Below are 72089 nucleotides of genomic sequence, written 5' to 3'. Positions count from 1 at the left end.
AGAGAGAGAAAGGACGGACACAGGTGCGGTGAATAGAGGTTTGTGTGGCCAGAGAGTTTGCAGACGGGTAACGCCAGGGGGTGGTGGCGGGGGTCTGTGTAAGGCCAGATGGTGCATTCACAGCAGTTTTTGCGAGGCAAGGAATTTGTCCAAGGAGAGCCACATCTCATTGCTGCGTCCAACTTGTGGTGTTCGATTTTTCATTATGTTGTCTGCTCCCCTTAGGAAGGTGACCCAGTTGAACCATACTTTGAATAGATTTAGAAGAGAAAGCTTTACAGAAATAATGGGAGCTATATTTGGTGCATTAATGTCAGGATTCTGCCGTGTATGGACGCTGTCCGCCTAATGCGGGAGAAATGGCGACCGCACAGATCGAACTACAGTTCCCAGAAAACCGGGAGACGACGTCACGTTCTAGACGTCAGTCACGCACCAGCCCGGAAATAAACACTGCCGGCACTCACTCGCGTTGTCGATAATTATTGTTCAGACTGGTCGGTAAGGAGAGTATCGGTAAGCTCCGTTTAGAGAAACATTATCCGACTTTGTCTCCTTTTCACCCCGTGCTGGGTCAGGTGAAAGACATTGGATATATGCGTGAGTGTATGCGGCTGTATGCACTAACTAAGAACATTGATTCGACCTTGTGATTGAACAAGGTTTTGTCTCTTTTTCCCGTTGGACGAGACGCTGGTCTGCGTTCTCATTGCGGGGAGAGGTTTTGTTTAAGGTTCAATCCGAACTTTATAGCGCTTTCATTTCCACAAACTTCTTGTACGTTATTGACTTGTATACAGTGATTTGAACTGTATATTCAACTTAAGCTTGTGGAAGGAGATATCGTGTTTCCTTAAACATGAAGGTACCAAGAATCGGATTCTTTCCTTATGTTGAGAAACACTATCCTTTGGCAAGGAACATTGTGAAAGGGTGATTTGAACCTGTTCTGCAGTATTTTTCATTTGTGATTCTTTCGTTTCATCATTATCCTGCACTTTGTATTTGATCATACAGGGGAGACGCTAAAGGGGTACGTGATCATGGGAATAGTTCTAGTCTAAAGAAGAACACTGTTTACGAGTGGTAGGTAGAATAATATGAGGAAGTACCATAGTCTCTTATGAAATCATATGTTCATTGTGTTCTTATGTGCTTGTTGTTGCAGTTGGCTTCTATTCCCAATCTCGACCCTCATCATTCCTCCCTAAATACAAAGACCCTTATATTTTCTTCACAGGTAGGGGCATAGATCAATGTTGTGAATAATAGATAGGATTGTTGAATATTCCTTTGTGGGGTTCTGGGGGGTGTTTTCTAATTCCTGTGCCCTTGTCGTTTCAGATCTCCTTCGCCGCCATTCCCTTCCTTTCCCGCCCTCACGGGACGATCTTGGTGGTCTGTATTATACATTTCAGACTCTAGGAGAGTCGTGTGGGGGAGGTAATAGGACAATCAGCACAGCCCCGAAGAGAACCAACGCTCGAGCTGACAGAATTATCGGTCCATAATTGTTTTTCTCTTCTTGGCTGTGTTGATGATATCATGGCCACAATAGATGACGTGTTGGCAGCATTGGTTTTGGTGCAGACGGAGCTAGCGGCCTCCAACAGGGAGGTGGCGGCCTCTAGAGCCGATACTGCACAATTGAGGGATAGAATAGACCGAATGCAGGGGAATCCTTTTGATGCTGGGTCTAGCCCTGCTCCCTCCACTTCGGTAGTGGTAGAAATGCCTACGCAAATTCCTTTGGCACCTCCGGAGCGTTTTTATGGGGACAATAAAAAGGTCCAGGTGTTTATGACACAAGTACTCTTACACTTTATGTGCAAACCCAAGATGTTCACCACAAACCAGGCTAGGGTTGCTTTTCTCATTTCCTATTTAGGGGGGGGAGGCAGCACAATGGGCAGTCCCTGTGGTCAGGCGAGACGACCCCCTGCTTTATGATTGGGACGAGTTCAGATCAGAATTCGAAAAAACCTTTGATCGTAGAGCTGAAACATTCACTGCCGACAGGGAGCTGTTGGTCTTGAAGCAAGGCACATCAGACTTGGTAACCTACTTGAACAACTTCCGTCGTCTGGTAGCAGAGACAGACTGGCCTGAAAATAAACAATCTGCCTTGTTTTATCAAGGACTGAACGATAAGATGAAGGACGTATTAGCCCATATAGATCCACAGCCTCGTTCCTGCTCTGCCCTTATTGAACTGACCTTGCGGTTAGACCACAGAATGCGCGAAAGAAAAGGCGACACCAAGAAAAAAGAACAGCCTGTTTTGTCATATGATAAAGGGGGACAGGTAGAGAAGACAAGCAACTCCTCAGAGTCTATGGAAATCAGAGCAGTCAGGGCTGCGTTGACGCTTCATGAAAAGGAACACCGTAGGAAGTTCGGTCTTTGTTTATACTGTGGAAAAAAAAGGGCACTATTTGAGAGACTGTTCGGTGAAACCTAAGCTAGGAAAGATCAGAGCAGGACAAACTATAGCTGGAAGCAGTGAGAAGAAGTCGGAAAACTCCAGTGCTTGAAGGCGAGTGAAGGGAACCTATCAAGCTGGAATGTCATCCCTTCAGTATTTCCTGGCCAGGACCAGGAGGTTAACCATTTGTTCTTGGCCATGTCATTGGTTGTTGATTCTGAAGTAAAAAACGTGAAGGCCATGGTGGATTCTGGGGCAACAGGATGTTTTATGGATTTTGCAGAAGCAAAAAGATTGGGGGTACGGCTACTAGAGAAACAACAGCCAGAGATGGTGTACGCTGTGGACGGTAGTGAATTAATAGCCGGTCCCATTAAGTTCCATACCCCTGAATACGACCTCATTTACAGTGAAACCCATCATGAACAATTGTCCTTTAACATAATTCAGGCACCCCAATTTGGAGTTATACTGGGGCTTCCCTGGTTACAGAAACATGAACCAACTATAAACTGGTCCTCCAAGACGGTACGATTTGCATCAGAGTATTGCCAGTCACATTGCATGATCAACTCAGAGGGCCCCTCAAAGATCCTGGCTTCAATGCATGGAATAGCCACGGCTGCTCAAAAAGAGGTAACCCTGCCACACTGTTATGAATCATTTGAAGACGTATTTAGTGATGTTCAGGCCGAAGAGATCCCACCGCATAGAGCCTATGATTGTCGAATAGACCTTCTCCCAGGATCGGTGGTGCCGAATGGCTGTCTCTATGCACTAACGGTGCCTGAAAACGAATACTTGCGGGAATACCTGGATAAATATCTAGCCATAGGATACATACGGCCGTCAAGATCGCCTGCAGCCTCGCCATTGTTTTTTATACCCAAGGCTAATGGAGAAAAAAGATGTTGTATTGACTATCGAGCCTTGAATACCATTACGATTAAGAATCAATACCCACTGCCATTGATTCCGGTGTTGTTAGAACAAGTCCGTTCTGCCACCATATATACAAAGCTCGATTTGCGTGGTGCAATCATCTTGTCCGTATTTTTCACAGCGACGAATGGAAGACGGCCTTCAAGACGCGGTATGGGCTCTTCGAATATCTGGTGATGCCCTTTGGCCTATGTAACGCCCCGGCCGCCTTTCAATTCTTTCTCAATGAGGTTCTGAGGGAATACCTTGACCGTTTTGTTGTCGTGTATATAGACAACATTTTGGTATATTCCAACAGCACCGAAGACCATGCTACACATGTGAGCCAAGTACTTCAAGCCTTGCGACAGCCCCGGTTGTATTGTAAAATCACGAAGTGTGAATTTCATGTGACTACGGTGGAGTTCTTTTTTTTTTTTTTTAATTTAATTTTTAACCTTTTTTTATGTTGCATGTAATTACAGGTATGGGCCTACAACCATTCCGGCCGGCCGCTAAGCAGAAGTAAAGCAAGCATTATGCGTGGTTAAAGCAATGAGGCCCCCAGGGGAAAGGATAACAGTACGCGGCTTGTATTCATACACAACAGCTGAAAATCAGGATTCGAGAGGTTCATTTTCCAAATAAGAAACTAAGAAGGTGTCACACAATCGTACACAGTCCCGCAACAATATGCAAATCAGGATATCGGCAATCAGCAATGATACGAAGGAGTCATCGGGGGAGGCAGAATACACAAAGCAGGAGAAAGGTGGGCACAGCCCCATCGGATAACAAACCTAACCCCGCCCCTCAAACCAAACATATCGCAAAGAGCATGCGCGACGACGACACCAAAAAAGGAAAGAAAGACTAAAGGGCCATAGAAACAAAGAACAAACAAACACCCTTCCCACTACCCCCACCCTGCACACCCGCAGAAGGTCATGGCCTACCCCCCCCCCAGCCGCGTGCCTGTCGCCCTAATGGAACCCGAAATATAGAAAGAAAAGGAGAAAAGCGAAGAAAATAAGCGGAGGGGGGCCCTCATCGTGTCGCCCAGCCCCGCCCTTCACCCCTACACCACGGAAATCCCAGAATGGAAGCAATACTATACTGGAGAATAACCAACCACTAGTATAAACACGATACAATATCAATTGAACATACCCACTGCACCGTCTAACAATAATAGCACCAATAGACATGACCCACATCATCCCTGACCCTGTCTAGCAGTCACACAGCCAGAAGTCCTCTCGTTGATCAATTTAGAACACAATCCTAAAAGTCCATACAGTGCAAATGGGTCCGGCCGGGACGCAACCATGGAAGAGTTCGATAATCCAAGCCCATCAAAGTGTAGACAGTCAAGAACAAATTATATCAACATCGGTCCCGGAAGATTCCCAAAGCTCACAGGCGACAACGCCAACCAGGAGAGGAAAGGCACACAATCCAGCCATCGCTGCAACACGACCCTCCCATTCCAAAAAGAGAGACGGCACTCTATCTCCAGCCGCTGGCCAGGATATTTTCCCAAGGTGACATCCAAATAAGCAATCGAGTCGGCCCGCACAGGAGCACGGACCTCAGGCGGTCCCCAGTGCCCACGTGAAGCCGAAGTTTCCTCCAGTGGGTCAGCAGCAAGTTCACCGGCAGTCCCGTGGAGTCGGGGCACGGCCGCCGAGGACGGCGAAACCGGGATGGCGTCCATTCTTCCGCCCAAGTCTCGGGCATGGCAAAGCATAGTTTCATGCAAAACAGCTAGAGCAGCTATCACATCCCGGGAAATGAACTCCTTTGTATGATGCAAGCATCTCAGCCATACCTGCAGATCAGCCATCCGATCCGGACTCGGGTCATAGAGAAATGCATCCGCCGCCATCTTGATCCAGCCGGCCCCGTCCCTCTTCACCACACTCAGGGACTAGGTCTCACCATGAGGGCTCCACAAAACGTGCTTCCAGGGCAAACAAACTGTGGGCGAGGCCCCAGAAAGGAGAGCCACCAAAAGGCTAAAGTCCCGGGCGGTAGCCGCCCGCCTATATCGGGGGTAGACCTTGGCTATGCCCGGGCAACAAAATTTGGGGATGGGGGGGGCAAGAGTCAAGCGCCCCCTCTGGTCCAATGTCTCCCCACTGCTCCTCAAGAGTCGCCAACAAGCGGACCGGGTCTTCACCGCCAGAAGCGGTCTTTCACGTCAACGGCACCCAACGGCAGGCTCTTCGTCGCCATCAGCGGCCATCGACGCTACAGGCGTGGCCGAAGACCCCGCCGAGTCAACGCCCCGGTCTCGTAGCCGCTTAGGCCGTGGAGCAGACGGGGACTATTCAGAGGATCCGCAGCACACCGGAGCTTCGGGAACACGCGGTAGGTGTTCGTAGTTCTTCTCCTATCAAAATATGTTCTCTCAGATCAGGATAAGCGCCAGGATAGTCGTGTGGGGCGAAAGGGCTCACGGAGCCGAGCGACTATGCGGCCATTTCGAATGCCTGCTTGGCTCCTCCCCTACGGTGGAGTTCTTAGGGGTAATGCTCACTCCCTCGGGTCAAGTCATGGCCGAGAGAAAGGTAAAGGCGATAAAGGAGTGGCCTCGTCCGAACACTGTAAAAGACATCCAGTGTCTGTTAGGATTTGCCAATTTCTACCGGCGATTCATTCGTGGATTTTCTGCTTTGGTAACCCCTTTGACCCGTCTCACACGAAAAAACGTTCTGTTTGTATGGGATTCAAAAGCACAAGGAGCGTTTGATGGGTTGAAGTCCACTTATTCCACAGCGCCCGTACTGACTCATGCCAACCCTGACCATCCTTTTGTGGTGGAGGCTGATGCCTCTGAAGTAGCCGTAGGAGCGGTATTGTCACAGAGGGGGGAAGCCACCGGAGTGTTACACCCCATAGCCTTCATGTCAAGGAAACTCAGTCCTGCAGAGGTGAATTACACCATCGCGGAAAAAGATTTTTTGGCCATTCGTGATGCTTTTGTAGAATGGAGACATTGGTTGCTGGGTGCTACTCATAGGGTGACGGTCTATACGGACCACAGGAACCTTCAGTTTTTACGTGCGGCCCGTCACCTTACACCTAGACAGCTGCGCTGGATGTTATTCTTTGAAGAATATCAATTCATTGTCACGTTTAGACCCGTCAGTGAGAATAAAAAGGCAAATGCTTTAACGAGACAAGAGAACCCAGTGATGCATGCTGTAACTCCTAGCAGGTCCATCATCGATCCCGCCAATGTTGTGGGTGTGACTCAGACGGGGGATTTCCTGCAAGGTGTACGCAAGGGAATACAAACCTGTGTGTGGAGAACGTGGCTTCGACATCATCCGGAGTGGAGGATGAGGCACGGTGTACCTATGAGGGGATCTCAAGTTCTTGTTCCCACAAAGACTCTGCAAAAAACAGTATTTGCTTGGTGTCATGAGGCGCCATGTGCTGGTCATATGGGATCGGTAAAAACACTTGAAAAAGCCTTGAGACAGTTCTGGTGGCCTTCAATAAGGTGTGACTTAACGCAATGGGGAAAGAAGTGCATGAAGTGCACCCAAATGAAATCTGATCATCAACGACCACAGGGACTTTTGCATCCTTTGCCTACCCCCGAAACACCATGGGAGAGGTTTTCAGTCGACTTTATAGTCGGGCTCCCTAAGGATCAGGGAAAGACAGCTATACTGGTTGTGGTGGACTATCTGACCAAGATGGGGCATTTTATAGCTTGTAATCAGGTCCCTACGGCTGGTCGTTTGGCACATCTCCTATTGGAGAACGTAGTCAGGTTGCATGGTCTACCAAGGGTGATAGTGTCAGACAGGGGGGCTCAATTCACTGCTCGATTCTGGAAGACTTGATGTTCAGCATTACAGGTGTCCCCCTCCTTGTCTACCAGCTTCCATCACCAAACTGATGGTCAGACTGAAAGGCTTAATCAGACCCAGAAGCAATATCTGCGATGCTATGTCCAAACCAATACCGATGCATGGGTGGATTGGCTGTGGGTGGCTGAGGTGGCATATAACAGCACACAACATTCTTCCACGTTTCATTCTCCTTTTTTCTGTACATATGGTCACCATCCTAGAGTCAGTCCTTTGTTGCTCCCAAGCGACAATGTCAAGCTGCCGGACGTCAGGGCCAGGTTGTTGCGCATACACTGGATCCTTTCGGAAATGCGCAAGAATCTTGTCCGAGCTAAGAGTCTGTACAAGGTGCAGGCGGATAAACGCCGCAGGCCTTGCCCTGTGTACAGGAAGGGGATCTGGTGTGGTTGTCTACACGGAACGTCATGTTCAGGAAACACAGTGTGTTTACTCCTAGGTTCATTGAGCCTTTCCGGGTGGAGAAACACGTGACTCCTGAATCTGTTTGGTTGCGTTTACCTGCTCATTTGCGAATCCACCCTGTCTTTCATGTGTCTCTGTAGAAGCCCTCTTTCTGTCCAGTTCGACGGGCTCCGTCGCCGATCTCGGTTCAACAGGACCGTGAGTATGAGGTTCGGGGGGTTCTTGACTCCAGGTGGGTGAGGGGTCGTCTGCAATACCTGATTTCTTGGAAGGGCTATGGCCAGGAGGAGAACTCGTGGGAACCTGGCGATTGGTACATGCTCCTCGTTTGGTTGCGAAGTTCCATCGGATGTTTCCTGGGAAACCCGCAGCTGGACAGCGTCCCTTGTGAGGGGGGATGTACTGTCAGGATTCTGCCGTGTATGGACGCTGTCCGCCTAATGCGGGAGAAATGGCGACCGCACGGAACAAACTACAGTTCCTAGAAGACCGGGAGACGACGTCACGTTCTAGACATCAGTCACGCACCAGCCCGGAAATAAACACTGCTGGCACTCACTCGCGTTGCCGATAATTATTGTCAAGACTGGTCGGTAAGGAGAGGTATCGGTAAGCTCCGTTTGGAGAAACATTATCTGACTTTGTCTCCTTTTCACCCCGTGCTGGGTCGGGTGAAAGACATTGGATATATGCGTGAGTGTATGCGGCTGTGTGCACTAACTAAGAACATTGATTCGACCTTGTGATTGAACAAGGTTTTCTCTCTTCTTCCCGTTGGACGAGACGCTGGTCTGCGTTCTCATTGCGGGGAGAGGTTTTGTTTAAGGTTCGATTCGAACTTTATAGCGCTTTCATTTCCACAAGCTTCTTGTATATTATTGACTTGTATACGGTGACTTGAACTGTATATTCAACTTAAGCTTGTGGAAGGAGATATTGTGTTTCCTTAAACACGAAGGTACCAAGAATCGGATTCTTTCCTTATGTTGAGAAACACTATCCTTTGGCAGGGAACATTGTGAAAGGGTGATTTGAACCTGTTCTGCAGTATTTTTCATTTGTGATTATTTCGTTTCATCATTATCCAGCACTTTGTTTTTGATCATACAGGGGAGACGCTAAATGGGTACGTGATCATGGGAATAGTTCTAGTCTAAAGAAGAACACTGTTTACGAGTGGTAGGTAGAATAATATGTGGAAGTACCATAGTCTCTTATGAAATCATATGTTCATTGTGTTCTTATGTGCTTGTTGTTGCAGTTGGCTTCTATTCCCAATCTTGACCCTCATCATTCCTCCCTAAATACAAAGACCCTTATATTTTCTTCACAGATAGGGGCATAGATCAATGTTGTGAATAATAGATAGGATTGTTGAATATTCCTTTGTGGGGTTCTGGGGGTGTTTTCTAATTCCTGTGCCCTTGTCGTTTCAGATCTCCTTCGCCGCCGTTCCCTTCCTTTCCCGCCCTCACGGGACGATCTTGGTGGTCTGTATTATACATTTCAGACTCTAGGAGAGTCGTGTGGGGGAGGTAATAGGACAATCAGCACAGCCCGAAGAGAACCAACGCTCGAGCTGACACATTAATACCTATGGTGGGAATAACCCTGAATGCAAACAAAATTAGAAAAATGTCTACAATTGTTGATAGATTGTCAACAGACACTGCAAGTGGATTTCAATTAGTAAATACTGAGCTTATTGCAATGAGAACCATGGTAATGCAGAATCGTCTTGCACTAGACATTCCGTTAGCAAAAGAGGGTGGAGTCTGTGGAACTTTACATTGTTGCACATATATTCCTGACGAAAGTCAGAATATAGAGATGTACATAACGAATATTACTGAGATACACAGTGAAGTAGAATCTTTAGAAGAGGAGAGTTTTGCAGAACGTTTAAGTAAAAGATTTGCAGTCATTAAACACTGGTTTCAAGAGATTGGTAGTTCAATTATAGGTAAAATAGTTTTTCCTTTAATAATCATAGTTATAGTGATACTTTTGTTAAAAATTAGTTGCATGATACATAAGAGAAGAAAACATGTGATAGAAAAGAAGAGAATTTGCAAACTTAGAAAAGAAAAAGAAAAAGAAATAGAATTAGAAGAGTTTCGTAGGACTCAATATGAGAAATGCAGAAGATCAGGTGAATCTAAAGTTTAGAAATACTAATATTAAGAAAGTCCAAAACATGTTCAAGGGTTGAATTTTTTTTACATTTTTGGGTATTATTTGGTGATTTAGAAATCACCAGATGAGGGAGTTGATGGAGCAAGGTGAAGAACAAGATTTTGTTCGAACTTGTGAAGTTAACCTTTCATAACAAAGTAACCAGATTAATAAGCTTGTGGTGAAATTATTTACCAACTTAGTTTAAAAATGCATTTATCATTACATGTGGGATAAACTAATGTGCTCTATGTTGCAAACGCAAAGAAAGAATAATAAACTAACCTTGTCTATTGTCTTTGTCAATATTAAACGTGGCAGTAAAACTAATGGCATGTGCTTATTTTATGTGCTTATGTTATGTCTTTCGTGATAAAAGCTCATGGAGTTCCTGCCGTACGAAAAGGAAAAGTAATTATGATGCTGCCTATGTGACTGGGTCACTCACCTGTCTGAGCTTATTGCCTCCCTGTTGCCTAACGTTAGTACTCTTCTAGTTGTGGGTGATCTTAACATTCATTTGGACGACCCTAGCAACAGTGTAGCTAGAACCTTGATCACCGACCTCCAGTCGATCAACGTTATTTTACATAATCATGGTCCCACACACAAAGGTGGACATTTCTTAGACCCCATTTTCTCCAATCTGCCAGATCTACAATGTCTTCCGGCCTTGCCCGTCCTTTGGTCAGATCACTATCTTCTCAATTTTAGAATTTCGGCTCTGACCACCGCAGCCCTGCACAGAGGCAACTATGCAGAAAGGAGCAGGGCATGGAGGAAATTGGACATCGGTTCTTTGAATAAAGTTCTTGCCTCCCACCTCCCTTTGGAACTGTCCACACTAGTTGATGTGGAAATTTCCGCTATGCTGATCGATTCTTGGCTAAAAAATGCCATTGATATCGTCCTCCCTACTTCTCTAAAGCAGGATGTATCTCATAAGATGCCTGCCCCATGGTACACCGAGGCATTAAAAGCTGAGAAGTCTCGGTGCAAGAAGCTGGAGCGTCTTTGGCGCAAAGACTATTCTCAGCATGCAGCCCAGATTTATAGAATCGCTTTGAAACATACCACAAAGCGTGCGCCTCGACTAGGGCCAACTTTGAGACGAAATCCATAACAGATGCCATCTATAATTCCAAAGTCTTGTTCAGCATAGTGAAAAATCTTGCAGGCTCCTCCACATTAGCTAAAACCCCTCCTCTGACAGACAGGAAATGCAACGAAATTGCCCAGTTTTCCCTAAGCAAGGTGGAGAAGATCCACCAGGACATCTTCACCTGCAACTCTAATTACAAGACCACTGTCCAATCCACTCTAGTAGAGAAAGCACCCCGGCCCGAGACCTCCCTTCTCCACCCGCTCTTAGCTTGGCCTGAACTACAGCCTGAGGGTCTTCAGAAATTGCTCTGTAATGTAAAATCTGGCTCCCCTTTGGGTCCCCTCCCTATTTCTGTACTTAGGGCGCTTGACCCCCCGCTTCTATCTAAAATCTGTTCCATCCTAAATTTATCATTAAAGACTGCCACGGTTCCTGCCATATGGTAACATGCAATGGTCACGCCACTTTTAAAAAAGCCAACCGCCGATCCCGAGCTTCTTGTCAACTACCGCTCCATCTCACTGCTACCTGCTTTTTCCAAGGTCCTGGAGCGTCACATCCATCTTCATCTTACTATGTATGTGAGCTCCAACAACTTACATCATCCTTCCCAGTCAGGCTTCCGGACTGGTTTTTCGACGGAGACCACTCTCTTGGGCGTTACAGAGAACCTACGGTCCCTGCTTGACAAAGGTGAAACGGCCGCGCTGATACTACTTAATCTCAGCGCGGCGTTTGACACCATCTCTCACAAAATCCTTCCTGACGCCTTAGCCACCATGGGCGTGGAAGGATTAGCTTTGGGCTGGCTGGCCTCCCGTCTTTCCAAACGCACCTTTCAAATTTTCTCCCGGTCTGCCACTTCCAATACCTACTCACAGCACCATGGTGTCCCTCAGGGTTCTATCCTCAGTCCCCTCCTTTTTAATCTTTATGTTACACCTCTAGCTCATATAGCTGATAATGTCGGTCTCACGTTATTCACTTACGCCGACAATTCCCAGGATATCTTTTCGCTTACGAACTGCGGTGAGGCCTCCTCCTCCCGCCTTCAGTTTGGTCTTGGAGAAATAGCAAAATGGATGAATTACAACCTTCTCAAACTGAATGGCGAGAAGACAGAGGTCCTTGTCCTAGGACAGAAGCCTAACCTGTGGACCTCGAGACACTGGCCAGCAAACCTAGGTCCCCTTCCTGTACCAGTGGACCAAGTACGAAATTTAGGCGTTGTCATTGACAGGGGCCTGACAATGAAACGTCAAGTTAGTAAAGTATCTGCCATATGTTTCACCATCATACGTTGGCTTCGCAAGATCCTGTGGATGTTGACACAAGAAGGACAGTGGTGAGTGCCTTGGTCACCTCCCGGTTGGACTATGGCAACATACTCTACCTGGGGGCGGCCAAGGCTGTCACCCGTCGCCTGCAACTAGTCCAAAACGGTGCAGCGCGTCTACCCAGCGGTTGCCGCAAAACCGACCACATATCCAACCGCCTCCGTGATCTTCACTGGTTGAAGGTGGCACCTAGTTATCTACAGACCCTAGTAAAATCTTATTCACCTTTCCGTTCTCTCCGCTCTTACTCCCAATGCCTTTTCTCAGTTCCCAGGATCAAGCTCTCCAGAATGGGAGGTCGCACCTTTTCTTACTTAGGGCCCACGTTATGGAATTCCCTTCCTCTGGCCATCCGGTCTGAGGACAGCCTTATTTGTTTTTGCACAGCCGTTAAGACCTGGCTTTTCGATCTATAACTACTTGGCCAACCATCTCTTGATAGCTGCAGTATCTTAGCGCCGGGAGACCCTTTCGGGTAGCTGTCGCGCTCTACAAGCTTAAATAATAAATAAATAAATAAAATATGTGTGCTTCTGCTAGGTAGCATAATTAACAGGGTTAATTAGTAAAGGGGGAGGGTAACAGAATGGGTCTCAATTCTTTAATTAATTGATGTATTGTGTTTGTTTAATAATAGTTTCCGAAGTGAGGCCTAAAACATGGTTCAGAAAATGGCTGACAGAGCTGCAGACGCAAAAGCTTGACCAGAGTGATTTCTTTACGCATGCGCAGCTGTGAAGATTTTTGCTGCATTGTCATCGTGAATTAAAAAGCTGAATCTTTGGTCGCGTTGAATGTGCTCTTGGAAAGGAAGCCCAAGGACAGGAACTTGATATGCCAGCCAAGGTTAGGAAGTGAAATGTACAAAACTCGAGGAAAGATACTTTCTTGAGGAAGCTGAATTGAAAGACAATAGGGATTATGTAAAGCCTGGATTTGGTCAAGAGTCGGACATGACCTAACAGTTTTATCATGGACTGACACAGGACAGCCAATGAAAAGCACGGATTTCCATGAAAGAATGTAAAATGTAGAAAGTTTAGCTAGAAAGAAAGGTATAAAGTCTGACACAATGAGCAAGGAAAAAACTCTTACTTTCCGATTCCTGAGTGTCGTGACATGCTGATGGACCTTTGGCGCATGTAAGGACAGCAGACTTTAAATGATTTTTCCTTTTTAGGTGAAGTGAGAAATAGACAGGGACATAGATTTAGGGAATGGGAAACTGTTATTTTACTAATATTTCATGATTCTGAGCTTACCTTGAATGTCAGTTCTTAATTTCATTTCTTTAATACATGCTGCTTTCTTATTTGCTTATAAAATAAAGATTCTAAAACGTAAATGCTTTTTCTTATGAATAATAAAGATAATAAAAATTAGATTTGGAAAGACAAGCTGGTCTTGTTTATTCATGGTCTAGTTTCCATCAGTTGATCCAATCGCCTTAAGTGATTTGTTTAATAGGTAATAAATGATATTTAACCATGGTAAGAAAGACAAACTGAAGTTGTATATAATAATGTAAATAGTATGTGAATAGATGTATTAATCAAATCACCAGATTCAGTTGCTCAAAAATTGTTTCATTAGTGTTATGGGCCTGAATATGTGTCTGATGTTTAATGGTGAGTATTGAGGAGTTAGGTAGTGTTTGTGAGACAGTTTTTCAATCAGAGCGCTTGATCAGACCAAATGTATATCCTTTACTGATGATCCCGGGTCAAGCCCCGGGCCAATACCGTAGACAACTGGAACCCTCAGGGGGGAGGGAACTTTGCTGTTGCACGCCCAATTTTTGAAATGCGGGGGGGAGGGAGGGGGTTGGGGGGGGCAAGGGGGTATGCCAGTACAGACCATATAATCCTTTTTCTTTCTTTCACTACTTCTTACATTCTCAACGGACACACATTCCCAGCCATCATGCATCGCAGACAGTCCAGACGGGGCACGCAGGGAGGCACTAGGAGAGGGGTGGATAGTCCAAAACGCATGGGAGCCAACCCCTTACAGACAGCACCAATCAAAAGCGATAAAATACACTTACCATGACAACGCACAGTGACCCCCAACTACTCTCAGACCTGAAAACAACCTCACTCAATGTCAAAGGGCTCAACCACCCGATAAAGAGGAGGAAGATAATGAACTTTCTAACCAAACTAAAAAGCGATGTATATGTCCTGCAGGAAATGAAACTTTCCGAAGAGGACGCACAGCGCCTAAAGGAGAACTGGGTTGGACTAACCCTGTGCTCGCCAGCCATTCACAAAAAAAGAAGAGTAGTAACGCTAACAAATAAGAAAGCCAGACTGACCCTACTCGAGCACCAGGCGGACGAGGATGGACGCCTGCTAATAACCAGCCTGAAGCGGGGGAGGAAACGATACACATCGCCAACATCTACGGCCCTAACACGGAGGATGAGTCCTTCTGGGGAGAAGTGGGAGACAAACTCGGAAGCCTCCCCCAAGAGGAGCTACTGATAGTAGCAGTGGACCTTAACCAGGTATTGGACCAAACTCTAGACAGACACCCACAAAGGACCAGCCACCAAACACAGTCCCAACACACACTTAGGAACCTATGCGTCAAACTCCACCTCAAATATCCATGGAGAGTCCAGAACCCAGACGCCAGAGACTACACCTTTTACTCCCACCCCCATCACTCGTATAGCAGGATCGACTACATCTTGATATCTGCCACTCACACTCACCTCATAGAACACACAGAGATTGCGCCAAGAACAGTGTCAGACCACTCCCTCATCAGCCTAACACTTAGCGGTCGCCACAACGAACAAACTAGCTGTAGATGAAGATTCAATAGCGATGTCATTAAGGACCCAACCAATGCAGCAGCCATAGAGGAAGCCATCAAAGAATATCCAGAAATTAAGACAAGCCAGACATAGACAAGGGAGTGCTCTGGGATGCTATGAAGGCCACAATAAGAGGGAAAATAATAAGCATCAAGGCCAAAATGAAAAGGGACAGGAACAAAACAATAGCAGAACTAGAGAGACAGATCAAAGATCTGGAGATGCACCACAGTGTCAACCTAGCCAAACGGAACACACTAACTACCCTGACAAGAAAAAAATACGAACTAAATAAGATTCTAAGCGAGAGAGCAGGCACATGGATCAACAGGTACAAAGCCATAAATCTCTGTTCAGCAAACAAAGCAGGCAAGGCCCTGGCCTCTTACCTTAAAAGCAAGCAAAGACAACACGCCATAGCAGCCATGACCGACGCCAACTAGAAATCTCAAACAACCAACAAAGAGATTCTCAGAGTTTTCAAAGAATTCTATGAGGAATTATACAAAGAGGACAAAGACCTCAACCCCGATGGGGGGCAGCCCTCCTGGGCAAGCTTAACCTACCCAAACTAACAGAGTCATAATGTGCATCACTAGAGTCAGAAATAACAGGGGCAGAAATAGATATAGCAGTAGCGTCCCTAAAAGATAATAAGGCACCGGGCCAGACGGCTGCACAGCCAAATTTTACAACCACCTCCTTCCCAAAATTAGAAACACACTGAAAGAGGTTTTCGCACACGGCATCAAAGTAGGGAAAATGACAAACTCAATGGCAGAGGCCAATATCATAGTCATCCCCAAAGAAGGCAAAGACACGCAATTTCCGCAGAACTATAGACCCATCTCTCTAATCAACGTAGACTGCAAAATATACGCAAAAATACTAGCGGGAAGACTCAACGCACAACTTCCAAACCTCATAGACAAAACGCGAGTGGGCTACCTTAAAAACAGACTATCTCAAGACAACACAAGACTCCTCCTCCACATAATCAATTAAGCTTCCTCTAACACCAAACCAGCGGTGATGATCGCGCTAGACGCAGAAAAGGCCTTCGACAGAGTTTCATGGCCCTTCCTTGATCAGTGTATGCAGAAGTTCGGCCTAGGCGAGAAGTATAGATCAATGGTGATGGCACTGTACAAGGCACCCAAAGCCCGAGTTGTGGTGAATCGAGGCACATCAGAGGCCCTATCTCTGGAAAGAGGAACCAGACAAGGCTGCCCACTATCCCCGGCTCTGTTCCTACTGACCCTAGAACCCCTACTGATTAGGAACAATGCCGAGATTAAGGGGGTGGAGGTCAACGGGAACACGGTCAAACTAGCAGAATATGCCGATGACATACTCATCATGACAGAGAACCCCGAGCCCTCAATATAAGCACTAATGAACGCCATCGAAGTTTATGCCAATGTAGCAGGGTACAAGCTTAACAGAAGCAAGTCCGAATGCAAGCCACTCAACGTCCATACCACCAGGGGAGTGATAGGAACCTCCGGCCTACTCTGGCAGAAGGGGGCACTAAAATACCTAGGTATCTATTTGACAGGGACCTCAGGTCAACACTTGAGCATAATGAGAAATCAATACTAAACAAAATTAAAGACAGACTAGACACGTGGTCCCCCAAGTACGTCAGTTGGTGGGGCAGAGTAGAAACTATTAAAATGATGATAACCCCCATGGTCAACTACCTGCTGAGTATGCTGCCACTGATAGTCATGGAAGAATTCCACAAAAAAATGAACACAATGATAAACTCGTTCCTCTGGAGGGGTATAAAAGCCAGGATTAGCCTCCAGAAACTCAAGCTCAGCAAGGACCTAGGGGGGCTCAACGTCCCAAACTTTAAGACTTTCCAGACAGCCTGCCTGGCCAGGCAAGGCATATACTGGCTCATGCATGAACAGGGATACACACCAGCTTGGCTGGAACTAGAGAAAGCTCTGCTGGGAGGCATGAACCCGGCGGCCCTCCTCAGGGCTAAAAAAACACCCGGAAAGCCAACAACACAATCCTCAGAAACACCAAAAAAGCCCTCCTGCAAGTAGGCAAAAAAATGGGAAAGAGTATAAAAAGCCCAAAACACGAATCCATTTGGTTCAACACAAAAATTAAATACAAGAACAGCGTACTTAATATAACCCCCTGGCTCCATCAAGGTATCCACAACCCATCCCAACTAGAAGAACAAGGATCCCCTTCCACCTTCTCAAACCTACAAAAAGCGCACAACCTCCCAGACATAGAATTATATAACTTCCTCAAAATCAAAGCGGCACCAAACATCTTACCTATACAAATTACTAAGGTCCAAAACAACCAATTTAAACAGGAAAGTCATAGATCACTGGAAAACACTAAACGCAGGGCGGTTTACCAAAAAAGAAAAAGCCCTTCTCTGGGCCTCAGCAAGCAGGAACAAAGTCACCTCCACACTAGCACAAACAAAATTCTGGCTCCTACACAGAGCGTACTGGACCCCGGCACGCCTAGCAGCAGTCGGGCTCACAGACAACGACCTATGCTGGAACTGTCAGAAACAGAGAGGTGACCTAGAACACATGATAGTCCAATGCCCTAAAGTTAAAAATTTCAGGGAGAAAGTAACAGATTTCATCTACAATGTAACTGGGTACACTCCAAAATTGGACCTCCTCAGCATAGCAAACGCATTCACGGCGCCGGAGATTCAATATGCCAAAGATAGGAGCCTCATTGACCTGCTCCTCACGGCGCCAACCAAGACAATCCTGTCTAACTGGAAGGGTACAGGGAAGGCCACATTCAAAGTATGGTTCAACTGGGTCACCTTCCTAAGGGGAGCAGACAACATAATGAAAAATCGAACACCACAAGTTGGACGTAGCAATGAGATGTGGCTCTCCTTGGACAAATTCCTTGCCTCGCAAAAACTGCTGTGAATGCACCATCTGGCCTTACACAGACCCCCACCACCACCCCCTGGCGTAACCCATCTGCAAACTCTCTGGCCACACAAACCTCTATTCACTGCACCTGTGTCCGTCCTTTCTCTCTCTTCTTCTCGTCTCCGTCCTACTTACCTCTACACACGACCTCTTCCGACTGTAGGGGGCAATGCATATGACCGGTATGTAATGACAAGGACTCAAGCAGCCTATGTATAACCAGCACACAAGCCTGTATGTATTATTACCGATGCGTATGTTTACATTTACCAGTGTTGCCTTTGATCGGCTTACTCTGTACTGTTTTGTAAAAACTTCTTCTAATAAAATCTTTTGAAATCAAAAAAAAGAAAAAAAAGCCTTTGCCTGATTAGAGGGGTCAGAGCAGCTCATGGCTCCAGCGAGATTTTCAACGCTGAGTGGAGGTATTTATACAGTGGGGCTCCTCACACCGAGCCTGAAAGGCATGGTCAATCTCACACAAAAAGCGTTTAAATATATCTGTCTCATCCTCAAGTCGAGAATCTTTTTTAAATTGCTGCAGTAATTCTCTCACAGTCTCCGGGTTGCCAATTGTCACAAAGATATATTTGCTTCCTAACCCAGAAATGAAAGAAACAACAGAAGTCAAAGTTCTTGTGCGGTTTGTCGCATCAAGTAAACAGGCTACTGAATGCGGGCAGTGTCTACTGTAAAATAAATGGACAATCAAAGAGCAGTGAAAGAGGATGCTTAGCGCGCCAGCTCTAGCGCATTTGGCATTCTTCTTCAAGGGTGGTAGTAGTGTCAGGGATGGCTCCTTTGCTGGTGTCAGTAAAGCATACGGTATTAGCTGGGCTGCAGGGGCACAAGGGGAGTCTCCATGTCGATGCAGCAGCAGTGTAATTGATGCCTTACAAGTAAGGCAGCTGTTAATAAGTTATGGACATAAGCGATAGTGGATGAGCCACTAGGGCAGTAGTAGTCTGAGATTTGTCACTAACCAGGCAAAAGCAGTGTAGGGGGTGCAGCTTAATCTGCACAGCAGTCGTATAAGGATCCCTATGTCAGCAGTAGTAGTGTTAAAGCCCATTCGCTAGGCAACAGTAGTGTAAGTGATGGAGCTGCGTTCAAGCAAGGCCTCTTAGCTGTGCAGCAGTAGTTAATTTGATCCTAGTTTAACTCAGTAATGAATGAGTGCATTGGACGGGCAATAGAAGTGTATGTGGCTTGTGAGTAATTGAACAAGCCTTTGCCTTATTAGAGGGGTCAGAGCAGCTCATGGGTCCGGCGAGATTTTCACTGTTAAGTGGGGGTATTGATACAGTGGGGCTGCTGACAACAGGCCTGAAAGGGATGGTCAATCTGAAACAAAAACGTTTTAATAGATGTGTCTCATCCTCAAGCTGGTGTTGTCTGACCAGAATTTTCACTCTTCGGGAATCTTTTTTAAATTGTTGCAGTAATTCTCTCTCATTCGCCGGAATGCCAATTGTCACAAAGAGACTTGTTTCCTAACTCACAAATTAAAGAAACAGAAATCAAAGGTCATGTGCTTTTTGCCACAGTAAACAGGCTAGTGGATGCGGTCAGTTTCCACTGTCAAATGCACAATGGAAGAGCATACTGAAGATGAGGGTTTAGTTTTATCTGCAGGATTACAGAGGATGTAACTCTTGAATTTTATCATATTTGAGGAGTTTTGAATGAACTCCACAAATAGAAGTTCTACCCTTTTTTTCTGGAGTCTGTGATGTTTTCGAATCAAAGTCTTCAGTCATGATTTTGGGCAATGTATTGCCAGACACTTGGAAGACATTCTGTTCCAGCCTTGGGGGGGGGTTGCTCGCAGAGGAGTTGTGGTGGTAAAAGTTTCATATTTGGGATGTAGACTGCACACACAGCACTTGTAAGTCACATTGAAGTGGGGGTATTGTGAAAGAGCTTCCACCCACCCCAAATCCACTGTTCTGCATAGAGCAATATTTAACATGCTTACATTAACCATGGCAATGCACTTCCACCCACAAGGATCCTGTGCCCTAGGGCGCCTAAGGAAGAGGTGTCACTCCTCATGGGTTCAGCAGGGGTGCATATATGGGTGCTAGAACATCCGAGGGAGAAATAAAACCTCCTCTCATGAGGTTAGGATTGGAGCTGTGCTTCCATAGAGCTGCAGGCACTTCAAACGTGCCTATTTCAAAGTGGAATACTCTGCTAAAACAGTTTATCAATTTAAAGCTGAAAATAAATGATTAGGAAGAAAATAAAGTGCCACAAAAAAGCTGCTAAATTTCCATATTTGTGCCGCTAAATCTCCATATTTGTGCCGCTAAATTTGCTAATCTATGCCACTTTATCCGGGGGGGCTGATTAATGTGAGCGTGAAAAGAGAGGGACTAGCCAGAGGCCCGTACATTAGTACTTAACCAGTAATTCGGGATTCAGCCTCTGAGATAAAGGTGCTATATGGCTCTGAGTCAGGGTGCAGTGACTGTGTCAATTCATAAGATAAATATAATAGTGTATTGAAACCAGAAGGTCTGAAATGCACTGTGATCCAGGATTTCGCAATTTTGCGTTTTGCCGCGAAATCGGCATTTTTGTAAAAATGCTGCCACTTTTACAAAAGTACCCGCGAAATTGAAGGGTAGCGGCTGCCGACCCAGGCTGGAGCAAGGGCTATAAATACTCAGGCTATATGGTTTAACACACAGTATGCCCAATTACAGAGAATAGTTATGAGTAAAATAAAGTGCCGCAAAAATGCAGCTTATTTTCTATATTTGTGCCGCTAAATTTCCATTTGGGTGCCGCTAAATTTTCTAATCCATGCCGCTATATCCTGGGGCTGGGGTCTTCAAACTGTGGGGCGCGACCCCCAGGGGGGCCGTGGAGTGATAGGAAGGGGGTCGCGCATTCCCTTCACACTTCTGCCGAGGCCCATAGCTTCAGCCCCCCTCCTTCCCCGTAGTGTCTCTCAGCCCGGGCTGCTGCAGTGCAGTTCGCGCTGCTGGAGGCTCGGCTGGGAGGTGTCTGGAGTCTTATCTCCAGCCGCCTGAGCTTTTCACAGGTCTTTAAAGACCATTTGCATATTTACATGCCTTTGTTTAATGGTTACCTAGGCTTAGTTTTTTAATGGTTCCAGTACCCCCGGGCCCCCACTCTGCCTATTCCTTACATTTGTATTTTCACACTTACTGCTGTAGTGTGAGAATGCATTTAATGAAAAGAAATATGAAGTTGGGTAGCCAAAAGAAAAATGCCAGCCATGTGTTGTTTAAAGAGCCCGCAGAGACCTGCTCTTGACACTAAATAGAGTTATAAATAAAAAAGTATGTATTAATTAGCTATGTGACTTTTCTGTCTTTGTTCTCTTTAATTATCAGTCATGGATCATTGAGGTAGCCCTAGAACACAATTAAAAGTGCTTTCTATTTATATTTGCTGTTCTAAGTATTCACAGATAAGTGCTAAAAATACAGGTTTAGGTGACTGCTTATTTCTGGGCCATCAAAATAATGAGCTGTATCAGCACATTATTTATTTCATCCACCCTCGATCCCTGATTAATGCCATTAAAGCAATAGTTTAACTTATATCTGAAACCCTACGCTCCAAGTTTCTGGGAATACACCCTGCATTCAGACAACTCACTCCTCATTCTCGCCTTCACTTTCACGCTCACCCTGCACTCATAGCGATCACAATGCACTCGCACTGATCACAATGCACTCACACTGATCACCATGCACTCACACTGATCACCATGCACTCACACTGATCACCATGCACTCACACTTATCACCATGCACTCACAGAAGTCACCATGCACTCACAGCAATCACCATGCACTCACAACATTCACCCGTTCACCCTGCACTCACAGTGATCACAATAGACTCACACTGATCACCATGCACTCACACTGATCACCATGCGCTCACAGCAATCACAATGCACTCACACTGATCACCATGCACTCACAACATTCACCCGCTCACCCTGCACTCACAGTGATCACAATGCACTCACACTGATCACAATCCACTCACACTGATCACCATGCACTCACACCATTCACCTGCTCACCCTGCACTCACACCGATCATCATGCACTCCCACTGATCACCATGCACTCACGCCGATCACACGCAGTAGCGGTGGGTCAGATTTTAAAGTGGTGGGGCGCAAACTAATTAGCATACAGCACCGTAGCGAGCGAGCGCAGCGAGCGAGCCCGAACCCCAAAAGGGGGGTTTGGGGGGATAACCCCCCCCCACGAAAATTTTGAAAAAAAAGAAGAAAAATCGTGCATTTTTAAGCAAATTTGATAAAGCAGGAAGGTCAATAAAGCAATTGTGAAAGTGCAGTTATTACATTAATAGATGGCATAATATAGGTAGCTGCTTATTCAGTAATACCACAGAGCTTCATACATTCTGTCCTATTATGCTCAGGTGCTGATTCAGACTATAAGACTTTCATGGAAATCTCAGCTCTAAGAGTAGAAGAAGTTGCACAGCAGTGTAATGGTTTCCAGGCTCGTTCCGCAGGAGCGTCAGGAACTTGAAGAAAAGTCCACAGTCTTCCCCTACGGCCTTCCGACTCTATTAGACTCTAGAGTAACGAATGGCACGCAAGGGGAAAACAGGGAAACAAAACAAGGAAAGGCGGGGGAAGAAAAACAGTCTTGCAACATACTGAATATTAGACTCTAGAGTAACGAATGGCAAGCAAGGGGAAAACAGGGAAACAAAACAAGGAAAGGCGGGGGAAGAAAAACAGTCTTACAATATACTGAATATAAAAGAGGCAGCGCAATGCGCTGTTACCGTGATTCTGGTTGAGCTGAGCTTTGTACACACACTTCACATAGGTCCACGCAAATACCCCAAATATAAATGGTATAAAGGTTTTTGTAATTTGCCAAGGGGAAAGTTTTGATAGGCAACACAAGCAACGAATTGTTCACCCTGCGGGAGACAGGTCCGGCCAGTGAACAAAGGTGAGCAAATCTGTGTAGTCTCCAAATAGAACAAACACTACAAAACTTTTAAAAACAGAGATGCATTTCTTACCTCAATCAGAATTTTTTGTATTCAACAAACAAGTAGCAGCATTCACTTTTTGTAAATGAAATCCGCTCGTCTTTCTTTCAGTGTAGCAAACTTGTCAATTACTTTCATGTTGAAGTCCGGTATCTTTTGGACTAGCTTGCTCTCTACAGATAGCATCGCCAAAGCATTTAGTCTTTCCTCTAGCATGGTGTTCCTGAGGAATGTCTTTATGCGCTTTAAGGCTGAAAAACATCGTTCAGCTTCTACTGTTGTCATTGGAGTCGTAATCACAATTTTTAGTAAAGTCACTATCTCTGTAAGTGAGTTTTCCATATGCAGTTTATGAATTAAACTCAGCAAAGTCAAGGCGCTTTTGGCTTTTCGGTACACAGGCATTCTGTAGAGTACAGATAACTCAGTTCTCAGCTGCTCTTTTATGAGCATAGGATATGCTTCCACAGCCTGATTCAGAGCACGCTCAGGGAAGGATTCATCATATTGTGCAAACTCTTTACTTTGCAATAAAGTTGCACTCACCAAATGTTTTGTGAATGAAAAACGTTCTTTTGCCTGCACAATTACAATGTCACATACCTCCTTTCCAATTCGAACCAGAGAGGTGATGTTTTGTCTGCGGTTTGCAAAAATAGAATCCTCCGGCAGTTTGCTCTCTAAATCGTCAACCCCATCTCTCACTTTCATAATCTGTTGTACAAATGCAGATGTATTGGCTTTCACAGAGACAGTATCTAGGTCTTTTTTTTGCAACTGATCGTATAACACCTCAACAGGAGTCATTATGTCATGAAATAAAAACAGTAAGAACTGAAACTCTTTGTCTTCTATTGTTCTAATAAAGCCATGGGCTTCACCCTGAGTTGTGTGATCAAAGTCTGCTCTAGATGATATGGCGACAAAACATTTATGAAGGCCCTCCCTCTGTTCATAGATTAAGTTGACTGTACGAGTGTGAAAGTTCCAACGAGTTGAGGATCCCCTTGGTACGCTTTTGTCCACAATCTCATGAAGGGCTTCTGTTCTTTTTGGGGAACGTGTGAAGAATGCTGCTATGCCTCCGATATCCTGAAAGAAAACTTGTGTCTCTCTGATCTTTGATACCGCCTGTTGCATAATAAGATTGAGTTGGTGGGCGTAACAGTGCACAAAATGAGCATTAGGGTACACATCTCGAATTCGTTTCTGTACTCCACTAAGGCTTCCACTCATTACGGACGCACCATCATAGCTTTGGGCGATAAGTTTTTGTTTTTGAGGCAGGTCCGGGAAAATTAAGTCCAGTTGATCCAGTATTGCTTTAGTGATGGTTGCTGCACTAGAGTCACTTAAATGTGTGAAGCCATAAAATCTTTCCACAACGTTTCTGTCACTGTCAAGGTACCGAAACACTAACACGGACTGTGTTTGAGTGGACACATCAGTGGTGTCATCAGCCTGAATAGCCACAAAGTCTGTGTTTTGCAACTCTTGCACAATATGGCTTCTTATAACTTCGAGCATACAGTCAAGGAGTTCATTTTGTATTGTATTAGAGGTGCCCTTAAAGACTGTAGCACGTGCTAAATGTCTTTCCAAATCCTGGTCTATGGTTGACATTAAATCCACTAGGCCTCGGAAGATCCCAGGTTTTGAGGAAGTTTCTGATTCGTCATGGCCTCGCAATGCCAGTTCGAAAGCACCACAGAAACGAATGCAATCAATGATCCTGGATAGATTTTGTCTGTTCCTATCCACAGCTTCATTGTGTTTTTGAATGGATTTGCGATACGCATCATTTATCTGCTGCTCAATTGGTGCGTCTTCCCCCAACATTCCCAGTCTTGTCAGGTTTTCCAGATGATTTCTTGTGAGCGCATGCTTCTTTATTTTTTCAGCGATGTGCTTCAGGTCGACCATTCCTTGCCGTGTCCAAGAAAAGTCACCGTTAAACAGCAAGCAGGGGAAGCAGAACAGAGAATTTCTTATAGGGCACCCTGTAAGCCAATCAGCTTTTTTGTACCAGGCATTTGAGAATGTACGTTTTGACATTTTTCCTCTGTCCTGGGTAGTTTGCTGTAGGTTTATTTCAGGCTGATGAGGTCCTAATTGTTTTATCTGTAGTTTTTGTTCAAGTGGCCTTGACTGGAATGACTTTGTAATCAGCTCTTGTACTGTATTCATGATGGTGTTGCTGGCCTTACCAATATATATATATTAAAGAAACCTGTCAATAATCAAAGTACAACGTATAAGGTGCAGTGCAATAATATCAAATTTCAGTATAAATACATTATACATATATCTTGTGGATTATCCTAATACATCTCAAATGACTGCTAAAAATAGAGCCGTACTCGCTCCTGCCTCTCTGTGCCATAGTGGTTGCTGGAGGCACTGAAAGGGACACTGCTTCAGGGCCTGGAGAGTGACCCGATACATAGCCCTAACTCCCATGTAAAAAAAAATATATAGCATCAGTTTCCTTACCTTTAACACTGGTCACTGGTGTTTGCTGGGTTGTAGTAGCTGGGGTCAGGTGAGAGCGCAGCAAAGGAGGTTGGGGTCCTCTTGCTGTTGTTGATAAACCTGTCAATAATCAAAGCACAACGTATAAGGTGGAGTGCAATAATATGAAATTTCAGTTCAAATACAAATACATCTCCAACAGCTCCCCTTCCCACAAAATGACTGCTAAAAATAGAGCCGTACTCGCTCCTGCCTCTCTGTGCCATAGTGGTTGCTGGAGGCACTGAAAGGGACACTGCTTCAGGGCCTGGAGAGTGACCCGATACATAGCCCTAACTCCCATGTAAAAAAATATATATAGCATCAGTTTCCTTACCTTTAACACTGGTCACTGGTGTTTGCTGGGTTGTAGTAGCTGGGGTCAGGTGAGAGCGCAGCAAAGGAGGTTGGGGTCCTCTTGCTGTTGTTGATAAACCTGTCAATAATCAAAGCACAACGTATAAGGTGGAGTGCAATAATATGAAATTTCAGTTCAAATACAAATACATCTCCAACAGCTCCCCTTCCCACAAAATGACTGCTAAAATAGAGTCGCACTCGCTCCTGCCTCTCTGTGCCATAGTGGTTGCTGGAGGCACTGAAAGGGACACTGCTTCAGGGCCTGGAGAGTGACCCGATACATAGCCCTAACTCCCATGTAAAAAAAAATATATAGCATCAGTTTCCTTACCTTTAACACTGGTCACTGGTGTTTGCTGGGTTGTAGTAGCTGGGGTCAGGTGAGAGCGCAGCAAAGGAGGTTGGGGTCCTCTTGCTGTTGTTGATAAACCTGTCAATAATCAAAGCACAACGTATAAGGTGGAGTGCAATAATATGAAATTTCAGTTCAAATACAAATACATCTCCAACAGCTCCCCTTCCCACAAAATGACTGCTAAAATAGAGTCGCACTCGCTCCTGCCTCTCTGTGCCATAGTGGTTGCTGGAGGCACTGAAAGGGACACTGCTTCAGGGCCTGGAGAGTGACCCGATACATAGCCCTAACTCACATGTAAAAAAAAATATATAGCATCAGTTTCCTTACCTTTAACACTGGTCACTGGTGTTTGCTGGGTTGTAGTAGCTGGGGTCAGGTGAGAGCGCAGCAAAGGAGGTTGGGGTCCTCTTGTTGTTTGCTGGAAAATTGCCCCAAAATGCGGTAATGTATCAGGTTGTCAGGTGCTGAAAAAGAAAAGATAACAATTTATTTTTGAAACAGTAGGGTAATGAAACAAAGACTGTGGGGAAAAAACATAACGCTCCAATTTTTTCCTTGCAGTTTGCATCCAGCTCTTAGATGACAGTTAATAGCTCGCTGTTGTGTGTTAGGATTTTAACTTAGAAACTGCAAGTAACAAAAGGATCTCTCTGACAAAAGCAGTGCCTCACTGACCTATTTACATCATATGCATTTTGTGATCTGTATCAGGTATATATGTTCTTTGCAGCAGGCACATTAAGCTTCTGCGCTGCCGCCTGCTGCTAGTTCACTACTGGGACCAGAAACATAGTCTTGCAGACTGCCAACGCTCCTACATATATAGGCCAACAACTGATGTTTCTATTTTTTGTTTTATATAGCGAAGTAGACCCGAGACATCGGGCATCAGAGCGGTATACATGAGCACCAGTTTTGTAACATCACCATTATTGCCTAAATAAACATTAGAATAAAGCTTAAAATCCATGCCGGGGTAATGTGGCCCAACATTGTCAGGAACGTGAAAACCAGAAATCAGATGGAGCCAGGCAAGACATTCAATGGCACAGTTATAATTATTGTAACTTTATTTCACTTGTAATGAAACCTACTTTATCATAAAGCACTCTGACATCTTTGGGTAATGACCGCGATATGTAAAAATTAATAAATAAATGAATAAGCACTGTCTTGGATTTATCAGTGAAGCAAACACTATCTTGGTAGCATTAAAGGATACATGAGTGAAGGCAAAGCACAGGCGTGGATTCCATGCTCCAATCCTTGCCTGTGTAACTTGAGTCACGCTTGGGAGCAGAGCATACTTGAGTGTAAGTTCAGCCACAGGATATGTGTGCACATTACACACATAGTAACACCACAAACACTGTGAACTGTTGTCGCCTCATTACACACTGGCAACGCAGCGAAAATGGAGACTGCTTAGCCGGATGATGGAATGAATTTTCGAACAGAGAACTTCACAAAATTAATTGTGCGCCAACACATGTTGCACAGACCAAACTTTTTTAAACTCATATTTCTGTTTAAAGGAAAACACAAGCATAATGATGGTTTGCTGACTTTTCCAAGGGTTAAAGTTGGGTCTTCAGGAAGGAGTAGTGGCAAGTGACTTGGTTGTTACAGGTGGCGAGCAGAGTGCTGGAAAGTGGAAGATGTAAGAATGAAGCCAGAAGCTGGTGGTCTGTGAACATAAGGTACTATAAAGTGAAGGAGGAGGAGGGCAACATAGCATGTTCTGTGTGACCCAATGAATCACTCCATGCCCGATTCATATCATATAGCCCGTGGCCGTGCTAAGGCTTACTCTTGCAGTACACGTGATTTTCAGAAATACTAAAACCCATGGAGGATGCGTGTGTGTGTTCCTCGAGGAATTCAGAAGAGTGGGGTTGAGGAGAAGGGCCCGGGAGTCGGGATATGGGGGAGAAGCGAAGGAGAGAAAGGGGTGAAGCCGTGAAGGTCAAGGATTGCCAGAAACCGGTCCTTGGATGCTTGATTCCGGTCCAGGAAATACATGGATTGGCAGTTCGGGCTGGACTGTTCCCATGAGGCACAGGGTCAAGGCTGATTTGCATATGGCCATGTCTGAACTGGGGTGGTGTGGAGTGCAAAAAAACGATGGATTTAGGCCCAGATCTCTGTACTGGCTGGGGTGAATGTATGACATTGTTCTGCATTCTGTACGTCAACTTGTTTTGCATGTGTACTTGAGTTTGCACCAGAACTTTGCATGGTGCAAAGCGCTGCATCAATAGGATCAGTTATTATCCAGCTGCTGGGTTAATCAAATGTAGATCTATAGAGATGTGCTATCAAACTTCACCCACCAAGTATTTCCAAGACAACAGAAAGACTGAGGCCAAAACAAGTGCTGGTCTCGTCACCTCCACTTAGAATTGTTGGCTTGCTCTATATAAGCATGTGCCTATTCTCAGGCTTTCCTTTTATACATACTTTACAGCTTGCCCATGACAGCTCGTGTGCTATTGCTGTGCGATCTTTTTATTTTCTAACAGTGTGCTTGGAGACCACCCATTGCTTATCATTGGTAGGCTTCATTGTCACTCTTGTGCTTGCTTTGCTCTATAAAGAGGACAGCACTGCCACGTCATATTTTCCCCCAACCACATCTTGCATTGTCCATATTGCCCCTCACACACCTTCCCTCCAGCCAGCATTTTTCAAAAATGCTAAGACACAGCCAGTCATAGCACCTGCGAGTCATGCCGGCCACGACTGCAAACAATCTTTATGAACATAGAAGATAAGATGTCCCCATATAGGCCATGGAACAGCAGCCACAGTAGTAGCCATCGTCCGGAACCAACACCTGCAGTAGGTCTCCCAAACTCAGAATGAATTATCACTCAAATATCATCCTTGCGTATAGATTTTGAAAATTAAATCCCTTTCTCACCAAACATGAGCTCACAATTTTTGAAAAGACACACATTTTGCTACCAGCACAATAATTTCTTTTTTTATACTAGACTCAAATCCTTAGAACAAAAGCTTGTCTTTTCAATAAACACAAATCTTTTGCCTCCAAACACTGTCTTTTTTAGTTAACATATGCTTAGTATCCAAACATCAGATTTCCATTTTCATTAAGCACATGCTTGGAATGCGTCTGTACCATTAAACCAGGGCCACCAATATGCTGGGGTTGGGTTCCATAATGCCACACAAGCTGACAATATGCTAAACATGGCCAACAGTAAGCCAAGAGAGGGTCCCATCAAGCCAAGAATAATCACCATTATGCCAGGTCCCACATTATTCCAAGAATGGGCACCATCTTGGTAAGTATGCACACAACCTTCCAAGAATAGCCAGAGTTCTGTCAGGAGAACACTCACCCATCCCAGATATGGGAACAATATTATAACATAGCCACCATTATGCCAATGCCCTCATCAAGTTGTACAGTAACGACAGAGATCTTTAGTGGTTGGCCACTATCAGGTCATTGATAGGCTCTGTCGTCCTAAAGATGCCCACAGTATGCCAAGAATGTTCACCATTAAACCAAGGCCTACGTTAAGTAAGTGGTAGGCACCATCACACAGGTATGAACACAGAAAGCCATGAACTGCAACCATTGTGCTAGGGTGGCCAGGTGTGGGCTTCGTCATGTCGGACATGTCCACAATTAAATAAGTATTCTTAATAAGGAAAATGTTTTATATATCCTTCAATGCAGATATGTTGTTTGTCTATGGTGGGGAATTTTACTTATATACATTTACTTTTGATTGATCAGCATTACAAGAGATACCACTGAGAAAACTCAAACTTCATTTGCTTGAAGTAGTTGATCAATAAAGCACATTTCAATTGTAGTGTTTGTAAATTATATGAAATGCTTTATTACCCAACTATAGTTAGTGTCTTCACAAAACATACACTGACACGCATATTCAGCACAAACACAACGCTTTGTAACTAAAATATATTGCAAACACATTTTGGGTCGTGGAAGGCTTAGTGTGTGTTATTTTATTTTTTCAAAGTCACAGAACAGTCCTTAATTTGTGGTGTTATTTATTCTGCACCTAGGTATATAATCCATTTGAGGGAGAAGCCAATCTGGGTGTCTCATTTATTTATTTTGCTTGTAAGATAGGATTTATGGAATCGTATGTCAATATGGCCAATATTAGCAATTCGAGAGCCTGCATCAGGACTGTGTGATGGACCTCAAGAGAAGCAACACGTCCACAGGAACATCCGGGCATGGATGAAGACAGACTGTTTACATATAAATGTTGACAACAGAGAGCCTATTTCCTGCATTTTTCAGAGTTATCTCCTGCCCTGCTGATTAGTTAGACAGAAATCGTATATTCTCAGAGGTAAAGAAGCTTGGTATACATCTGGACTGGAGGCTTCAGTGACATTCCAGATGAACACACAACCCTCTTTTTTAAAACTGCAGAAATAAGTCGTTTCCTTTCCAGGAAAGCAGGGCTGTCGTGACTGAGACATTGCTAACACAAAGGTGGATTAATGTGGAATGAGCTTTGCATTCAGTCTGAAGGCCCTCTTCAGCCAAGCCGCCAAGTCAGACGGCCATAATTGTGACTGGCAAGCCCAGGAGAATGATGAACCGCCTGTGGTGTGACAGCTTCAGTGCCTGTCAGTGCAGTCACGCATAACATAACCTTTGGAGGCTTTTAGTAGTTGAACATGGAGTCATTTTACAGCCCGAGTGTAGGAAAAACAAGATTAGGTTTTATAAATACCCATCCTGCAATACGGGGACTCTGATTGTGCCCAAGGTGAAGAGGATGAGACGTCACAGATGTCAAAATATGTCTAGAGAATATATTTCTAATAAAAAATGAGTTGGTTCTTTAGCCACATGGTTTTAAATTGAAATATTCAAATGGTCCGGTGTTGGTCCGTTCTCCACGTCCCACAATTTCCGATGCATGTCTCGGCCTCTCCAGAGATCTGACTGCACTGGCCCGTGTATGCCTTGACGGACTACTAATATATCACTTACAGAAATGCATGAAATATGCGAAAAGATGCGGTTGGCTGGACAGCATCCACTTCAGGGCTGCAATGCGCAACAAGCATTTGCAATGCAATAGGTCTCGCATTAGGAAAGTTTGAGCTGTTGGTATTGTAAATGGCAAATTTTATATTTATCTGTTGGTTTTGAAAATACCAAAATTAATAGCTTTGTCATTTACAATGCCAATAGTTTTAACTATAAAAAAACATTGATGTCACATGATGTACAGAACACGCTCCCACGTGTGGACAGATCTGGACGATGTATGTATGGGTCCGGTTTATGAAACGTTGCTAATAAATTGTCTACAGGAAAAGTATGTAGCAGATCTGTAGGATGCATGTACAGGTCCTCTGGATGAGATATCGTCTGCGAGGAAGGCCACGTGTGGACAGCTCTGTGGTATGGATATACCAGCCCTATTGTTGATAAAAAGTCTGCAGAAGGGACACGTACACGCCCACATGTGGACAGATCTGGAGGATGCATGTACACGTCCTGTTGATGATACACGATCTGCATTAGGAGCACACGCCCACATGTGGACAGATCTGGAGGATGCATGTACACGTCCTATTGATGGTATAGGTCTGCATTAGGAACACACTGCCACGTGGGCAGATCTGAACGATGCATGTACAGGTCTATTGATGACGCAAGGCCTGCAGAAATAGCATGCACGCTTTACGTGTGGACAGGTCAGAGGGATGCATGTACAGGTCCCTATGGATGGCACACGGTCTGCAAAAGGAACAGATGCCCACATGTGGACACATCTGGACGATGCATGTACAGATCTAATGGCGATTCAAGTCCTGCACAAAAAGGAACACATACAAGCTTGAGACGTGGAAGGGTCTGGGGGATGCATGTACAGGTCCTATGGATGATGGAAGGCCTCGGGACGATGCAAAGAGCCGTTGTAGTGGGCTACGTTAGCATGCGATAGCAATGGAATCTTTTCGTGCCTGTCAACCTCCAATACGTTTCCATGTGAATTTTACCAAGCCAGACTTCTGATAACTGAAATAATCATTGTACCCACCTCCCCCCTCTACTAACCACATAAAGGTGGATTATATTTGCAGAATAAACTTCCTTCGCCTTGTTTTTAACAGACTGCCGTGACACCACACCCTTACTGATGAACTTCGGGGTGGCTTCCCTGCCTTTCATTTCATCATCTTATCTGCATGCAACACTCGCAGTTACGCAGATGTCTAAACTTGCTCAGAGAAGTAAAAAAGATATACTTGCCCAGCCTCTGCTTTCAAGATCATGACGCACCCACTTTACAGTTCCAAGTGCAAACATATTTCGCGAGATTTTTGCTTATTGTAAGAAGAAAGAAATCACCGCCGCAGCCCTGCTCCGTGAAAACCGGAAGTCAGGCACTTTTGGCCCAGACGGGGGCGGGGCCTGCAATCCAGCAGGAAGTTCCGCCCTCCGCCGCCGAGGAAGCAGTGAAGCCGGCCGACTCCGACCAGCGCTGCAGAGGAGACACGCCGAAAGAGCCCGGTGAGTGGGAGGGGGGAGGGGGGAGGGGGGAGGGGGGTGTACGCGTGTGTGTCTGTTCGAATGTGTCTGTGTGTGTGCGCGTGGGTCTGCGTGTGTGCGCGTGGGTCTGCGTGTGTGTATGCAGTGTGTGTATGCAGTGTGTGTGGCTGGGTTTGTGCGCATGCGTGACTGTGGTTTGTAAGACGGGGAAGGGGAGAGGGGGGTGCGCCGCTTGTATGTGCCTGCGTGTGTTGTGCCTGTCTGCGTGTATGTGTGTGTGTGTGGGTGGGGCGAGGGGGCGGCAGCGTGTGTATGTGTGCGCGTGCGTGCAGAGGGGTGGGGGATGGCTGTATCTGTGCCATTAATGCGTGCGAGGGAAGCGAGTTAGGGAAGCGAGTTAGTCTGCGCAAGCGCAGCTTAGAAAGCTCGCTCCCGAGGTGAAATCTGACAGAGTGAAAGCGCGCGTCTGATTGCTGTCCAGTCTCCTAAATACGGGCAGCATAAGTTGTCGAGCTGACAGCATTCATGCTTCGCATGAATGCTAACGTCAGCTCGACCTAAAAAAGTGAGACAAACAACCCCAACAGGCTAGTCGGGAAAGGAAGGCCCTCGTCAGCAGATCACACCAGGGGAACAGCTGAGGGTGCTACAGAAGCAGAGGGTAGGCAGGTGGAATCTAGCTGTGTAGAAAGGTGCTATCGAATTTAAATGCACTTTTTTACGTCAAACAAGTGCTCACTGTCCTGCTTTTTAAAGTGGCAAAGTTTACTGAAGTCTGCAGTCTGGAAATATTCAAATACTTCTTCATCAAACATTAGTATTGGACAGTCCGACAGAGGAGACAAAAAAGACAGAGACCAGAGTGGAGACGACGAGCTGTACTCACATCGTCGACGATCACACACTAGAAGAATCAGAATGAGTCGACTCCACTCCAGAAAGAAAGGCGGCGGCGTCAGGCAATCAAAGGGCACTGTCTCGTCTCCACTCCACACACCGTCCACGAGGCGAGTGAACCGTTACTTGGCTGAACCGGATCCAACGACACTGCAGCAAATGATTTGCTGCGCAGGGGGCCAATCACTACATGACTACAGAGACAGTGATTGGCCATTGCAGGGCACCCACGCTCGGCATCCAATGTGGATTGCCCCTGCTGTGCTGCGCGGTGACCGGCCAATCCTGGGCTTGGAGAGGGCACCCTAACTGCTCGCCCTGTCACCCTTTTGCTGCAGGGGGTGCCGCCAGCATAAACCTGCACCCCCCCCTCCCTAGCTAATGGGCCCCTGGGGACTTTCATGCGCATGCTCGGGCAAGTTGCTGCCCGAAGCATACATGCGGGAAAAGTAAAACAGCTAGAAGAAGACTCGTTGTGACGTCGTGATGTCAATCAATCACCGGCGTGACCACACCAGCCCGCCCCCACCCCCGCGCACTCCCGATTCAGTCGGGTGCTGCCCGGCGGCGCCGAATCAATATCGTGCTAAATATAATTAATGTCACACAGTGAGTAAAAACGTTTATTTTAATTATTTTACGGCAGCCGCGGGTCCAGGCAGGGCTGGTGGGGCTACGCCCCTACGCCCCAATGGACGCACCGCTGCTGATCACACGCTCACCCTGCACACAGTGATCACAATGCACTCACACTGATCACCAAGCACTCACACTGATCACCACGCACTCACAACATTCACCCGCTCATCCTGCGCTCACAGTGATCACTCTGCACTAACAATGCGCTTGCACTGTTCACCCTTTACCTCACCCTGCAGTCACATGAGCACACTACTCACCCTGCACTCATGGGACACTTCACTCACCTGTCCCCCTTCATTGCTCAATCTGTAGCTCACTCAAACAAGGCCATCACTAACCATGCATTAATTTGTCCCACTCTGCACTTACAACTGAACCCAAATTCATATGGTCACCTCATTCACCCTGCAGTCACTCCTTTTACCCTACTCTCACACTGTTGCATCGCTCACTGTGCAGTCACTTGGGTACTCTTGTCACCCACACAGTGTTTAGAAATTGTTGTCAGGAGGGGGTCCTTACGCCTGAAAATGTTGACAGGGGGGTCTCGATATCCAAAAGTTTGAAGACCTCTGTCCTGGGGGGTCTGCTAGAAGGTCCTGGCCTTTTGTGAATCTGAACACATGTACCTATTGTTTTCTTTGAGAAAGGTAGGAACTCGGCTGTGCGTGCAGATATTATTGCCAATTTGTCAGAGGTAAAAATATTTTCCTGGATTAAATGTAAAAACATACCTACTTTATGTCTCCTTTCATTTTAAAGATATATTGTATACGTAAATGAGGACATATTTCTTAAAAAATACAAAGCTAATGACCCCGACGTGATTCGAACACGCAGCCTTCTGATCTGGAGTCAGACGCGCTACCGTTGCGCCACGAGGTCTTCGAACTGTTTTATGGACAATATTATAATTTAAAGGACTTTCATGGAGCATGTTTTCCAGTGCTGAATATTGAATGCTTTCATAATTGTATAAAAAGAAGTAGGAAACATCTAGGTACAAATTAAATGTACTGAATGTTCTACATAGAAGATAATAAGCGTATATATTTCTCTCTGGAATGTGCGTTAAAACAATGCACAATGTAATAACATTTGAAATATTATATCGTTTGAATGGCATTGGTGGCTTCTACACACCGAAGTTTCTCTTTGTCAATTAGACCCGGGCTGCGCTCCAGATCAAACATTATTTGGCACAGGCTGTACTATTGAAGGTGATACAAAATGGATGCCGACCGAAAAACCACAACTCCCACATCGCCCCTGCACATCCAGATTTCGGAAGTGATGTAGGAACCTCCCTCAGTATATATAGGGCAGTTCGGCGCTGTGACGTTCTCTTGTCATTGGCGCCATCTTGGAAGGTAGGTGTTGAGCTCGTTGACGGCCGAGCGGCCCTTGCCGTATCCGTTCTTAATCCGCAGCATCCCGGTGCCATCCACCCCGAAAGCTAACGATTTGTTCTTGCCTCTTCACAGGCTGATCCTCCGGAGATGAGAGCCAAGGTAAGCGGTGCTTTTTCGGTGAACGCTCGTATGTGGACGGATTGTTACCGGAGGGGGTGGGGGGAGGGCTTGGGCTGGCGCGCCGGGCGGCATTGTACTACTGATTGCGGTTAAAGTGCGTTGTTTGGGAGGGAGGGAGTAGGTAGTACTATAATTAACGGGCTACTGGGGCCTGTGCTCACATTATGTGGTTCTGTAATCCAGTTGCAACGATTGATCGTACAGTCTAATCGTACACGTTTTTACCATCTTAAGAAATGGCGGGCTGTTAACTAGCAGTTGGATCTCGAGTAACCAACTGATCTGTTTTGGTTCGATGCATGAAGTTTTGTGTAGAAACACTGCTGGCATCCTGTGTAAGTGATTGATGTTGAATTGCCAGTGAGACTACGCACTATTTACTTGTTTAGGGTGGGGTCCTTTTATTTTCCGAATGCAATGGGGTGACATTTTCAATCTGGGCGCACACGCCGCCGCCTTGGTGCAGCAGACCCATGTGCGGTAAGGAGAAATGTAAGTTAGTCTGGGAGACCCACCTCTTGTGCGCGTTATCTATTGCTGCACATTTTCAACGTGAGTGTTGTATTTGTATTGTCAATTTTTTAAAGCGTCTTGTTTGTGTTTTTTTTTCTTTTCAGTGGAGGAAGAAGCGTATGCGCAGGTAAACTCGCTTAAATTTTTTAGACTTGATTTTACCATGTAATGACTGTATTGAAGTCGGCACGCGCGTTACTGGAAGTCGTTTTCTATTCATGTTAAACAGCGTCCCATGGTATGTGCTCATCCGATGCATAGACCAGATACCAGCTCTCATGCCTTTACATCGCTCTTTATGACTTATCTATCTACTCACTCTAATTCTACAGGAAGCTGTAGTCCAGGCTTTGTGTGGTTCCACCAGGCCTTAGGTGTTCCTAGACTAGCTCCTTGGAGCCAGGTTAGCCTATGGGTAATGCGGCACTCTGTATGACTTGATTAACACATGGATGTTTCATATGCCGTAAATGTTCTGTGACGCCTGCCGATTAACTTGCAGCAGCTGACCAATGTGTGTTGCCGATGCTCTTAAACTCTGCGACCCCAAGGCAATGTAAGGTCACCCCACGTGCTGCGCTGCAAGAACATCCTCCCAAGCTTTTAGATGTGCAGTAGTTGACGGTGCCAGTCATTGTAGTTGTGTTTCAGCTACATATTGGCATTGCATGGGGAGGTCCTACTACATTTGATCTAGTATTGCAGTCTGGCTAGTTCTATTCAGTAGTACGTAATATCGAGATTCTGTATAAATCTGCAGGCACAGAAGCTATATATAGATTTCCAAAATAGAATGCTCAGTGGTACCACTGTTGGGTGTTTGGCAAGCCAGCTGGCTATTTTCCTGTGCACTACGTCCAGTCTGTTGGCCAGTACCACCCAGGCACAAGTTGATCAGTGCCTCACCGTTTGACAGACTACCACACATGCTCTTTCTGCTACCATCCCGCTGGCCCAAACGAAATGCGGCATTATGGTGCTGTCTTTGCCTGTTTTTTGTTGCAAAAGTGCTTCTGTTTAAGGCAGGCGTTTTTTAGCTTTCTGGGTGGTTTTGGTGATGCTGTATTGCACTTAAATGTTTGTTGCGTCATACCAGGACCATTGGAGTTATGCGGCAAGAAAAGGCACACTAGCCTAATGTAGTGCATTGAAAATGAGCACTAAAAAACCGGGCATAGGTTTCACCTCGTTAGTACCGGTTTAATATTGATCGATGAATCATTGAAAAGGTCCTTCCAACTGCAAAAACACAGGTGTGGGTAGGGTTGTTTGGGGGTCCATGGCAGTGGTTCTGCAAATCCCATTACACAAATTAAAGCCAGATTCCCTATGCCTTAACTTTTAAACCTATACAATGGTAGCCACTATTGGCTCCGTGAATCTACTTATCTTTGCACGTTCAAATGAGCAACTGAGCACTGCTATAAGTTCTTTTTTGCAAATTGAGTTATGTGCAGTCTGCGCAGCATAAAGTGATTAGTGTTCGCTTCAGTGACTTCGCTTATAAGCCATCTGCATGGTGGGAAGGTTTGAAGCAAATAACCTCCACTTTTCTGCTATTCAGTCTGTAGAGCTAAACGTTTGAGGCATATTTACAAGCCCCTATCGCTACAGGAACGTCACTTTTTTTGAAGTTCCTGTGGAGGTATGGTCTTCACCTTATTTACAAGGTTGCACTAAGCAACTTAACGTGGCTTAAGGCCACCTTGTAAAGGCACGCTATACTTAGCGTGAAAGGGGTGGCATTAAGTGTTGTGATAAGCGTTCCACCGCGACCCCACAGCTCTATGACGCTGCCTTGTATTTACACGGTATGGGTCAGCGCCAAAAGTAAGACTAGTCAATACCAAGTGATGCGAGGAATTTTGCTCAAACAAATCACCGGTAAAGATTGTTCATATGCTCTATCCCTTCCTGCTCGTAAACAATCCCCTTTGCAGCGCAGGCACCCTTGCTACATGGCGTGAGGGCGCCTGCGCTGGTGCTAGACTGCTTTAGCCCCAGCTCCAAAAGGAAACTCAGGAGTGCACTGCACTTTTGTAAATAAGGTGCATCCCTGGGTTTTAGAAGGGTGGGAGCGCTTTAAGCTGTGCTATACCACTTTGCTAGTAAATATGTCTCTTGGGTTGTATCATCCACCGCTAGTCGGACTGCAAACCCGGGGTAACCATCTGTGCAGTACACTACTGCAGATTCTGCTTCAAGTTTTGTATTAGTTGCTTTTTATTCTGTGGTGGGTGGTAATAGCCGTTTCTGGAGAGTTGATCTTTTTACAATGTCATTAATATATTGTCCTTCCTTTTAGGCTGAAGCGTAAAAGGCGAAAGATGAGGCAGAGGTCCAAGTAAGCTTCTTCGGCTACGGGGGTGCAAACCTGAGCATAGAGCTTCTGAATGGAACTATGAAGCGTTTGCCGGATATCACCTGCCACACTCCTGGCCCAGAACAGCTGGAACAACCTATAGCTGGACTGATGAATATGGCTTACTGCAGAAGAACCCGAACATCGTGTCAACCTTTGCTCTGGCGTTCGCCCGTATCCTGGATAGACTTTCAGTTCAAGCTGCGGTTACCTTGACAGGATACTATGATTGTTTGAGATTCGGAAGTTCTGGACTTGTTCAGTTTTGCTTCCTTGTGTAGCAATTATAATAAAGATGTTCTTCATCAACCATCGTTCTTGATACACTTAACTGTCAACAAACATTTTTGCTGCTTTTGGTTTGGCACCCCGTGTTTCGGTGAGTTTCTCCTAAACGGAGCTTCACACTGACTACTGTTACCTCTTACTACTAACGTTTTTCAGATTCACTGATGTCTAAAGCTTACGAATGCTTCTGAGCCGGTTCATGTTACATAGTGGGCGTTTCTTCATGTGCTTGGCACCAACTGCTGACCTCGACAGTTGGTGAACTCGGTGGTGTATTCTGGGCAAGTGCGACGGTTGTATCAAATCTGTAGGGGCGTATTTGAGTCTGCCGTAGTTTGGAACACTGCTAGGTGCGGTGGTACAGTCAAGTGTTCTGTATTTAAATGGGTTTATCTTTGCGATCTCTAGTGCGTTCTTTAAGCATTGATATGGAGTGTTGTGTTCTTTTTGTCAACTTTGCCTGAAAGCATAGAGTACCTGGTGAGGCTGGTATGGTAGCTCTTGATGAATCGAATCGGCATGGGTAACTAGAGTTTACTGGACTTTTCATCCTTTAAGATAGCACTAATAAATGCCTGTGTAGCATGACATAACATAATATAAGCATTTAAAGTTGTTTCCAATAAGCATTTAAAGTTCCCATCGATTTTGGCATTTCCGCTTCCACTGCTTTGGGTTTCAAGCACATGTACTCGCATTTATTTCCCATGGACTGCCCATCGCACATTGTCTTTTTTTTTTTTTTTGTCACATGTTAGCTTGCTTTTTATTCGTTGCCTGGTGTGGCTTTGACTTCACCTTCTGCCCTTTCTCCCTGGGTGGCACGGCATATTTACTTGTACCTTTCCACTGTTTATATGAATGGCTTTCTTTTGGTTAAGCAGCACATGAGTGTTGCAGCAGTCTAGCAGGTCTCTCCTAGCTATACTCTTGTTCTCACCTTTGCTTGTCACTGCTTCCTGTTGTATGCTTGCTTCCTCTACCCTGCATTGCTTTCTCGCACACGTGCTTTTTCCTAGTTATTTCCTTTCGTTGCGATCTTGTACTCGTCAATGTTAAATAAGTGGGTCTCAACTGTGCCATTGCAGACTTCCATGCTTCATAGCTAACGATTTGACAGAGGTGGTCATAAATGTGCACAACTTGCCCCAGCAATTTAGAACAGAATAGCTAAAATTGTCAAATAAGGCCTTCAGGGGGTTTCCTGGCAAATATGCCTAGTGAGAATATCCGTTTATATGTTGCTTGCTAGCGGAGGCAATGCCCGGGTGCATGCTTGATGGGGTTATTGCTTGTAGGCTGATACTTGGGCACTTCGGAAGTGGTGCGACTGGTTTTGTGAATACCTACCACTTTTCTTTTCCACAGTCAAATGTACTCGTGTACACATCATGCACACCATCCCAGGAGTGATGGCCACCTCTTCTGCAGTGGTAAGCAAGACTCTTGTTAGGAAGCGCAATCTCCCTGTAGGCACTGTAATACAGTAACTAGGAGGCTGCCTTTTGTCTCTGCCTGGCCTTTTCTCGTCTAAAGGACTGGCGTTGCCCTGGTCAGTTTTTGAACTGGAAAGTGATGGACGAGTTGGGACCTAAAATCTTAACTAATTTGTGCCACAGGGGAGCAGTGCCAAATTATGGCTCAGAGTTAAAGCTGTTCAATTTCTAGCAATGCACATGGTACCTGTGAGCAGGCCCACGCATCCAGGCTTAACCTGCTACAGTCTTAGTTGACTCATTATGTAGTTTAGCCTCGACTGCTGCAGATTCCAGTAATCTCTAGCTGTTTGGAGATGGGTCCTGGTCCTCAAGCCTCATACTAGTTATTTTGCGGGTTATCCAGAGATTGAGGCCCATTAAAGCATGAGAGCTATTAGTGACTGCAGTGGGGCATGAGTTATGGCGAGAAGGAAATATTCTGCAAATATCGTGCACTTATGCCATCTTGTATTTGTATATAATGCACACCTTAATGATGGCAAATAAGAATAATTGATGGGAAATGGATTGATATTGCAACAATTGGCTAATGCCATCACTAACAAGCTAGTCAAACTGACACTTGAGTTGCACTGGGGGCTAGTGATGTGTGTAGTGCTATGGGGTCCATGTTTGCTACTAAAGCCACCACAAATAGGAAGTCCTAGTTTGAAATTGTATAGCACAGTAGTAAAATGTTGCTGCATTCAATAGGCATATATACATGACCGTTTCATTGCTTCTCATTGTAGTGTAGCCCTGAGTGCGATTGATCTAAGCAGGAATCCACCGTGGTCACCCTGGACCATTTTTGGCTGGACCTTGTTTTTTTGCAGGCTTTAGAACTTCCTCCTAGCCAGTCTGTGCCTTTGCTAGCCAGTGATTGAAGTGCCAGTGCTCGTTTTTAGATATGGTTACTTTTGACATACTCCTAATCTATCTAACTTGCCTGTATGTGGTACATGTTTGTACTATGGATCTGAATTTGAATGTAGCCTGGATCTTGGGGTGCACATCAAGCACTGCAATTTATCCAAAGGTATGCTTTGACAAACCTCATCAATATTAGGTCTTCTAGCTCACGAGGCATGATGTAGAAATGCAATGTTGACCTTGTTAGTAACTAGCACCTCACTCTTTTCACTGTAGGTAGGCTGCTCATAGAGAAACACTAGAAATTAAGACCTACCATGAATGGGATGAGAGAAAATTAAACTCCTATGTTGACTTGAAATGGTGGTCAACTTTAAGTTACCCATTAGCTGCTGCCATACGGCTAATTAGCATAGTTCTGCTAGCTCCCTCATTTGAATAGAAGTGAAATGCCGTGCAGAGAAAGCATCCATTGAACTTGACAGAATATGCAGGGTGGTCGTCAATGTCCAATCCTGCTTGACCAGTTGGGAGTTCTATGGAATACTTGAAAGGAAGGAAACGGAATGCAAAGACAATTGTGCATTCCCTGTGGTTGGAATTCTGTCTTGGTTTGTGGGTACAGTGGCTGCCTTAATATGGATGTTTGAGAACGCTTTCTATAGCACACTCCCCACAACACCCCTAGCCCTTGGAGCCCAAGTTCATTGTGGCGGAGGACGTTTGCTATCTGGAAAATGCCACGGTCTTGGGTTAGCCCTGGGAACATAAAATAATTGTAGGGTGTTCACAGAATTCATGCCCCTAGTTAGTGCCAGGTATCCACTTGTGACAACTGGACTGGAGGAACAAACTATGAATGGACCAGATCGATTGCAGGTATTGGCTAATGCAGCCACATCTATCCTCACACTTGTGAGTAAGAAAGCTTGGTTTCAGTAATATTCACATAACCAAACACTTCAAATGTAGGCCAGACGGCACTCGCTAACCAGTGTATTACTTAGCATTAAATAGTTGAGCTACTTAGCACTTTTCAGATTCACACAGGCATAGCGACGCAACTTGATCATTGCTCAGTTCCAGATGTATGACCTTAATTAAACTCCTATATAGGCTGAGCAACTAACATGCAGGTCCATCGCCAGCATTTCACTGTACTGTGCTCCCCCTTTGCAAATGTACTTTGCTGCTTAAGGAAGAGCTATATAAATTTAAGTACAATTTAGTGTAACTTACTTGAACCTTACTGAACTGTGAGGCTATATTAGCAGAAAAACAGTACTAGACTACAACAGTATTTAACCGGAAAAAACCCTGAGATGATTCTGATAGAAATAAGACTGATGCAAATTAGGCAGTAATTATGGTGGTAAACGGATTCCCTGTTCAACTTTATTTTGAAGCAGAATTCTGGAGACAGTTATTCGTTCAGTACCACACAATAGGGTAGTGGTAATTACCAGGTCTAATTATGATCACCCAAATTAGACTTTACTTTGAAGCATGGTTTGGTCTCAATCTGTCTTCGTGCTTCTAGACATACAGGTACATAATACGTTTGTGCAAATCGAGTTTTTTTGTACCCGTTGCAAGCTCGTAGCCTCCGACGGCTCCTTTGCCCTTTGAGTAAATTTTTCTTCTAAAACAAGGATTTTCGATGTGACTGGCGAGACCTATCCTTTCCATTTCCCTGCGGTCACCAGCTTGTATTACTTTTGCACTGCAGCATCATAACTGATAGCTAGATACTCGTGTATAGGTGGTGGTCCACCAAGACATCAGCCTCTGATGTATTTCATGTCTTATAATGGAATTAAATTAGTTTTTGTAGAGCACGATAGCTACCCTGAGGTTTTTAGCGCTATGGACTGAACGTGTGATTGAGGGACATGAGCTGACTTATTTGTTGAATAGTAGGGTTTTTAACTTGGACCGATTAGGCTCTGAACGAAGAGGAAGGAGCAAGGAGTTCCAAAGGCCTGCCGAGTTGAAAGAACGCTCGATCCCCCGCACCTGGCCCTTCGAATCCTAGGTGTTAAGATTTGGAAGGCATTGGCAGACCTAAGCTGCCTGTTTGGGATATAGGGGGTGACAAGCGAGTGATTGATGGTGGCCCCCTTTCGCCAGAATGCACTGTGGACAATGCACATGCTCTTAAATTCGATTCTCTTCCTAATGTGTAGCCAGTGGAAGTCTCTTAGCTCAGATCTTGCGGGGAATCAGGAAAAGGGTTTTTGCGGCACTATTCTGGATCACCTGTAGCTTGTTTAGAGTGGATTGGGAGGCTCCCAAGTAGATAGCACTATAAACTATGCATAGGGAGGTAGTTGCAGATCTACCAGGAGGATGGTGCCTACAGTTTCTGCCACTCTAGCAGATCTCTACTGTATGGAGATCCTACCATTAGGAGACCCCCCTTCAGTGTACTGTAGTCTTGAGTGGGACCTGTTTTGGAAGCACCCACTCAACTTACGGTGTTGAGAATCCGCTCAAAGCAGGAGTTTTTCATACCAGATGGCCAGAGGTGCAGGGAGCTTTCTCGGACTATCCGTCATGTGTAGGGAAATTGAGTGGTGGTAGGCCCACCCCAATGGGATAACCATGACTTGCTGGGCAATTGCCAGATAGTCCTTTAGGGCGGAGGTTTAGATTAGTAGAGCCAGTAGAGGCTTAATTAATCGAAAGCTGGTCCTTCTGTCAACTTCAAATAGTGTGGAGGGGAAAAGCAAGATTGATCACGATACACAGCAAAGCATTTTTTAATTGGAATAGGCAGGCTGGAAGTAGTTTAGGCATATCTGGTTGTGGTAAATACTAAGCAGCAGTGCTGCAAACCCTGGTAAAATCTGTATATAGGTGTGCGTATATACTGGTAAAATAAATGTTACGGGTACTTTCAGAAATAAAATGTTAAAAAACGTAGCTGGCTCTGTATATGGTATGCCAGTAGGGGGTTACACCATGCAGAGTTCAGGGCTTAATGTAAAACCCAAAGTACTCTATTAGTGGTAGTGTGGGAGAGCAGCCTTAGGCCTAACAGAGGCGTGTAAGACATTTATTGCTTAACACTAACAAATAATGGACACAAATCAAAAGGGAGATTCCCCCCCATCAATTTTATAAAAATAAGCATGTTTTATTTTAGATCTTCACAATAAGGTAAGTATGTTAACTAAAAATAGTTTTCACTTTAAAAAGTTGACTGCAATTTCTGATCAGTTCAATGTTATCCTATGGATGGAAACAGTAAAGCGATTTAACAAGTGCAGCACTTCGAATTCCAGCCTGTGGAACCAAAGGTCAGGTGAGTACCAACTGCACCACCAGTGGCACCTGGGTGGCCAGATTCAGAGGTCAAAATCTGAGTTTGGCCCAATTTGATTAGACTGGGGGGGGCTCAAAGGTACACTGCTTACAGGTAAGTGAATCTTTTGCAGGGGCCAAGCTTTAGGGGTTAGATTAAGCACAGAGGGCCTACAAAGCAAAAGCAAACCACCAGCAGCACAGTGGGCAACAGGATGCAATTTTGGTGTCTGGCGCCCAATGCTTTTCAATGAGGATTCTGCTTTCAAAAGACCAACTGCAGCTGTCACGCTAGAGGTTGCAGGAGGAAGACTAACAGCAGAGGTAAGAAAGTGGGGGCACTGTTGATGGAGCTCACCAAGGCACATGCTTCAAGTGCAGGGGTGCCTTTAGATGTCGGAGTCTTACTGGAGCTGACCAGGAGCCTATGTATTCAGGCTGCAGGCATCATGGAGATTTGGAGGGTAAGCCAAGGTTGGACAGGAGATCCGGATTGCTGAGGAACCGGTTTGTAGACAGTGGGCCACCTGGACACGGGCTGTTGGCTTCTAGTGCAGAGTGGACATGACTCATGGATCTGCAGGGCACTGGAGTCTTTAGTGTTGGATTGTTTGTTACAGAACTACTGTCCTCTGGAGTTGTCTTTTTCAAAGTGTGGGTCGTATTCTTGGGGCTTCTGGAAATTGCTGGCTGAAGTACAGGCGTCTTCTTGCAGGGTATTGGAAGCTGAAGACCGGCCAGTAGCAAAGTCTTAAGGAATTGCTGTGCAATGTCTTCATACTTGGGTCACAGGTAACTTGTTTCATGGTCTCCGGGAGCTTCCTAAATACTAGATTTAGTAGGCATTTTAGGAGAGTAGCAGGTCAGGCTAATGGCACCTCATCTGGGATGACTACACGTCCTACTGTGACACCCTCAGGTGGGAGGGGGCATTGTCCTAGCCCAGTTTAGGAGTTCCCTCATCTGCAAGATGGAGGAGACTGAAAAGTGTTCTTAACTTTGCCTCCACCAGTGCGATGGAGTTGATAAGCGTTGGGCACTACTAGCCTTTCTAAGTTTTCCCACCCACAGTGGGGGTGTAAAAACAGGGCTGTCATCTGCTGCTAGCTGCAGAGGCTGGGCTCATTATAAAGGTGGCATTCCTTTGACACTTCCAGCACTGGCCCATCCTGTAGGAGGAGGTGTTACACCTCTGCCCATAATGTGCATGGATTCTAGTCCCGGAGAGCAAAGGCTGTCTATCCAGGGGTCCAGAAACATTTGTGTATCTGCCTGCAAACTCCAACGCCTACCTTACCTTAAAAAAACTCCAGTTGGTGCCACACCAGGGTAGGTTGCTTTTCAGGGGGCACCTGAGGTGCCCTCTTGAGTACATTCCAATAAATCTTAAAATGGCATCAGTGTTGGGCTATTGCGAGTAGCTTGGTACCAAACACTCCTGTGTTCAGTGAAGTGGTTATGGTGCTGGGGAACTAAAGTTGAGTTTCCAGCCCATGTACTCTCTATGCGTTCACTGGCACATACAATATCAAGGAATAGACCCCAATAATGTTGGGGCATATCTGCTCGTGCAGATATCCCCATACCTGGGATCTAGTGCACCCTGCCTTAGGGCTGTTAAGGCCTGCTAGAGGGGTGATGTACCTATATCTTAGGCAGTGCTAACTGGCATAGCACACCGGTAGTGTGCCATGTTGACTTTGTCATTTTGTCTACCCCAGGCAAAGCATGCTGCAGTGGCAGTCTGCATGGCCTAGGTGAGGGGTCCGTATGGGACCCTTTCCAGTCCTCACGCCATTGGTACTCTGGTTCATTTTTTTTGTGTTCAAATCATTTTTAATGAAGAAAAAACAAAATGAAAGAAAATGCATACATAGAATGAAGAGGAAGAAAAATGAAATAGTAACCAATAATACATGATCAATATATACATACTAACAAAGATACAAGCTAACCAAAAGATACATACGTGTTCAAGTGCCTATTAATTGCAGCCGTTGTTCACCTGTGGGTTACAGGATAAGAAAATAACATTGAGCATCGTAAAATACCAAGCGTGACCAATTGAGTAAGCATTATGATGACTTATAAAGGAATTAGGTAGTTACAGCATACAGCTTCATAGCAGTGGCTATACAATGTAGATCAAATATTTCACAATAGGTTAAATTCACGGGGATCAAATGATAGTGATGAGGCGTCTGGGGATTTCCAAAGTTTCCGGTGATTCTTGCGCCATGGGGAGGAATGAAGTGCCGGGTTGTCTGCACCTCTTAGGAAGGACAGCCATTCTTGCCAGATTCTAAAGGACACGTCATTAGCATATTTCAATTAGCACAATATAACCTTACAGGCTAGGGTAAGCAAGAGTTCCATCAGATGTTGATCGTTATCATTGACCAGAGTTGGATCCAGGATGCCCAGTGAAAATGTGGCCTATACATTTGTATATTTTATTCCCATTATGGCTGTAAGGTGGGGCAGGTAAAGAACATGTGGGTGTAGTCTCCATCAGCAGAGTTACAGTTCCAACATGTCGGGCTGTCGCGTAGGTGGAGTTTAAAGTTTTTCTGGCGTCCAATATGACCTACTGAGTAACATGTACTTAGTCTGTCATAGAATAGGAGATATTGTATTCGAGAAGACTGTGCTATATATTTCCCCCTCAATCAAATTAGATCAGTGGAGTTCGGTTCGGATTACCACTTAACTTCATTATGTTTATGCGCTTTTCTTGGGTTAGGTGACAGGAGCTTGTATATTTTGGAGATGGCGTGACCAGACTTCATTAGCAATGTCAATTGAGAGACTAATGATGGATAATAGGATTTAATAGAGCGTGTTGAAAGGAGAGATTTCAATTTTAGGAAGTCTTAGAAAATCCATGGGGGTTAAATTGTGTTGGCTCTGGAGGGTTGAGAAAGGTAACTGGATGGGTCCTGTAAAGAGGTCTTTAGTTAGATTTATACCTTTGTGAGACCAGTGCTCCCAGTAGAGCATGCTACCTTCAATCCGGAGCGAGGGATTTCTCCATAAAGAGGTCATGTTGGACCTATTTATTTTAAGCTTATAAAGGTGGTTTATTCGTAGAAGTGCTCTTTTGGTGTTAAGGAGAACATATTGTGAGTGAGGAAGGTGAGCTAGATCCATGGTGAGGAGGGCAGATAAAGGCATTCTATCAATGAGTGACCTTTCTATGTCCAGCCATACTGGAGTATAGTCCTGTTGCACTGACAGCCAGTTGGCTCCTTGCTTGCAGAGAAATGCCGTTTGATAGTTCCTAAAGTTAGGAAGACCCAGACCGCCTTTTACCTTAGAAAGCTGTAGATTACTCAATGATATTCTGGGCTTCTTACCCTGCCGTAGGAACGTGTTGAAGAGCTTATAGATCTTGTTAAAAAAATCAGAGGAAAAAGTAATCTGGAGCATGCTAGCAAGGTAATTGACCAAGGGCGTCACCATCATTTTCAGGGTTTCAGCCCTGCCCCACCATGAGAGGTATTTAGGTGACCATCCTTCCAATAATGTGGATATCTTCTTATAGACCGAGTTCATTAGTGTGGAGAGAAGATATTAGGTCTTTCTCAAAGTTAAGGCCTAAATATTGAAAACTTTTAGATTGCCATGTTAGGCCAGAGTCACCCATAACCTCTTTACTACCGAGATTGTTTAGGAGTTTTACTTCAGTTTTATCTTTGTTTCGTTTGTAGCCGGAGACCTTTGAGAAGTTGTCTATTGTAGACATGAGTGTGGGGATAGCCTTATCAGCCTCTTCAGAAACTACTAAGACATCATCGGCGAAAGCTGTAATCTTGACCGTGTAGTTATTAAAATGGACCCCAGATATGTTCATTGTTCCTGATGTGGAACAAGAATGGTTCAATGGCGAGTAGGAATAGTGAGGGGGAAAGGTGACAACCCTGTCTAGTTCCTTGTTGGAGTTGGAAGGTGGGTGAGATCGATCCTCCTGCACGGACCCTGTCTGACAGATTGAAATATGACAAGACCATACGCGTAAAAGTCTCTCCTAATCCAAATTTATTCAGTGCCGCTTCTAGATAAGTCCAGTCAACTTTGTCGAATGCCTTTTCAGCATCGAACGTGATGGCTACTGTAGGTGAGGTGGTAAGTTTAGCCTTTTCCAAAACATGTGCTAAGACCCTGGTTGTCGTTAGACAATCTATTCTTTAAAAAACCAACCTGTGATGGGTGAATAAGTTTAGGTAACCATTTTTGTAGGCGGTTAGCTAAAATCATTGCGTAAAGCTTAGTCTAAGTTAATAAGGGAAATCGGCCTATAATTTTAGGGAAGTGTTGGATCTTTCCCTTCTTTAGGTAGTACTGTGATAATAGCTTCGGCCAATGTTCCTGTGACTTTGCCTGTCTCTCTAAATTCGTCAAATAGATGTAAGAGGGGAGGAACCAAAAGCGAGGGGAAGCACTTATAAAATTTTGCACTAAACCCATGTGGACTTGGGGAATTCCCACACTTGAGCAATTTAATAGATTTTTCAATTTCACGGGATGTTATTGGGCTGTTGAGTTCTGATCGTTCTAAATCTGTTAGGGCTGGAAGGTCACACTCACTGAGATATTCCTGAATTCTGGTCCAACATCTTTGTTCTTAGAATACAAGGTATTATAGAAAAGTTTAAAAATTTCAGCGATCTTATCTGGATCAGAATGAATTACGCCATTATGGTCTTTAATACTACTTATTGTATTTTTCTGCACTTTAAGTACGCTGCAAGGCTTTTACCAGCCTTATTGGATTCACAAAGCCTGAACTTCTGCTTATTCAGCCGTACCCCAGCTCTATTATTTATTATTTTATTATCATATTTTTTGTTTACCAAATCCTTCATTATTGACGCATCTCTAGATGCAATGTGTTGGCTTTCTAGTAGTAAGATTTCCTTCTCTAATTCGACAAGTGTTTTATTGTAATCCTTGGTGCTTTTCAGAGCCTCCCAGCGGGTTAGGTCAGACGGGTCATTCCGTTTATTGTTCAAGAGGTAACTCTGAATTTCCTGTTCTATGCTTTTCCTATGTTCTTTCTCTAGTACCTCATCGTTTAGTCTCCAAAGGGATTTGCAGGTTATTGGTTTAATATTAGATATGGACAAGGAGATACAGGAATGATCTGAAACCACCCTGGGTTCAACTGACGTCTCTACTGTTCTAGCAGTGGTGTTACTGGTGATAAATAGGTAGTCTATAAGTGAGTAGGAATTGTGAGGTGGAGAGTAAAACGTGTATTCCCTACCTGTGGGATTTTGTAATCTCCAGGAATCCAGTTGATTGAGTAAAGGCTTTATGAGAGTTGTTACTGCGATAAGCACATCGAGAGTCCCTGTCCAGGGAGGGATCTAAAGGTAGGTTAAAGTCTACTGCCAAAATATGCATACTTGAGTCTGGGATAGTTTCCTTCTGTTTAGAAAGAGCATTCCAAAAGTCTAACTCGCTGGTATTGGGCCCGTAGACTTTGGTAATAAAGAATTCTGTGTTGTCTTTAGTCAATTTGGTTGTAACCCATCTCCCTTCACTATCGGCCGTGTGGGCCCCTATTTCAATGATTTTTTTCGCTATGAGGGTCAGAACGCCATTTTTGTTGCCCACCGCTTCAGAGCCAGCAACTTCATTGTAAAATCTATTTTTAAGTGTGTTTAATTGTTTGGCATCGATTTTTGTCTCTTGTAAGAGGACATATCCTTTTTGCTTCTGGAGGTAGTCCAAGATCTTCCTCCGCTTAACCGGATGGCTTAGTGCTTTTACGTTAAGCAAAAGTATTTTTAGATTATTCAAAATTGAGGTCCCCGAAGGGGTTTTGGGTGTAGTAGTTGACATTATAGTGAGTTATATGTGTGAAGTCCTTCTTAGAAGATCGCTCCCAGGCAGTTCGTCTGGGTGACTTAGTTGGCACCAAGCAGGCCATCACGTGCGGTGTACCTCAGGGTTTGTCCCTGTCACCCCACTTGTTTAACTTTTACATCTTCCCCTTAATCCAGGCCCTCAGAAATAAACCGGTTACTATGCTCAATTATGCGGATGACCTGCAACTACTTTTTACAATTAATAATTCGGCAACATCCATTTCCATCTTTCAGTCAACAATGAGGTTCATCCAAGTGTGGATGGACCAAAATCATTTGAAACTGAATCCAGGAAAAACCGAACTGGTTTTGACAGGGTACAGTGTTAAATACTGGGGTGCACACTACTGGCCTACAGATATGGGTCAGGCACCTATCCCTTCAGTTTCAGCAAAGACGCTTGATGTCACTTTGAATAGCGACCTCTCTCTTAAAACACAAGTGGGCCAGGTGGTCTCCAAGTGCCTTTTCCAACTCAGGAAAATCCGGAAGGTCTGTCGCTTCCTGACCCTAGAAGCCTTAACACAGGTGGTGATTGCTACTGTAGTCTCCCACCTTGATTATACAAATTCGATCTATTTAGGCCTCCCTCAGTACCTCCTGAAACGTCTTCAGATGGTCCAAAACCAGGAAGCTAGACTGATTTTGTACCAGCCCAGATGGCAACCTGCCACTCCCCTCTTGAAGGCACTTCACTGGGTCCCTGTGGCTCAACGTTGCATCTTCAAAGTTGGTTGTATGATCTTTAAAGCGCTTCATGGCAGAAGCCCTAAATTTATTGCAAAACTCATCATGAAGCATGCCCCGTCCCTGAATCTTCACTCGGCACACCAATGTCTCCTACAGATACCACCCTTTAAACGCACACGCTCGGGCGGCTGCAGCTGAGGCACCTTGGCCCCCGCATGTGGAATGCCTTCCCTATTGAGATTCGGCTATGTCCAGACCTCTTGTTATTTAGGAAACCCTTAAAGACCTGGCTTTACCAACAAGCATACTACTAACGTTCCGGCCCCAAACTCTGTCTCTTACAGCGCCAGGAAACCAATCGGTGGCAGTGCGCTTAACAAATTTTTGCTAACATAACATCCATGTAAACCAATCCCGTCGCTGTTATTGAGATCTAAATATTTCCGCCCTAAATGGATTGACTGTCTGAGCGGGAGTTGTACACAGCAGTTGGAGTAAGTTGGCAGTGAGTTCGAACCACAGCAGCGGAGGGTTGGCAAGGTAGGACACTGGGCACAAGTTCCTCCTATTATTCTTGCGACATAATGTACACTCAAATGGACGCATAATCGAGGCAGACTTGTATTGTTGAGACAAACAGACATTATGTGCTACATATTGGGACAGCGTGATAGTCGGTTGTGTCGGAATGCCCCATCAAACTGACATCTGATGTTGAAACCAGAAATTGGCACTTGGGAAATGGAGATTGCCACTTGAGCAAAGAATGGCATCTCAGCAAGGAAAATAATAACGACACACAAAAAAGCAAACAAAATATACTGAAACCCCTCCCCATCCCCTCTTCCCCCACCCTACCTAGAGAAAAACTAGTAAGCATGGTAACCAGGGGAAAATAGCTCCCCTCCCATGGCATTTACTAAAACCATGTTATGCTATTGAAAACATATACATCTTCAGAACAATGGAGGTTAACTGTGTAACTGATATTAACTAAATGTGAGGCAGCCAATGACGTGGACCATTCGAATGGCAGAAAGCATGATATGTGTTGTCGCTAAATCCTTGGCTGCAAGGGCTAGCCAATACGGGTATTTAATTAACATTTGTAGGATTAGAGGCAGGTAAACGTTGATGAGATTATCTTGAAATGAAGCTCCTAACATGAGCAAGAGCGAGCTAGTGGTATGTTAGTGCAGGCATGAAATGCATATATGAGTGAGAACCGCTTATTCACATGTAAGCAGGAGGCCAGTGAATAGTAACCAGTAATACCCCCATCATTCAATAAAACGAGCATACATTGACCAAAATGATGCCATATTAGAGCCCCAAGTGCAAGGAAAAGTCGGTGAACAACTTTACGATTTTACGAGTACCTAACCTGGTCGAAACTCAAGTAGGATTGTTGGAAACCGATCGTAGTTAATAACACATTCTACATTTGTGAACCAATAACACGCATGAGTGAGAAACCACTTATACACATTTAAGCAGTCACATTTACGCATGAGAACAAAGACTAGCGACCGGTAATGTCCCATTGGACCGTTCAATGGGTAAACAATGACCTAGCTAAAACCTTATTAAAAGGCTATGTGCAAATAAGAATTGGATCGAAATCTTACAGGTGAGTAACCTGGATTTAACACAGATCAGACATTTCAAGCAACTGAGATTCTACCACCATCGGTCATGAGTGTTAACATATTCCAAAGAATTGAACCAACAGCATTGTATTAAAGTAATTCAGAAGAATACTCATGTGCCACCAGTAGAAGGGCCAGAAGAAGAATGACCAGGCATAGTCGTGTCCATAGAAAGTTCATCCGGACCATCGAGGAATCTTTTGAGCCTTTGGGGATCAATAAACACTTGGGGAACCCCTTAAATGACCACACGGAACCTTGCTGGGCCTGCAAAACCAAAATTGGTAATTTATGGAGCGCAATCTGGGTCGAAGAGCAAGAAAGCCTTTCCTAATGTCCACCGTCTCTTTGCTGTAGTCCTGAGAGATATAGATTTTGCTGGATTTCCATAAAATATGATTGTTTTTACGCATGAAGGCCAAGATTTGTTCAACATGTTGGTAACGCAAAGGCTTGCACACAATTGGCCTTGGACCCTTTTGGTTTGGAATAATTCTTGAGGAAACCCTATGGGCTCGGTCAAATTCAAGCGGATGGTGGAAGGACAGGTTAGTTGCTTGTGTGAACCACGATTCCAGAAAGGAGATGCAAGTATCAAAAGCATCCTCCGGAATTCCAAAGATGCGTAGGTTCCCTCTCCGATTTCTGTCTTCAAGCTCAGATAACCTCCTAGTCATGTAATCCGATGTGGTTGATAAGTTTTTGAGGGACTTGCAGACTTTTGTCTCTGTATCCTCTAAGTGGCTTATTCTGTTCTCCGTTTCGGACAGTCTGGCATTGGTATCTCTAATGTCTTGTCTGATTGTAGAAATTTCTTCTTTTGTTGATTTTGCCAGATCATGCACGTCTGCTAACTTGTTCAGAATAGTGGCGTTTAGGTCCCTTTTACCTTTGGTGGGGGAGTCTGGGTTCGGCGGGTCGGCCTTAAGCCTCTTGAGGTTTTTAGAATCCTTTTCACTCATGTTGAACAATTTGTAAGCGACGTTTTGTGGTCGTGAGCAATGTATCCTCTGAAGATTGTTCGCTGAGGGATCCGAAGGCAAGATGAGCAAGTGGGATGACGTGTTGCAAGGCCTTGTCACCAAATCAGTAGTGGTAAGTTGAGAGTACAGACCCAGTACTATATTTATTGTGATTACTGGCATAATGCTGGTAGCGAGTTGGCAAAGAGTTGACAGGCAGCCTAATCTGGAAGATCAGAATACATATTTAAGCATCCTATTTAAGCAACCATTAAGCATCCATGGGATCCAGTTAGGTATCCATTAAACATCCATTTTCTTTCAGGCATCCACTTTAGGATCACGCGAGGCAAGGACAAACATGGGCAGACCAAGATGGCAGCCATTTTAAAGTCAGGCAGCGGAGGCAAAACACTGCACTGACTAAACATTGATGTCCTTCCAGAATGGTGCAGTTGAACCTAAATGACCACCAGTGACCACAGTGTTGGAGTTAAGATATCAAAGGGGTAACAAACTAGTTGTACATATGCCAAGTAGATGCCATTTAGTGGACCTGAGACATCATATGTGCTGCTGGCCACATTAAGCCACATTAGACCTTTGAAAGTCGATTTGCTGCAGTGCCTCAGTGCATCAGATTCTCTCAGGCTCCAGCGCGCAGTGCCTAGCTATTAAAATCATCATATATTTACAACAAGGGGTGGTGAGGGACAGAGTCTCTGAATTAAACAGAATACTCTCACCCAGTCAAGAGATCAGGGCTAGATCCAACACCGTTTTTTAGCTCACTGCACCATCCCAGTTTCAGAACCTGGCTGTATGCAAATTAGTCTGTTCCTGTCCCAGTGCATGATGGGAACAGGGCAAACCAAACTACAAAAGCCAATTCTTACACTGGGAAGGAAACAAGCTACCGGGGACCGGTTTCTGGCATTTCAGCTGTCTTCGGCCCGGCTTGCTTGAATCCTGATGGTGCAATGAGCAAGGGACTCACATCTGAGTATACCCTTCCACGCTTAGGGTGGACAAAAATATTTACAACAAGGGGTGGCCTGCCATTTTGTGTCTGCTCGCGCAGTACCTCTCAGGAGCCATCCAGACATTGCATAGCGATTGCGCTTAATAAAGAAACTAAAAGGCTGGCTGTGAAAAGAGCCGGATCACATCGCCACATTGATTTATGGCATTTATTCACCTGATGCAGCCATGCGCGGTTGATCGCCGTAAACCCCTTTTTTTTTAAAAATCTATTACGCCGCGGTAACATGCGGCGGTGGCGGAAGACTCACTCCGTGACTGCTCTCCGGAGGCCTGATGAGCTCGAGATCTTCCCGCCGCTTAACTACAATTGGCCGGGAGCCCCCGTCCTGTCCGCATCATCTCCATGGCATGCAGAAGCAGCGGGATCTCTCATACGAGACGCTTCGTGGGAGGGCTTAACAGGGAACGGAGGGTGATCCGGCCTGGACCGCGCTGTTGCACCTCGTCCAGTTCTGTAATAAAACATGTAGGGAGCTCCGTTAAAAGAGGTTCGGAGGCGCACCTCACATTCCGGCAATTGTTCCTGAGGAAAAGATAACACCAGAAGAAACGAGGTGAAGCTGTGCCATGAGAGAAGGTAAGGGCTCCGCCGCCATCTTCTCCGGCGTCCAAAACACGCCCCCTCGGTACTCTGGTACCTTTTGCTAGGGACTTAGGTAAGAAGCACTGGACCGCGTTGGCAGGGACCCTGTGCACTACAATTGAAACCACATCAATACCAGAAATAAAGTGGGGGCTAACCATGTCAAAAGAGGCACTTTCTCTCAGTGAAGTTCTACTTCGGTGCAGATTTTACACATATAATCAAGGAAATTCAGTGATAGTTACCTGAGCTAACTATAACTTACACACCTGCAATGCACTTCTGTATTACTGTTCTCATATTTTATACATATACAACATAAATTAAGTACTGTATAAGAATCACCCTTGAACAGTGTATTAAAAAAACTGCACAGTATATCACTTCAAATAGATAACATTGCACATACCACACTAATTTGTTATATTATCACTTTATATGTTCAGTACTAATCCTAAAATATATGCTGAATATAAGTGCTGGATATATAAACGGCTCTATAACTGTGTCAGTGGGTGTGACATTGCCTATATGGATCTGTAAAAGGCTAAGTTGATCTTATCCTGTGTGCTACTCCTGCTTCTGTCCATAATGGGCAGTCTGGATTGTGGCCAATAGTTTTGTATTTTGGGCCAGAGAATGCTAGAAAGAGTGGCATTGACCAGGACCTAGGTTTACACAATGTAGATATTACTTGGGTCGGCTAGAGAAGTTTAAAGTAGCATCAATTGCTGCCTTTGGTTGCAAGGATTGCGGATTGTTAACATCCAGATCTCATGATTGTGCACTGTGGTGGCAATGACATAGGCAAAACTATTGGGGTAGGACTGGAAATCCTAATGAAGGAAATATTTGGTAACTTAATCACACTTTACCCACATACTGCCTTGGTGTTTTCCAACATTTGCCAAAGACAGAAATAACCGGTTAACCAAAGTGTGTCCACAGTTAGAAAAAATTCCATGAAAAATGTCAATAAAACTGTTTCTTCATTCCTTCGAGACCAAAACATGGGCTCCACATACCACAACAACTTCTGCTTCAATATGGACGAAATATATGAAATGATATAATCTTAAATAGTGCAGCAAATGCTCTTGGGCGTAAAGGTGCTGATAGCAAATCCCGAAAATAACCCTGCCCATAACCACACCCTCCGAATCATACCTCTCCCCACCCAGATCCTCCCTCCCTACATCCTCCTCCCCCAACTCATCCTTACACCTTCTCATACACACTTATCCGCACCCACCTTCTCCCGACTCATCCACTCCTCAGAACATCTCCGCTCCCATTATCCCCCCATCACCCCTACACCGCACCGCAACTGCTCCACCCCTTTATCTCTTAACTCATAGTTCTTCAAACTGTGGGGCGCGCCCCCCTGGGGGGGCGCAAAGGCCAGCACATGTAAATGAATACGCCTGGAAGTGCAGTGATGTTTATTTGCTGCATTTCCAGGCTGTCTTCATTTATTCTGAAGACCTCCGAGTGCCCCGGGGCCAGAGGTCAGTGGGTGTGCTGCTGTGGGCTCGGCTGGGCAGTGTCTGGAGTCTTATTAAGACTCCAGCACAGCCGAGTTTTTCACAGGTCTTTAAAGGCCATTTGCATACAGTTGGAAATTGGTTACCTTAGCTTCGTTTTTTTTTCTTTTTCCAGTCCACCCTGGGCCCCGACTCTGTCTATTCCTTACATTTGCATTTTAAACTTACTGCTGTAGTGTGAAGATGCATTTCATGAAAAGGAATACAAAAAAGGGTTGCCAATAGAAAAAAATGCCAGCCATGTAAGTTTAAAGAGCCTGCAAAGACCTTGCTTTGACACTAAATAGGGTCTTAAATAATTGGGGGGCCCACTGCATCACAATTATGACTGTCTTCCTTTAAAGAAGCATTTACAATGCAACGGTCTCGCCTTTGCAAAAGTTAGAGCTATTGGCATTGTAAATGACAAATTTTGTATTTATGTGTTGGATTTGAAAACAGATAAATAAATGGCATTGTCGTTTACAATGCCATTAGCTTAATCTCTCGCAAATGCGAGACCTATTGCATTTGCACCCACACTGACAGAGAGCCACACACACACAGAGCCACACACAGAGCCACACACACACACACAGAGCCACACACACACACACAGAGCCACACACACACATGGTGATGGTAGATGTGGTGGTGGTGGATGTGGTGGAGGTGGAGGTGGATGTTGTGGTGGTGGATGTGGTGGATGAGGTGGTGGATGTGGTGGATGAGGTGGTGGATGTGGTGGTGGTGGATGTGGATGTGGTGGTTGTGGATGTGGTGGTTGTGGATGTGGTGGTTGTGGATGTGGTGGTTGTGGATGTGGTTGAGATGGTGGTGGATGTGGCGGTGGTTGTGGTGGATGTGGTGGTGGTCGATGTGGTGGATGTGGATGTGGATGTGGGGGTGGTGGATGTGGTGGTGGTGGATGTGGTGGTGGTGGATGTGGTTAATGTGGTGGTGGTGGATGTGGTGGTGGATGTGGTTGTGGTGGCAATGGTGGTGGTGGTGGTGGTGGTGACGGTGGTGGTGACGGTGGTGGTGGATGTGGTGGTGTATGTGGTGGTGGATGTGGTTGTGGTGGTGGTGGTGGTGGAGGTGGAGGTGGATGTGGTGGTGGTGGATGACGTGGTGGTGGTGGATGACGTGGTGGTGGATGTGGTTGTGGTGGTGTTGGATGTGGTTGTGGTGGATGTGGTGGTGGATGAGGTGGTGGATGAGGTAGTGGTGGATGTGGTGGTGGTGGTGGTGGTGGGTGTGGTGGTGGTGAGGTGGTGGTGGTGGATGTGGTGGTGGTGGATGTGGTTATGGATGTGGTTAATGTGGTGGTGGCAGTGGTGGCGGTGGATGAGGTGGTGGTGGATGTGGTGGTGGTGGATGTGGTGGTGGTGGATGTGGTGGTGGTGGTGGATGTGGTGGTGGATGTGGCAGTGGTGGCGGTGGATGAGGTGGTGGTGGATGTGGTGGTGGTGGGTGCGGTGGTGCTGGGTGCGGTGGTGCTGGGTGTGGTGGTGCTGGGTGTGGTGGTGGTGAGGTGGATGTGGTGGTGGTGAGGTGGATGTGGTGGTGGATGTGGTGGTGGTGAGGTGGATGTGGTGGTGGTGGATGTGGTGGTGGTGGATGTGGTGGTGGTGGATGTGGTGGTGGTGGATGTGGTTGTGGTGGATGTGGTGGTGGTGGATGTGGTGGTGGATGTGGTGGTGGTGGATGTGGTGGTGGCGGATGTGGTGGTGGTGGTGGTTGAGGTGGTGGTGGATGTGGTGGTGGTGGATGTGGGGGTGGTGGATGTGGGGGTGGTGGATGTGGGGGTGGTGGATGTGGGGGTGGTGGATGTGGTGGTGAATGTGGTGGTGAATGTGGTGGTGGCGGTGGATGATGTGGTGGTGGATGTGGATGATGTGGTGGTGGATGTGGTGGTGGTGGCGGTGGTTGAGGTGGTGGTGGATGTTGTGGTGGATGTGGTGGTGGTGGATGTGGTGGTGGTGGATGTGGTGGTGGTGGTTGAGGTGGTGATGGTGGTGGTGGATGTGGTGGTGGATGTGGTGGTGGTGGATGTGGATGTGAATGTGGTGGTGAATAAGGCGGTGGATGATGTGGATGTGGTGGATGACGTGGTGGTGGATGATGTGGTGGTGGTGGGTGTGGTGGTGGATGTGGTTGTGGTGGATGTGGTTGTGGTGGATGTGGTTGTGGTGGTGGTAAATGTGGATGTGGTGGATGAGGTGGTGGATGTGGTGGTGGTGGTGGTGGTGGAGGTGGATGTGGTGGATGTGGTGGTGGTGGATGTGGTTGACGTGGTGGACGTGGTGGTGGTGGATGTGGATGTGGATGTGGTGGTGATGGGTGCGGTGGTGGTGGATCTGGTAGTGGTGGATGTGGATGTGGTGGTGGATGTTGTGGATGTGGTGGTGGTGGATGTGGTGGCAGTGGATGTGGATGTGGTGGTGGTGGATGTGGTGTTGGTGGATGTAGTGGATGTGGTGGTGGTGGATGAGGTGGTGGTGGATGAGGTGGTGGTGGATGTGTTGGTGGATTAAAATATATATTTTTCAATAAATGATACTCAATTCGGGGATACATTCGTACATACTTAATCAAAACACTGAAATATGTTGAAAAATAAAGGTTTCCATTGTGAAGTCTTTATCACTTGTTTTCAAACCATTTACTGCCGGATTTGCATATGGCTCGGCACATACTCTGCTCTAAGAGCCAATCCAGATCTCTACTTTTGCCACTGAACTAATACCATATCTTGGACTTCCTCCAAATTGCATGATAACCTTACGCATTGAATTTGCTGGGTAAGCAGGATAAAACATGAACAACAACCTGCGTAGAAATACAAACTAAAAATATGTTTGCATTTGTTGGAGCAAATGTTACCCAAAACTGTCAGAGTATCCTGACATAGACACTAAGAGGGCAGAATGTATTAATGAAGCACATTTGTTAGGAAACAATGATGAGCAAACACTCGCAGTTTGGATGTGGTTCACTGACAAAGACACTGGGGCAGTAGACATGCACCATGTGCAAGAAAAGGGAGCATGATTGGCAGAAAGTAGGTAGAAACTGAACACATGTAAATACAGAATCACTGGTGTAGGCCACAACGTAAAGAATAAATGCAGAGGACGTTAAAAAAGGGATGAAAACCCTCTAAGCCATCTTTGCGGTGAGAATAATCTGAAACCTATATTTTATGTATCAGGAAAACCCACAAAACACGACTTGAAGTTAGCTCTAGTCTTCTCGTACCAGGATCCGCAGGTTGGGCTTCTAGCTCTGCAAGCTGCTCGACAGGCTACCTGCATGTCCTATCTGGGATGCAGGGAGATCAGAGTGCATTAAGATCCAACTCATCTCATAACATGCATTTCTTCCTGCTTATTACACTTTGCTGTGCTTTCCTGATGATTTCAATGAGCCTGGTGGCATTTACAAAGTTGAGATGCCTTTAAACTATGCCTGCCTGCAGACACAGGCCGGAGCCACCAAAGTAAAGTGTAGCAAGGGTACAACACACACAGCACTCGCATGCCTCATAGTCGGCTACCACAATGCCAACGGCAACATGCAATATTAAAATAAAACGCACTGACAACTAAACACAATGGGCAGACCTTTTGTACAAGTCAAATACAATTCGGATATCTCACATAGGCGGATGTCCTTAAACACGTGACAGCATGGACCGAACAATGTATATTGTTTTAACTCTATCGAGATGCACTTACAATTGTCTCTGACTCAACAGAGCACGTTAAACAAGCCTTGTGGCAAACACAAGTTCACAGCACAGCTTTAAAGGCTATTGAGTTTATTTATTATAATTTTTTTGATATAACACTATTTATTCGCAGAGGAACAAAGCACTTTACATGTGAATTTTATTGTCGGGTGAAGACAATATTACTACGAAAGGGCGGTATTTACAGCAAAACAATATGGAAGATAACAGGCATGCGACTTAAGGAAGAGTCAGTCTTAGAAGGCAGGGGCAGTGGGGAGGCTTAATAATGGGACACATGCAAACAAAGCAGCATCCAGCGACAGGACCAGGTGAGACTGGGGGCCAAGGACCAGGTGAGACTGGGTGCCAAGACCCGAGATCAGAGTGCCCAGTTTAGTTTGAAGATCGAGAGAGAGGTGCAGAGTCCCATCTTGTTTTGTGCAGGGCTCGAAAAGATGCGTTTCATGAAGACTTGTTCTTGGGACTTGTGGAGTGATGAGTAGCATTGGGGGTTTGCCTCTAAGTCTTGTGTTGCAGCAGACTCCCTGCGAGAGGTCAGCGAGATTAATGAATGACTGCGGGTGAGTCAAGCTTGTGACACCGAGGGTCTGAAGGGAGATGGAGGGAATGTATGAATGGAGTGTGCATACAGTGCAGACACACGCACCTGCCGAAGATGATGACATGATAAACCCGTGCATTAACACTCAGAGGTAAGGCTCTCACCGCTGTAGTAGTTGGTCCACTTGTGCATCGCCCCCTCCATGCTGGGACTGGGGGCTCCATCCAAGCCAGGGCTCTGAGCCACCCTGGCCCCCTCCCGGCCACTGCTCTCTAGTGATCCGTCCTGGACTCCTCTGGCCGCCGTTGTCCTGAGCTGGACACCCCCGGGCTCAACCCTGGGGCGCTGACCCCTGCCGGCCACCGTACCCTCAGAGTTACTACTGCCCCATACCCACGGTCTCAGTCACAGTGTCCTCCTTGCCTGCCCCGTACACAGCACCACCTCGACTCTCGTGTGCCCTGACGCCTCTCCCAGGCCCCCGCCCTGCCCCAGCCTGGACCCCTCCAGTACTCCGAGGCTCCCTGCCTCACACTCACTGCCAGCCAGACTGACACACGCGTAGCACTTCCTTGTCCTCTCTGCCCTGGCAACCAATGGGAGCAGCTCTGGTGTGCGTGATCCAATGCTGAAGAGGACACGACGAAGAAGGTGGCCTATCGGAGGCTAAGTTTCGTCCATGGACCCCTAACCCCCAATCGTGTTGCGGGACAACATGGAATGTACTGACATTCCTGAAAGAGAGGGAGGGCAGGACCGGAAGTGGGAGGAAAGAGTTGAAGGGGCGGGCGAGAGACATGGCAGTTGGAGGGCTGGGCTAGGGGGAGGAAAAGCGACGAAGACAGAAACAGGGCGGGTGTCAAAGACACGAGATGACGAAAGCTTGGACTGAAGGGGAAGGCGAGGTGAGGAGCAGAGGTAGCGACCATTGCAGTGAAACAAAACCAACTGAGTGCGACCCAAACCGAAAGTGGGAGGTGTTCGTGGAAGTGGGAGGTGTTCGTGGCGAGCGGCGGAGAAAGGGCGGTCGAAATAAATGATGGACAACTTTGCGACTGAGAGCAGCACACTGTAAAATGAGAGGAATAAAGCACAAGAGTTTAGAATGGCGGTAAGTGGGGCTGGGGGGGGGCGCTTGTATGTAGGCGGCGGCGGCGGGGTGTGTCTCTGTATGTGTGTGCGTGCGTGTGTGTAGGTGCGTTCCTGCGTGTGTGTGGGGGGGTGCGCGCGTGTCTGTGTGTGTGTGGGCCTTCCTTTTTTTTTTTTTCTTCTTTTTTTTTCTTTTTTTTATTGTTGCATCTTAGCTCCTGGGTACAAAGTGGACCAATGGCCGGCGTGGCGTCAACATTCAGCCACGGTCAGCCGTGCGCGCAACTTTTCTGAATACAAACTCATGGTAATTGACATTTCTTCTATTGAACAGTACAGACCGGTCAGGTATGTCATCAGGCTGGAGGCTCCGTTATCGTGCTCCGTGAGGGAGGAGGGAGAACACTAGTGGGTGTGTGAAGTTCCGCCTTGGAGGCGCAGGATCGGGGTCTGTACAGTTCTTATAATGGTGTTACTACTAACTGGGGGGACAGATCTGTGGGAGGGAGCACATAGGCGTTGGCAAGAGCACAGTAGTGGAGGGCAAGTGTATGGTGTCGGGAGACAAAGGGTTCCCTCAGTGTGCACTCACGCTAAGGTAGAGCATTCAGGAGTGGGGGTATTTCGTGTCCGTGAGTATTGGGGTGGTCGGTGAGGGGGCGGGGCCTTGGTCGGGGGTTACTTGCACATTCAGGTGTGGGGGGGAGGGGGGCGTGGGTGGGTCCTCTGTGTGCAGGAGCATGGCCCATTCCATAGAGATGGGATGCTTACGCGCTCCTCTGGCTTCCTCCTCCCTAAGAGCGTCCTCTTCTGCCGCCGCCCATTTACAAACCATCCCTGTCCATGCTGCTATAGGGGGGCCTTCCGGGGACCGGCAGTGCATGGCTATGCATCTGTTTGCCAGTAATAGCGCCAAGGATACAAAGCGCCTGTGTACCGGGTCACGTTTCGGGACATGGAAGATGCCTAGTGCACTGGATTCCCAGGAGGCTAGTGATGTGAGACCTGTAATATCCGCCATCGTGTCATGCACCGTTTTCCATAGGGAGTGGAGGTCGGGCAGCTCCAAAACATGTGACGGAAATCTGCATCAGGGGATCGACATCTGGGTCACAGGAATTGTGTAGAAGGGTAAACCCGCTGTAGGCGCGCTGGAGTGAGGTACGCCCTGTGTAGTATATAGTATTGAATGTTTTTGAATCGAGCGTTCCTAGAGACGCGTTTCGGGGCCTCGAGCGCCTTGGACCACTCTGTGTCGTGAAGTGCGCGGCCAATGTCTTCCTCCCACGTGGCCCGTAGGGCCGTCAGGGGGGCGAGCGAGAGTTCCCGTATTGATTTATACAACCAGGTGACCAGGTGGCGTCCCACTCCCATGTGTAGGATAGTGTGTATTACTGGATGCGTGTCTGGTTCACCTGCTCCCAGATTACAGTAGGGACGAAATCCCTCGAGTAGTTGTCGATGTCTGAGGAATTGACCTGGGGGAAGTTCATACTCCGCAACCAGTCGATCGGTTGGTTTCAGCTGTCCCTCTTCAAAGAGCGACTCCATATCCGTGATGACGCATTGTGTCCATTCAGTGAGCATCGGCGCCGTGAAATAGGATTCCCGTCTGGGGCAGCCTACCAACGGTAGTAGCGGGGAGTATGGGGCTCTGCCGGGGGCTGACCGGTGGACCCGCATCATACATTGACGCGCAATCGCGACTTGAAGGGGGTATGTGCGCCGGGGTTTGGTGCCCGGGAGGAGAAGACGGGTGAGCTCCAGAGTCGGGACTCTACCGGTCGGGATGAAGGTCTCCTGAGTGTACCGGTCCGCCGTCCAGTACGACAGCCACTGGAGCTGCGCCGCCAGGAAGTAGGACTCGAAGGAAGGCGCTCCGAGCCCGCCTTGCGTTGTGGGGAGTTGGAGGGTTTTCAAGGCCACTCTGTGTCGGTTAGCGCCCCATATAAGGGTGCCCAGGAGAGAGTTGAGGTCCCGGAAGAAGGATTTGGGCGGTACCACTGGCAGGTTCGTGAAGTGGTAGAGCAGTCGGGGGAGCATCACCATTTTGGCCAGGGCTATCCGCCCTATCGGGGCCAGTGGGAGCTTGTTCCAGAAGGCAACCGTCGGCCGCAGGTTAGCTAGCACTTTACGGTGATTGCCGTCAAAGATGTCTGCCGGAGAGTGGTACAGGCGGACGCCGAGGTACCGGGGAGCTTCCACGGACCATGAGAGTCTGTGGGTTCCCAGCTCGACGTCGCAGGGGGGTACGTGCGGGTGGAAAGGATAGATCGTGGATTCGTCCCAGTTCACCTGGAGTCCCGAGGCGTCTGCGAACTCAGTCTGAGCCACTCCTATGGGAGTGAGATCCGCCTCGATATCCCGAACATATATGAGGAGGTCGTCCGCGTACATAGAGACGCAGTGTGTGTCGTTCGCGAGCGGGATTCCCCAATGTACTCCTTCCTGGCGCAGTCGAACCGCCAGCGGCTCGACGGCCAGGGCGAACAGAAGTGGTTACAGGGGGCACCCCTGTCTCGTGCCTCGGCGAACCTCAAATGCAGAGGAGAAGTGTTTTCCAATCCGCACTCTCGTTGTTAGGTCAGTGTACAGGAGACTAGTGTATGCCATGAGGGTAGGGCCGACGTTGAGACGACGTAGGGTCGAGAAAAGGTATGGCCAGGTGAGGGTGTCAAACGCCTTTTCCAAATCCATAATCAGGCAAGCGGCGCGGGGGAATCTGTCCCGGACCTGGTCCTGTACATGGAAAACGCGGCGGATGTTCTGTGAGGTGTTTCTACCCGGCACTAATCCACATTGGTCAGGGTGGACCAGTGGGCATATGACCTGGGTGTACCTGTCAGCCAGGATTTGCCCGAGGATCTTACAGTCTGCTGACAGGAGCGTGATGGGACGATACGAGCCCAGTTGGAGTGGGTCCCTGTGGGGCTTGGGGAGGGTCACAATTACGGATTCCCGCAGTGAACGTGGAAGCACTCGAGAGTGGAGGGCTGCCGCGAACACCCGAGCCAATCGTGGAGCAAGCAGGGCGGAGAACGTTGAGTAGTATTCTAGTGGGAAGCCGTCGAGCCCCAGGGCTTTATTCCGGGACAGGGCTCGTAGTGCTTGGGTGACATCCGAGGGAGTTATTTTGGTGTCAAGTGTGCGCTTGTCAGCGTCCGATATCGTGGGCAGTGTCAATGGGTCGAGGAAGTGGTCCACTAATGACGGAGTGTACCGGGTTGGGGCCTCGTATACCTTTGCGTAATAGTGTTGGAATGCCAGGAGGATCTCAGCCTGAGATCGCACTAGTACGCCCTCCGGATTGATAATATCCGTAATTGGTTTGGTCTCAGTGTCTTGCCTCGCCATCCAGGCAAGCATCGCCCCCCTTTTGTCCCGGTCTTTGTGGACTCTGGAGGCATAGGCCCGAAAGTTGTATTTCCGGAGATCAGCACAGGCAGCTTGGTACACCGATTTCGCTTCGGCCGTGAGCGTGACGTGTTCCTTCGAGTCATTGGTCTGTTTAGTGAGTGCAGCAAGGCGCTGTTCCGTTGTTATGAGTGTCCGTTCTAATGTGCGACGCACCCCTGCAATTTGTTGAATACATTCCCCCCGTGCTACCACATTGAATGCGTCCCATTCCACTAATGTAGACGATGCTGAGTCCGCATTGTGTAGGAAGTAGTCTTGTATGCTGGTTTTGTGTGTGTCCCTAAAAACCTGATCTGACAGGCAGTACTTTGGGAGGCGCCAAGTGGGGATTGGTGGGTGTGGGGGGTGCCAGACCAAGCGCAGAATGTGGGCGTCGTGATCCGAGAGGATTCGACCTAGGTAGTCCGAAGATGTTACCTTTGGGAGTATAGGCGCAGAGCATAAGAACCTGTCCAGACGGACTCGGAGGTTGTGCGGTATCGAGTGGAATGAATAAACACGGGCCAGTGGGTGTAAGTGCCGCCACGCGTCAGTGAGCCCCCAGTGTGTGGTCCAAGCCCTAAAGTGTTCCGCTTGCCGGGGGGTTGGGGAGCCCGCGGGGGGTGGGTGTGATCAGTCAAGGGCGGGATCTAGCGAGCAGTTTTAATCTCCTCCCAAGATCCATGGAATTGCAGTAAACTGGGCCAGGACTCCTGTGAGGTGATCCCAGAATTTATCTTGCTCAGTGTTAGGGGCGTAAATTTTGCCCAGAAGGACCCCTTGCCCGTCTAAGATTCCCTCTAATAGTGCGTATCTGCCCTCCCTGTCAACCACCCGTCTGAGAGTTCGAAAAGGGGTGCCTGGCCTAACCCAAATTAAGGCGCCACGTGCGAATGCTGAGTATGTCGTAGCGCAAAAGGTCCCTCGCCATTTGGCCTGTAATCGGCCCAGTTCGGTAGCGTTGGTATGTGTCTCTTGTAACAGTGCTACGCAAGCTGACATGCGCTTAATGTAAGAGTAGACGGAGAAGCGTTTGCTAGGTGTGTGGAGGCCCCGTACATTCAGTGTGAGGACGTTAACATCCGACCGTGGACTCGCCATTGTTATGATTTCGTGCTCGTGAGTGGGGCGCCCTTGTACTTCCCAAGGACCGTGAGGTCCTGTGTTTTGTGTGTGCCCCTGCGCGCCATGCTTCCATATGTGTGGGGGAGGGTCTAACTGGGGCTACAACAGGTAGAACCAAAGGTGGGGAACAGTCGCAATGCCAGGGATATATCACCGGGGGTGGCATATCTAAACTAGTGTCCCACTAGGGGAGAAATATAACAAAATTCTGTGGGGGTGGCAGCGTGTGTTACTGCCGGGCTTATTCGCAGATCGGGCTGTTGTAGGAGAGATGACAATCGCGTGTGTGCATATACAGCCAACTAACTAAGCATCTTTGGCGCGCAAACTTCGCACAGCGCGATAAACAACCAAGAAAGAGGATACAGCAATCGTCCAATGGTTCATCATGAAGAGGTGCCAGGTTGGCCTGCTTGGGTAGCGTCCGTTGTATGCACCGCAGGAGGGGAGATGAGATCGGACCAAATCCTGACATTGTGCCGTCGCTGTCCCGGTCCTTCTCAGGGGTGAACAGGTGTGGTTGGCTTTCCAAGTCCGAGGCTTGGGGAGAAGTGTGCAGTTCAGTCACCGCCCGTAGGGCGTCACGTCTCTCCTGCATAATTTGCGTGAGATCGGGCGAGCCCGAAGGTGAGGATGCTTTACTCTTGGAGGTGTCTGCGGGTGCGATTCGTGCCACGTCGCCTGGATCGTCGCAAGTCGTTGTTTTGTCTCCGTTGGGGACCGGGCTTAGGGATCAACGGACAGTGGAACTCCGCCCAGTCCTGTGCTTCCTCCGCCGTGGTGAAGAATATGGATTTCCCATTATGGAGTACCTTAAGGCGGGCTGGGAACAGTAGGGAGTACTGGAGATTATTTTCGCGGAGAAGCCTTTTAACCTCCAGATAGGTCGAGCGCTGCTGTTGTACCTCTCGGGCATAATCCGGGAACACCATGACCTGTTGGTCTTCCACTTGCAGGGGGCCCGCCACCCGGGCCGCGCGGAGCACCGCATCGCGGTCTCGGAAATGTAGGAACTTAGCCAGCATAGGGCGTGGAGGTAGGCCTGGCTTGGGTTTCCGGGCGGGGACCCTGTGGGCCCTTTCGATTGAGAAGAACGCTGACCGTCCGACTCGGGAGTAAACGATCTGGTCCATGATTCCATATAGGTTAGCAGGTCCGAGTTTTCAATCCCCTCCGGCAGTCCCAGGACGCGGATGTTGCATCGCCTCGAGCGTCCCTCCAAATCGATTGTGCGCTCTTCGAGGGCCGCCACTCGGCGCAGGACTTCCTTCATGTCTGCTTCTTGCGTTTTCATCGTGGGCTGAAGCGCTGCCACGTTTCGCTCTCCCTCCTTCACTCTGTCCACCAGTTTGCGGTGGTCGTCGCGAATTAGGCTGATGTAATGTAATGATGATACTTGTAAAGCGCACTGTTACCCCATCTCGGGGTGTCCTGGCGCTGAAGACCACTGGGGAACCCGTCCTAGCTATCCCTGTGAGATGGTCCCTACTGGGTATCTCCAAGGTGAAACCAGGCATCCCCGGCGTCTGTGGGGGGCCGTTGTAGAGATGAGGCAAGCTTAATGCCCAGAGTTGCCGAGTGTGATCCCTGGTTAGATTAGGCACCGAGGTGAGAATTATCGAGTTCGTTGACCCTGGTCCACAACCCTGCCGCGTCGGGAATTGAACCCTGGTCCCGGGCCGTTCTCTGCTTCCGGGTCTGCCGCCTCTAACCAGTGAGCCACACCACTCCGAATTAGGCTGATGTCCGTCGTCAAGACGCCTAAACGTTCCTCCATAGAAAGCCGGGACATTTCGATAGCAGCCAGTACCTGTTCCAGTTTCGCCGATAGCGTGGGGTCCGCATTTGGCGTGTTTGCCTGAGTCCATGTCCTTGTGTGCGGCATTTTCTCGATGGCCGTTTCAGGGACGGCAGTCACCTGCGAGCCCCTTGGCTTCCCCATTGGGCTGAGGGAGAGGGCGCTGCGTCGTCGTGGAGTCCTGAAGCCACGGGTCGTTGGGGCGAAAGCCAATCCAGTGGGGGTCAAGTATCTAGCCTTTGTTGTCGTCGAGGTGCCCCTGGGCTCCTCCCTTTACCTTTCCCCGCCGCTGCTGCCCCCACGGCGCCGACCCCTACTTAATGGCGGCCACTGCGCGGCTGCGGGCGCGCCGCTGGTGCACCGAAGGCGCGTCAAAGGAAAGCACGTCTGCGACCCGTCCGCAACCAGGAACCCTGGACCTCCGCCCCACCAACACTACGACCCAACAGCACTCCACGCACTCAACCCAGGCTGCAACAACAACTGCAAGCTAGCATCACCAGCCGACACCCATGGACCCTTCAGCTGTCACCGCTGCCGGCACACCTGCAGCACCGCCAAGAACACGGATCCAGCACAACCTGCCCACAAGAACACAACCGAACCGAAGACCCTGCAATGCATCCTCCTCAACGTCCAATCCCTCCACAAACACGCAACAGAAATCTGGGACCTCCTCGACAGCACCACCTCAGACGTAGCATTCTTCACCGAAACCTGGACCAACACCACCTCGGGACCGGACATCGCCATCCCCATCCCCATCCACCAAGGATACAAGATCTCCAGGAAGGACCGCCCCATCCACCCAGGAGGAGGAATCGCCATCGTCCACAAATCCAGCCTCCGCCTGAGCGCACTCCCTGACGAGTGCACGGAACTGATGGAACACCTTCACTTCAAGATACTGGCCAGCCCCACCGCCACCTTCCGAGGAACCCTCATCTACCGACCCCGCGGACCATTCGCCAACTCCATCACGGACATTATCTCCCCGCAGGCCATCGCATCCACCAACTACACCCTGCTGGGAGACCTCAACTTCCACCTCGACAATCAACTGGACCCCAACACCACATCCCTCCTGGACAACCTCCACAACATTGGACTCCGCCAGATCGTGACCGAGCCCACGCACTCAGCAGGACACACCCTCGACCCCCTCTTCACTACATCACCTTCAGCCACACCACCGAACTCCCATGGACCGACCATCGTTTGGGCCAACTTCACCTTCAGAACACCCACCATCCACAGACACCAGCACCTGCTTCCACAAAGAAACTGGACCAAAATCACTGATGACCAGCTCACCTCCTCACTCAACAACTCCACCCCAACCATCGCGGAAAATGACGACCCCAACACCGCAGCCCGAACCCTGCATAGATGGATCTCGGGCAGCACCAACACCATAGCCCCCCTCAAGAAAAACAATACCCGTGCCAAGAAAGCCAGATGGTTTACCACCGAACTTCGAGAGTCCAGGCGCACATGCCGCCGCCTTGAAAAGGCCTGGAGAAACACCAAATCCACAGAAGCCCACAACCACTTCAGAGCCGCCACCAACGCTCACCATCAACTCATCAGAGAAACGAGGAAAAAAGTGATTGAAGACAGAATCTCCACCCACGCACACAACAGCAAGGAACTCTTCAGCATCATCAAGGAGTTCGCCCAACCCACCAGCGAGTCTACCGACATGCCTCCCTCACAAGACCTCTGCGACAAACTCAGCATCTTTTTCCACCACAAAATCAAGAGCATCTACGACAACTTCGACGAAGACAACCAACACACTGAACCCTCACCAACCACCCCGACACCCGGAAACCAGCGATTGATGACTGGACAGCCCTCACCACCAAAGACACACTGAAGACAATGAAGTCAATCCACTCAGGGGCCCCCACGAACCCCTGCCCCACCACATCTTCAACAGAGCCGCCAACACCATCGCACCCATTCTCCGCCAAACCATCAACCGCTCCCTGGCGACCGCCTCGTTCCCCGACTGGAAACACGCCGAGGTCAACCCCCTCCTAAAGAAACCCTCAGCGGACCCCACCGACCTCAAAAACTACAGACCCATCTCCCTGCTCCCGTTCCCAGCGAAACTCATCGAGAAAGCCATCAACAGCCAACTCGCCACATTCATTGAAGAACACAACATCCTCGACTCCTCCCAATCCGGCTTCAGAAAAAACGACAGTACGGAAACCGCCCTCCTCGCCGCAACAGACGACATCCGCACCTTACTGGACAAAGGAGAAACAGTAGCCCTCATCCTCCTCGACCTATCAGCGGCGTTCGACATAGTCTCCCACCGCACCCTAATACGCAGACTCTATGATGCAGGAATCCAGGACAAGGCCCTCGACTGGATCTGCTCCTTCCTCTCCGGCAGGACGCAGCGTGTCAGACTCCCCCCTTTCCTCTCGGACCCCACACCGATCACCTGCGGAGTCCCCCAGGGCTCCTCCCTCAGCCCGACGCTCTTCAACGTCTGAACCTACGGACTCAACATCGTGTCATATGCAGACGACACCCAGCTCATCCTCTCCCTATCCAACGAGCCCAACACCGCCAGACGCAACTTTCGAGAAGGCATGGAAGCCGTCGCCAAATGGATGAAAAACAGCTGCCTTCAACTAAACACCAACAAAACAGAAGTACTCATCATGGGCCCAAACCCCGACGCCTGGAGCGACACCTGGTGGCCCACCGCCCTCGGAAACCCGCCAACCCCCACAGACCACGCACGCAACCTGGGAATCATCCTGGACTCCGAGCTCAAAATGGACCGCCAGATCAACTCGGTCTCATCTTCCTGCTTCCACACCCTCCGCCTCCTTCGCAAGACCTTCAAATGGATCCCCCTCGACCACCGAAAGACAGTCACTCACGCCCTGGTCACCAGCAGACTCGACTACGGCAACGCACTCTACGCCGGAATAAACAAAAACCTCATCTGCAAGCTACAGAACATCCAGAACGCCGCCGCAAGACTGGTCCTCAACCTGCCAAAACACTGCCACATCTCCCAGCACCTGCGCACACTCCACTGGCTCCCCCGTCGAGGCGAGAATCAACTTTAAGATGCTCACCCACGCACACAAGGCCCTCCATGGCACCGGACCAGCATACCTGAACAGCCGACTCAAATTCCACGCACCCCAAAGGACCCTACGATCAGCCCAGCTTTCCTACGCCGTGGTCCCCCGCACCAGAAAGACCAGATCGGGAGGCAGCTCCTTCTCCTTCCTCGCGGCCAAAGCATGGAACGCCCTTCCGCTCCACCTCAGACAGGCAACATCGCTCCCCATCTTCGCAAGAAACCTCAAAACCTGGCTCTTCGACAGACG

At 47.1% G+C, this 72089-nt stretch overlaps 1 protein-coding gene and 1 non-coding gene across 2 annotated transcripts; both read right to left on the bottom strand.

Annotated features, from left to right (window-relative positions):
* Positions 1 to 19545: 19545 nt before the first annotated feature.
* On the bottom strand, positions 19546 to 62059 carry LOC147748807 (zinc finger MYM-type protein 1-like). Its single transcript, XM_086928538.1, has 7 exons — positions 61481 to 62059; positions 26605 to 26741; positions 26251 to 26349; positions 25897 to 25995; positions 25542 to 25640; positions 24177 to 25278; positions 19546 to 19596 (listed from the first exon to the last, which is right to left on the bottom strand). Exons 6-7 carry the CDS (start codon positions 25233 to 25235, stop codon positions 19546 to 19548), a joined length of 1110 nt encoding a protein of 369 aa, XP_086784664.1. The 5' UTR covers positions 25236 to 25278; positions 25542 to 25640; positions 25897 to 25995; positions 26251 to 26349; positions 26605 to 26741; positions 61481 to 62059.
* On the bottom strand, positions 35156 to 35227 carry TRNAW-CCA (transfer RNA tryptophan (anticodon CCA)). Its single transcript has one exon. It is a non-coding gene; the product is annotated as a tRNA-Trp (tRNA).
* Positions 62060 to 72089: the final 10030 nt, after the last annotated feature.

Source organism: Lissotriton vulgaris, chromosome 1_1, assembly GCF_964263255.1.
Source record: "Lissotriton vulgaris chromosome 1_1, aLisVul1.2, whole genome shotgun sequence".
Lineage (NCBI taxonomy): Eukaryota > Metazoa > Chordata > Amphibia > Caudata > Salamandridae > Lissotriton > Lissotriton vulgaris.
The sequence above is the reverse complement of the archived record's forward strand: the minus strand, read 5'-3'. Positions and strand labels throughout refer to the sequence as shown.

Bases quoted from the DNA above. Each gene is read 5' to 3' on its own strand.
- LOC147748807 (XM_086928538.1), bottom strand. From the start codon at position 25,235: ATGAATACAGTACAAGAGCTGATTACAAAGTCATTCCAGTCAAGGCCA. The intron at 19,597-24,176 runs GTATCAAAGATC...TGCATTTGACAG, and splicing joins ATCTTATTATGCAACAGGCG to TGGAAACTGACCGCATCCAC.